This window comes from Salvelinus fontinalis, chromosome 17 (genome assembly GCF_029448725.1).
Source record: "Salvelinus fontinalis isolate EN_2023a chromosome 17, ASM2944872v1, whole genome shotgun sequence".
In the NCBI taxonomy this organism is placed as follows: domain Eukaryota; kingdom Metazoa; phylum Chordata; class Actinopteri; order Salmoniformes; family Salmonidae; genus Salvelinus; species Salvelinus fontinalis.
Genome location: NC_074681.1, coordinates 1,679,365 through 1,749,991, shown reverse-complemented (window position 1 = coordinate 1,749,991; position 70,627 = coordinate 1,679,365). Strand labels below are relative to the sequence as shown.

Sequence of the window (70,627 nt, the reverse complement as noted above, 5' to 3'; positions counted from 1 at the left end):
AGCAATATTAGCAATATTAGCAATATTAGCAATAGTGGTTATCAATGCATCAAGGTGAATATAAAACCACGCTATCTTCAACGTCGGTGTCGTTTTAATAATAGGCATGGCTGTCATAGTTGTATGAATGTATTACAGTGCCTGCTAACTGAAAATGAAACACCAGCAGTCCTAATGCAATTAAATATTGGCTTCACAGTGAAACACCACTATTCGGGCTAATCAAAATCAAATCAAACTTTATTTGTCACATGCGCCGAATACAACATGTGTAGACCTTACCGTGTAAATGCTGACTTACAAGTCCTTAACCAACAGTGCAGTTCAAGAAGAGTTAAGAAAATACAGAAAATATTTAGTTATCACTCTTAAACAGTAAGTAAAATAGCTTTTTTTACTTTTTTTTTGTGTTTGTTTTTTTCTTTTTTTTTCTTCAGCCTCTGTAGAATGCATGAAAGCGTACCAGTTAGGGGGCTCCCGAGTGGCGCAGCGGTCTAAGGCACGGCATCTCAGTGCTAGAGGTGTCACTACAGGCCCTGGTTCGATTCCAGGCTGTATCACAACCAGCCTTGATTGGGAGTCCCATAGAGGGCGGCGCACACAATTGGTCCAGCGTTGTCTGGGTTTGGCCGGGGTAGGCCGTCATTGTAAATAAGAATTTGTTGTTAACTTGCCTAGTTAAATACAAATGAATAGGTCCACAATGAAGTAGCAGCAGACCAAGCAATTTGCGAGAGGAGGACACCACAAAAAATGATTCTGGTGTGTGTCAGCTTAATTCACTAACAGGTACTGATAACATTTATTCTGTTATTTGTGTTAAATATTTCCATTCTGGGATAGTTGTTCACTGAATTACTAGCACTAGTTGCTCACGTTGCTACATTGTCTATAATGTAAACAGACGTAGCTAGTTAGCATAAAATATAGCTTTGTTGACGCTGGTTGATGATGCGGTTTCCTGTTTAGGTTAGAGGTCAATTTGAAGTATGTTTCAAATTTAGCGGATTTTAAGGGCTCTGCGTTGTCCCATGCTAGACAGAATACTCTCTCAGGTGTTCTTGGACGATCACTCTTGAAAGAACAGGAGAACGCAGAACAGAGTTCCAGAGAACCTTCCAGAAGGACAAACATCTCTGCAGCACTCCACCAATCAGGCCTTTGCGGTAGAGTGGCCAGACGGAAGCCACTCCTCAGTAAAATGAACATGAAAGCCCGCTTGGAGTTCGCCAAAAGTTACCTAAAGACTCTCAGACCATGAGAAACAAGATTATCTGGTCTGATGAAACCAAGCTGGAACTCTTTGGTATGAATGCCAAGCGTCACGTCTGGAGGAAACCTGGCACCATCCCTACTGTGAAGCAGGATGGTGGCAGCATCATGCTGTGGGGATGTTTTCAGAGGTAGCAACTGAGACACTAGTCAGAATTGAGGGAAAGATGAATGGAGCAAAGTACAGAGAGATCCTTGATGAAAACCTGCTCCAGAGCACCTAGGACCTCAGACTGGGGTGAAGGTTCACCTTCCAACAGGACAACAACCCTAAGCACACAGCCAAGACAATGCAGGAGTGGCTTCGTGACAAGTCTCTGAATGTCCTTGAGTGGCCCAGCCGGAACCCGGACTTGAACCCGATCGAACATTTCTGGAGAGACCTGAAAATAGCAGTGCAGTGACGCTCCCCATCCAACCTGACAGAGCTTGAGAGGATCTGCAGAGAAGAATGGGAGAAACTCCACAAATACAGGTGTGCCAAACTTGTAGTGTCATACCCAAGAAGATTCGAGGCTGTAATCACTGCCAAAGGTGCTTCAACAAAGTACTGAGTAAAGGGACTGAATACTTATGTAAGTGTGATTTTTCCGTTTTTTTTATATAAATTCGCAAACATGTCTAAAAAACTGCTTTGTCATTATGGGGTATTGAATGTAAATGGAAAACAACGTAATCCATTTTAGAATAAGGCTGTATTGTAACAAAATGTGGAAAAAGTGAACTGGTCTGAATACTTTCCAAATGCACTATATATTATTTATATCTGTGATTGTTTATATGTTTTTAAGGCACTATACAAAAAAATCTCAATAATTGAGGAATATTCTATTACAAATATCTCAAGAACAAATGCAACATTTACAATTTCAATTTAAAGGTTCATGCACTTCAGATTCATTCAAATATGTTTGACTTTGTACTTTTGGACAAACTGCAAGACTGCATTGCAGTAAATAATATGACACAGGTTGTAATATACACAACATAAAGGCAATAAAGACAATTAGAGTTTTTAAAACAGACTGCAATGAAGATTAATTCACAATAAATAATCTGAAAAGAAGATGGGCTATACGGTATGCACAATCATTAAAGATAATAAATAAATAAATCATTAAAGAGGATTGGACAGAAAAACTGTGGCATTCTGTTCATTACATCATGTCTTTAATAAAAGTTGTATGTCAGTGCTTAGGATATAATTTGCATTATAAAGTGCAATATGATGCATTTGATGTGAAATCTGTTAGATACAGTATTTTATTACACATTTATCATAATTCAATGACAACACAAGAAACGGAATAGTTTTCGATCACATTCTAAAAATGCAGTTTGGTTTAAGACACAGTATTATGACAGTATATACTTATGCATCACTAGATCAATGCTTATTTTCAAGCTACTAGTAACCATAACTACGCAAGAAAATTAATTTATATTTAATTAAGGTGTTTTCACATTCATGTTATACATTGTTGGATGCATTTGCAGTTCGTTTTGATTTGGTTGTTTTTTCAGATTATTATGTGCCCAATATAAATTTATGGTAAATTAATGTATTGTATTGTCATTTTGAAGTCACTTTTATTGTAAATAAGAATAGAATATGTTTCTAAACACTTCTACATTCATGTGGACGCTACCATGATTACGGATTATCCTGAATGAATCGTGAATAATGATGAGTGAGAAAGTTACAGCGGATCAAAGATCACACCCCCGAAGACATACTAACCTCCCCTGTTATTGGTAATGGTGACGGGGCGGTATTCATACCGCATCTTGGCGGTATGAACTTTGACCCTCTGTAACTTTCTCACATTTCATTCTCAAATGCATCCAACAAGTTTGTAGAGTCACAAGCATGCTAAGAATATGAGACCAAATACTAAACTTTTAACCACATTGTTTCTAAGAATCTTTAAGGGTGCCAATAATGTGGACCAATACCTTCTTTTACTGAGCAATCGTAGTAGTATAACATAGATTTTTTTGAGCATACGATATATAGCGGTATTTAGGTATTTTAATTATTTATTTTAAACTGTCAATATTGCTCCTCTTTATCAAGGGTGCCAATAAGTTAGGACTTCACTGCATATAGCATTACTCTCAGATCAAGGCATACTACCTAGTGCCTAGCTAGTGCAGGTTACATGTGGTACAAATCACATTGTGGAAGCACCTCTGAGTATGAATTAGGCTGTTTGAGAAGCTTTGCATCATTATTAACAACCTACATACACATTGTTTGAAGTACAATAGACCAACATTGCTACTGTAGTAGTAAAACGTCAGTAGGAGCATGGGTGAAGTAGGCCTGGTGATGCTCGTGTGAATTTCCTTTCTGTTTCGGCTTCAGACCAATGCCTACTTCTGACTTAAAACGTTGTTTGTTGTGTTTAATTATCCTAAAAAGTCATCCATCCAATTGTCAGAAGCAGACGTTGCTGTCACTGTCGTTGTTGCAGTGTTTCCACCGATAGGATCCAGAAATCCATCCATGAACATATCAGGATTGCTTGGTGCAGAAGATGGCTGCATTACAGGCTCTGAAGAGGAGTTATCATCAGTAAATAGACTCTGGTTTTGTGCGGGAGCAACAGGGGTGATGGTGATTTCTGGAGTCTCTAGCCCTAGGAAATCAACAAAGGTGCTAGAGTTGGAATTGGTTTGCCTGGGCTTCTCTGTCGCAGTGTCTCCACTGACTGAATTATTACTCATCCCAAAGATGTCATCAGAAAATGTGTAAGGATCCGCAAAGGGGTCTGTTCCATCTTGGCCGAACGCATTGGAAGCAGGTGATTGAGCAGGGATACTAATACTACACTCTGTGCCGAATATGTCAAAATCAACGTCGTTCGACACGGCCTGGATTGGTGTGGGTATACTCAAATCAAATAGATTTTGGCTCTGCATCTCAGTGTGATCTTGTTCAGTGGTATTGGTTTCACCCTGCCTTGCATGGGCAGGGACTATAAACTCGTCACCAATCCCGAATATATCTTGATTCTCTGTAGATTTCATTTGAGACCCTAATATGCTGAAGGAATCGGCAGCAGGAGCATTGGCAGAGAGAAAATCATGGCTCCGAGATACTGTTGATGATGATGTGTCTCCTGAGCCATTGACGAATATCTCCTCTTGAGGTTTTGGTGGATCAAAAAGATTGGGAGATTCTTGAGAAACTTCTTCACCCAGATTAAAAAGCCCTACTTCGCTGAGATTATTTTCTTCTACCCCGAGCACGCCAAACATTTGATTCATGAGGTAGAGAGATGTGTCTGGGCTTGTCTGAGTGGACAGTGGGACAGCTGGTCTAGAATTTACACCATTTCCAAAAGGGTCGTCGACTGTGTCCCAAAGTGGTCCAGGAACTGGACAGGATACGTCGTCACCACTCTTAGAAGTTAAAGTCTGATCGGTTGAGGCCTCTAATATTTTATCAGCAACTGTATCGTTCACGACAGTGGAACTAGAATTGAGATCTCTGGAGACAGGCATAACAGTGTCGAAAATTGACAGGCTTTCAACTTCACTTCTCTGTGACGTTGGCTCGGGGTCACTGAATGGATTCCTTTCCTCAGCATCCCCCACAGAGCTGATGTATCCAGAGGCAAGCAGATTAGGCTCTACAGGAGGTAGAATGTCACCTGTGAAATCAGGGACAGTCAAAGGAACCATAGACTCAAGTGATGGGAGGGTGTCTGTGGTATTACTTTCAATTAGAACACTGTTAAATGGATTGAGGTCTGCAGAAAGGGAGTTTTCAATGATGTTACTTACGCCCTCTGGTTGTTCCAAAAGGGACGGTTTAGCGAGGTCAACACCTGTTCCCTTTTCTGTATCAAATACCTCATCCTTCATACCTTCAACATGTTTCTCTTCTGTCTGAACATTGACTGTTTCTTTCCTTTCATCTTCTGTGTCTGCCTTGGTCTCTTGGGTTTTCTTCAAGTCCTGTCCTTTATCTTGTGATGATTGGAACAGTTTTCCCAAGATGCTCCTGGGTTTGGCGTCAGGTTTCTTCTTATCCGTAGTTTCAGCCTTGTTGTTTTTTTCATTTCCACCTGACGTGAAAAGTTTGGACAAAGGACTTCTTCGGTTAGACCAGGATCCTCCCTTTTTCATAGGTGTCTTCTCATTCTGTTTGTTAACAACAGAGCTCTTTAAAGAGTTGGATCTCCCTACACCCTTCGACTGGTCAACCGTCGTCTCCTGTTGTTGTACTTCATCACTGCCATCAAGTTGATTTTCATTATTTGTACAATTCTTCTCCTCAAGGTTCGGCTCGCTTTCCCTGACCTTTTGATCCACGGAATCAGATTGTTCTAATTGTTCTGCTCCAATGTCCATCTTCCCTGCAGGTTCTGGGAGATTCACTGTTTTCGCCTCAGGAGTTGAATGATCATTTACTTGGACAACATGTGGATCATCAACAATATCAGAGGTCAGTAAAGGTCCATTTAGACTCTCGTTGTTTGTGTTGACAGCCACTGGTACCTCGAACTGTGTGTTCTCCTGGCTGACACCAATACCTGCATGTTCTGCAACAGATGCTTGAGGACTGTCAACATGTTCACCATTGAGTCCTTCCATTTTCTCATGGGAATTGTATTCATAGGGATCTGTCATTTCTTCATGGGAATTATATTGATATGGATTATAAATCGCCTCACTTTGTACTTCTCTTTCCTCTGCCTCAACTGACAAATTATCTTGCTTCGTTGTGATATTGTTATCTATCTCCTCAACAGAAGCATAACCTGGGTGACCATTTTGATTCTCATTTTCTCTATCTGAATTCAACTCAGAGGCAGATGGACTGTCCTCTTTGTCAAAATCATCATCAAGGCTTGGTGAAAACCGAACAGACTTTTTAGTTTTGCGCGCAGAATCAGTCTTCCCATCAGAAATCAAATTGTATTTATTTACTGCTGATGGCGTTGACTTAACCTGCTCTGTTTTCTGTTTCGTGGTGGTGACCGAGCTTCCTGGCACTGTACGAGATGAAGAGACAACGGTTCTCACTGCCGTCACTGTTTCCTGTTGAAAGAGGGCTCTTTTGGATGAAACACTCCATGGTCTGGCCTTCTCTGTACGAGGTGCCTCAGGTGAGTCAATCACATCTGTTTTTGATATTTCCCTCCTTCCTGAAGCTGTAGCAGTAGGGTGTATCTTGTCCTGTTCTGAAAACACCTCTTTCCTTACTTCAACCTGGTTGCTCTTTGGTGTATTTTTCCCTGCTAGGTTTTCTGATCTATGATTAATCAATGGCCTTTCCTGAGTTGGTGTGTCAGTAACTGGCACGTTTGGTCTCAGAGTGTTAACCTGCTGTGCACGTGGACGACTAACCCCTGTCCATTTCTTCTCTGGTGGCCAACTATGCTTCAGCTTGTTCCTGCTATCAGGACTACTGTTACTAATAGGTTCCCTGACTGACTTTCCCTGACTGACACCTGCAGAGGGCTCTGCTAAACCATCAACAAAATCACCAACTGTCATGTTAGCTTTAGGATCACCAACTGTCATGTTAGCTTTAGGGCCTTTAGACCTTGTAGAGCCATTGGGGATCTTCTTGTCATGCTTGTTATCTGGTTCAGGTTCTTGGGGCTTTGGAAGCCAGCGATCTTTGTGTTGTTTGTGCCCAAACCCCTCATCATAATTTCCCTTCCTTTTAAAAAGCTGGTCGTAGTGGGAAATGCAGTAGAACTCTCCATAAAGAGATGAATAGTTTCGAATGCTGCAATGAAGTCAAAAAACAAACATATATATATAGTCATGTTGTAGGCCTATTAGAAATACATTTATTTTATTTTGTTTTGCTTGATTTAGTTTCTCATCCCTTTTTAAAATGCTTTAGAATGACTTCAATTAGAGATAGATTTTGAGAAATCACACATTAAAGATCATGGGTGGTTGCATATCTCATGTAATGGTCAATTTTATATTTGTTGATTGATTGATTGATTTGCATTGATTGATTTGCATTGGATATACCGGTATCACAGGAAATATCTCACCTGAGCTTCTTTTTACAATGTTTGCAGCAGAAGCAGTTGTTGTGAAGCATCAGTCTATTGGCCACCATTTTCTCCATGGGGTAGACAGGGGACAGGCAGGCAGAGCATATCTCCTTTTCAGGGGACTGAAACTATGACCATAGCAACAATGTGATGATGAGTGTACTGTTATACCATATATTTACACCGATTTTTCACTAAATGCATAGATACTGCATGTGTTCATAATTTGCTGTACTGAAAGTGGACTATGAGCATGTAATCATGAGTTATGTTGTTTTTAATTGACTTTGGCAATGTTGTGATGGTGTTGGCAATCGTTCCCAAAATGGTGCCAAACAATGTTCCATAAAAAAATATCTGGACAGAAGAATGTATGAGAAATATTCACACTTAGAGCAAAAAAAGTTGCTCTGGACATGAGAGCGTCTACTAAATGACTAAAATGTAAATGTCAAATGTAAATATAATTATAGAATACAATATTTATTGATAATTTACACAACAGAAAATATATCAAACATATTGCAATTATTTGATAAAAGGATTAAACATTTGACTATGGTTACAGTTCAAAAAGTCCATGAGACACAATTTAACACCAATACTGTCTATTACAAATCTTTTAATAATTATGATAACATCATCTGCAGCTAAGAAGAAATATTTATATGACATAATTAACTAAATGGATACATGTGGGTTACAATAATACATCAATGAAATTATTTTTGCAAACCATGCTACATTAAATGTGTCATTTCAAAGTTTTCCACGTTTTGATTGACCAAATGTTACAAAAACCGTCCCGCCCTCTTTGGCGTTGGACTGAGCATTTTCTGAAAAGGGATGACCGGACCTTTGCATGATAGGGGATGTCACGACTTCATACCTGGTTGGACTGGTGACTACTCCAAACTTCTCAGAGTGCTTCGTGACAAACGTCGAAGTCTTTGACGAGACAAATGTGTTGCCGAAGCAGTCCATCTCCTCGTATTTCTCACTGACAGTCTTTGTGCCAATGATTCCGGCAGGAACAGTCTCAGGGACAGTTTGCACCTCCAGTATGCTGACCTTTCGTCTTGGACTAGCAGGACTGTAGAAGTGGTTTGGGGAATCAGAGGCAGATCGTTGACCCAGGTCACCATTGGCTCCATGGGAGCTTGGGGAAGGACACCGCTCTGGTTTAGGCTTGAATGATGAGAACTGTGACTGCGGTGACTTTGGCTGTTCTGCAGGCTTCCTGGCAGCAGAGTGAATGGAGATGAATGATGGAGAGGATGGGGAGGTAGACCATTGTTTGATTTGGGGCTTGTCAAGTACCGGAGAGAGTGAGGCTGACTCTGATCTTTTTGACGATCCTGATACACCTTTAGTTTTCCCCTCAGATGCCTCCCTAGCTGGTTCTGTTTTGGCCTTAGTGGCCTTGGTGGATGCGATACTGATTTTTCTTATGTTGTTGGTGGGTTGATGGCTTTGCTCGGTCTGCAAAGATTCGTTAAAGAGTCCTGATAAACCTGCAATATCAGCCTCGGATTTTAAATTGGATACAGAATACAAAGCCTTTCTGATTGCCTCCTCTATGTCCATAAGTTTTGCTAACGTCTGCTCTTTCAAATGCATTATATCTTTGCTTGCCTTTTCTAGGTCTCCGAATACAGTCTCTACTGAAGATCCACTTTCCATATCAGTGCTCACTGACTCTATTTCAACTTTCATTTCCCCTTTTGTGTGACTTTGCGTTGTATGTTTACAAGGCGTGACTATCCAAGCAGGTACATTCTCGAATAAGCTCTTTAATGAACTGACATCCACTTCCCTGGTCTCTCCCTCTATCTCTTGAACTTGAGACAGGATCGTCTTGAGTTCCTCTCGTTTCCTCAGATTCTCGAATATCTCCATCGCTGCCTTCACGTTCCCTCTCATAATGTCATCTTTGTGAACAGACAGCCTCTGACGTCGCTGGTCCTCGGTCTCTTTCTTTTCTTTCTTCTTCCTCAGAACTACTTTGTCCTCAGGTCTCTGGTGATGCTCCTCTTGGCAGCTCGTCACTGTTATGGATGCTCCTCCTGGCAGCTTGTCACTGTCATGTTGGCTCATTGAAAGTCTATCTGTCGTAGTTGGGGAGTAGGGTTCTTGGAGATCTGTATTGCAGCCCTGATTGTGAATATCTGTTCTCCCCTGCTGCACAGTCGAGGGGTTTATCTTCTGTTGCATGTTGGTGGTTTTGGTGACCTGTTTTTCTTGGCTGACCTTTTCCCGAATTACTTTGATCTTATTTGGCAGCACAGGGGCTGTGTCTACAACATTCTTCTCCTTCCCCCTGAAGTTTTGGATTGCGACCTGAAAGTCTGTGTTTATTTCCTGTTGTGCATTACCATCTTCTGTGTAGCTCTGCATGCACATTCGGATCTCTTTCGCTGCATTGATTTTCTGTATTACATTTCTGTCCATCTCATTTTCAGTGCCATTTGACACGGCCAAACGATGATCAACTGCCAATGTTGTTCCAATGTTTTTCTGTTCCATATTTTGCTCAAGCTGAACTGACTTTGTGTACTCGGCTGGGATGTTATTGGTGGCACTGGCCTGAGGTGAGTATTGCTTTGCTTTATTAATACATTTGGGTTGTGAGTCCTTTGTGGTTTGTTGTCTATTTGATGAAGGTTTCTGAGGCAGACGAGGGGGAGATGGGTTCCCTGGTTTCATTTTTGGGGGAATGACTGGGTTTTGCTGGTTACCTTTAATCGGGCTAGGTGTTTTTGGAGGAGGGGCGCTATTCTCTGTTGCGTCGCTGGGTGTTTGTTTTGAGCGTTGTGGTTTTGGTGGTAGAGCCGGCTTCTGGTATTGTGTTTTTTCATTTGCTTTGGGTGGAAGTGGAGGTGGCCTTAGGGCTTCAGTGGAGGGTGTTTTGGGGTTTTCATCAAGATTTGTAAAAGTGACAGTTGCTGAAGTCTGTGCTGCGCTGGCTGGCGGTTCGCCAAGAGTTACTGAAACCGAAGGAGACAATTCAGTGTCAGATGGAGGCATAGATACTACAACACACTGCTTTTTCACAGTCTCTGCATCCCTTTTCTTTCTGCTCCCTGCATAAGCTTTACCTGAGTTCCTGTATAGCATGGCAGCTTTATAGTCTCCTTTGGACACATTTATACTAGACTTTTCAAGATATTGCAGCGCCATCTGCATATTACCTCTTACAATTTCCTGTTTGTCTACTAGCGGTCTCTGCTCTGTTGCAGCACTGTGCAGAGACCTAATAGCAGCTTTTATATCTCCTCTCACCACTTCTGCTTCTGCCTCTTCTGTCCCTGTCCTCTCAATATCATCAAACTCTGAGTTTACATAAGGGTGGGTTTGTGCTTGTATGCTGCTGGAGACTGCTGGCGGTGAATCCGCTGCGCTAACATGTATTACATCTGAACTCCTTGACACGTAGCCCTGTTGGCAAGCCTCAATTGTCTCCTGATCTCTCTCTGCGTCACTGACCTTTCGGAAAGTCGTCGTGATCCGCTGGCTTCTGGAGGTTGACGAAGACGCAGACTGCCTCACTGTCGTGGAGCTCTGTTCTTGAGATGAGATGTTGACATTGTATATTTTTCCTGGCACGATGATGTCACGCTCCACACATAGACTCTGGTTCTTTGCCAGCTCAAGGGACTGCTTCGCTGCCTTCACATCTCCCGATACAATTTCCTCTTTCTGTGTCTGGTTTCCCTCTGATTCCGGCCCCTGTGTTGCTAGATCCATGTCATAGATAGTTCCCGGGGTTATGATATCGCGTTCCAAGTGCATACTCTGTTGCTTTGCTCTTTCTAAAGACTGCAGAGTAGCTTTGATGTCACCGGCCACGATTTCCTCCTTTTCCATAGAGAGAGTCTGTTTTAAAGCAAGTTGCTGCTTAGCTGAGGAGATATCCCCACGGATGATCTCTTCTTTAGAAATGCAGTTTTCAACACTAAGGTCAATGGAACCCTCTGTAGAAAAGACTCTTTTGGCATTCTTCACATCCCCTGGTAAGACGTCTGAAATGGTACGTTCCACTTGATCCTTCTGTTTCTGAAGATTTTTCTTCGCCTCCTTCACATCGCCTTGCACAATCTCAATCTGTTCCTTTGTCATGAGGTCAAGTTCATCCAATTCTGATTGCTGTATTTGAAGACTCTTCAGTTTTTGGAGATCTCCTTTCTCTATGCAACTCCTGTATAAGTCAACATTTCCCTTTTCATTTTCATCTAGTCTACATGAAGCGGTTGTCCTCTGATTGTTAGCAGTAGCTAACAGGTTGCCTATAGTTGACTTCACATCTCCCCTTGTAATGTCTTGACTATCCATTTTAGTTTGACAATGAAGGGAGTAAACAGTCATCTCTACATGTCCTCCCTCAGATTCCTGCATGACGATCCCCTTCTTCAGCAGCTTATCTTGAACAAGCAAGCTTTCGATGAGTTTCTGTACACTTTGATCTTTGTCTTGGTTCGTTGACGCTGGCTGATTGACTGCGACTTCTAATACTGTTGTCTGAACTTTACCCTGTTCTACCTCTTTTAGAAGAGTGATCTGGGGCTTCAGGGTCGATCTGGACAATAACTGTAGCATGATGTTTCTGATGTTCCCTTCAACTATCTCCTCCTTCTGAATCTGTGCTCCCTCAGTTTTAATAAATTGGTATTTAACCATGTTGACGTTTGTGATCTCTTTTGCCTCTATTAAGATTCCACTTGAGTGGATGAATTCAAGCTGATGTAGACGAGACAGCGTGTCAATCACACTTTCAACTGTGACAATTTTGTCTAACGGTGTGGTCTCAAACAGCCAGGTTGTGCTCTTCACATCTGCTTTTGGGATCTCCTCCTCAACGACCTGTGCTGCATTCATATTGGATTCAGTATCCTTGATCTTGTCCAGCGTCTGGGATTCAAACAGCCACGTGCAGCGTTTCACCTCTCCTTTGTTGTTGTCTTCTCTGTGGACCGTCTGGACAGGGCCCTGCTCCTCTGGCTCTCCCTTCAGCCTGTCGATGGGCTGGTTCTCAAAGAGCCAGGTGGACGTCCTGACATCGCCTTGCTGAACATCTGTCACACTAACCATCCTCACATACTTCTTACTGGCTGACTGGTCAGACTCGAAGAGCTGTTTGTTGAGCTTCACATTTCGGTTTCCGAAGTCTTCCACAACCTTGACTGTGGGTTCCTCGTCTTCCTCCTTAGCTGTTAGGGAGTCCAGAGGCTGGGTCTCGAACTTCCACCTGGCTGACTTGACATCACCCTTTTTTACATCTTCCTGGGTGACAGCTCGGATCACGTAGATCTCCTTTTCCGCCTTGATGGCATCGAGGGGCTTCGTCTCGAACATCCACCGAGCTCCTCTCACATCGCCACTCATCACTTCCTCCTTCTGGACTGTGGTAACCTCGTGGAACTGGCCTTCCTTGTCTCTAATGGCGTACAGTGGCTGGGATTCAAATAGCATGGTGCTGGACTTGACATCGACATTGCTCACTGGCTTTTCCACAGATTCCGACCTGTGTTCCAGAAACTGATCTTTATCATGGATCTTGTCCAGAGAGAATGTTTCGAAGATGAACTTCTTGTTATGGACGTCACCACCCTCCATGTCGTTGACACAATGCATGTCTGGGCCATTTTCCTCCTTGTCGTTGATCGTGTTGATGGGACGGTTCTCAAAAAGCCAGGTGCATTTACGCACGGATCCTTTCTGAATGCTTTCGTCTTCATCGCACACTTTTATAGACTCTGAACCTATTTCATCTAAGGACTTGGACTCGAAGATCTCCTTTACCCTAGAGACATCGCCAGACTGGACATGCAACTCGCTGACATATCTAACATCTTGCTCTGTGTCTGTGTCCTTCCTTATCCTATCTAGAGTCTCTGTCTCGAAAAGGTGCTTCACTGTTTTCACACCAACCTCAGCCTTGACACCATCCTGAACGGTACTGCATAATTTAAAACTTTGCTCCTCACTGTCTTTAATGCTATCCAGAGCCTGTGATTCAAAAAGCCAAGTGACAGACTTCACTTTGGTATTCTCAATCTCTTCTTCTTCTTTATCTGGGATCTTTTCTGATTTGTCGTACAAAATGTCCATAGGCTGAGTCTCGAACAGCCACTTGCAGGTCTTGACATCACCTTTCCTAGTCTCCTTCTGTTGCTCTGTTGAATTCTGCTGCTGCTCTGACTGGTTGAACTTGGAATGGATGCCATCAATGGTCTGTGTCTCAAAGAGCCACTTGGCCATCTTGACATCTCCTGACATATCCTCCTGCCTGGTGATTCCTTTGATAACCTCAACATTCTTCTTTCCCTCCTCAAACTGGTCAATGGGCTTGGTCTCAAACATCCACTTGTAATTTTGGACACTTCCTTTGATGGACTCCTCTCTGTTGACAGTTGTGACCTCGTGGAAATTCCCAGAGCAGTCTTTGATCGCATATAATGGTGTTGTCTCGAAGAGCGTTCTGTTTCCTTTCACATCTCCTGCCGTGATGTCGTTTTCTGTATTTCCGTTCAGCACTTCCTCCTGAGATTGGGTGATATTGCAAAGGGGAATTGTTTCGAAGAGATGCTTGTATGATTTAACGTCACCCTTCTCAATCTCATGATCTTTACTTGGGATTTCTGCTCCGACTAAGGTCTCTTTTCTAATGTTGTAGTTCTCGAACATGTGCTTTTTGCCTTTAACTTCTCCTTGTTCATCAGTGGAGAGGATAACTTTCTTCAAATGCCCAACTTCATAGCGTTCCTTCAATGTTTCCATGGGTTGTGTTTCGAAGAGCCAGAGGGAGGATTTGACATCTCCTCCAAGTATCTCCTCCTTCTCCAGAGTTACTTCTGTGGAGTCTCCTTTCAGTGCTGCCAAGGGCTGGGTCTCAAACATCTTTAGTTTGTTCCCAACATCAGCGTCAGGCACAACTTCGACCACTGTCCCCTGAAACCGGTCTTCTATGCCCTCCTCCCGGATGGTGTTGAATGGCTGAGTCTCAAACATCCATCTCTTCCTGTCCACCCCTCCTTTCTGCCCTTCCTCCAGCGATATCCCCCGGATGATCTGCATCCCGGATGTCCCCTTGTTGATGATGTCCAGAGGCTTAGTTTCGAAGAGCCAGCGTGCCGTGCTAATGTTGCTGCTACAGATCTCCTCTCTGCAGATGGACTTAATCTTGTGGATGTTGCCGCTTGCGTCTCTGAGGGCGCAGCAAGGATCGGCCTGGAAGAGTTTCACTGTCTTCCTCACATCTCCTTTCTGCTCCTGGAGCTCTGACTTCAGCTTGAGGAAGCTCTGGTCCTCTACAGAGCTACAACGGCCTAAGGCGTCCAGTGGCTTGGATTCGAAGAGCAGCCGAGCTCCTCTCACGTCTCCAATCTGAATCGGTTCCTTGAGAACAGCCTCGACCAGCTCGCCCTCCTCTGGTTTGAGTTTGTTGAGTGTATCCATGGGCTGAGTCTCAAACAGCCACGTCGATGTGCGGACATCCCCTCGGACTGAACTCTGCCTTTGGACAAACTGTTGGGTTCCGTCCACCATGCAGTGCTCGAACATGGAGGATGTTCCTCTGACATCACCGCCTTGAAGAGTCTCATCTTCCAGAAGCTTCTTGGTCATGTGGGGGTGGTCCCCAATGTTGTCCAGGGTCCAGTTCTCAAAGATCCACCTCATGGACTGGACCTCGCCCTGGTACCCTGCATCCGCTGCAGTCTGGGCACCTCCAGATTGCATCGCCGCAACCAACTCATCATCGACTACATCATTGATGTTTTCCCTCAGGTCTGGGTGAATGTGTTTGAAGAGTCTTTTCAGCTCATTCTTCTGTCGCTGTTGGTAGAATGTCGAGAAGGTTTCCTTTGGTGGCGGCACGGGGATGAAGGCTTGGTTGGGGCCACCTGTTGCTGGGGACTCTTCATAGTTCTGAGGTCTGGGTGGGATAGGGGGAGGTGGAGGCAGAGACAGGTCATCTTCCTCGTGACATGCTTCTGAAACTGTGTTTTTTGGGGCTATCTCGGCCATCTTGGAATGAAAAGAGAAAAGGGTCTTTGTGTTATTGTCAGTATTCAGTCGGTTAGAGAGTAGTATTAGTTAGTGACGAGAAAATGTTAGGTAGCCATGCGTGTAGCAATTGAAGCCATACTTTACCTTTTTCTCCGTGCTTGTTCGATGTCTTTCACAGCAAACCATCTTCACTCAAGCTAAGGTTAGCCAAACTTCACACCAGTTAGCAGAGCAGCGCTAATGCCTATGTCTTAAAGTCACTGAGTAGTGTTTGACGCAAGGTATTTCTGTCCGTTTCTGTTATTGCCTTGTGTTTGCTTTTCATATCGATATTATACATTTACCATGTAGAATAACTGCCATGTTAACATGTGGACAGATGTAAGTATATTAAAGTATTTACCGTATGTATTTGACCGAGTTCGAGTAATAATAATGATTGTTAATGTGACCACCGTCATCACCGTTGTTATGCAAAACCCATTGCCCATCAGCTCTGAGTTGGATGTTTTCTAATATTCATTTCACAGCACTCACACATTGTGTTAGATTAACATATTATACCTTGCTGCTTGTAGTCTTCTTTCCTGAGGAACTGCTGGATTTCTGTTGAATTAAAACAAAGCAATTTAAAATTCAGATAATCATTTCGTTCAAATGCTCGAAAAGTAATGCAACTAATTTTGAATCCTGAGAATGATGGCTATTCCCCGGTCTGCCTGGCATTTGATCCCAGTGTGTGTGTGTGTATAATTTTGTGCATGTATGTGTGTCCGTCCCTATGTCCGTCTTTGTGGTGTGTGTGGAGGAATGGGAGGAATGCCAGGCACTCACTGTGTGTGTGGAGCTTCCCGGGGATTCGGCAGCTGCTACTCTTGACAGGTATAGAGCTGATCTGTCTCTCACTGAGCCGGAGGTCCTCTCTCTGTCTCGACCTTGTCTTGACGGGGTGTCTCTATAACTCAGCTGGAGACGCCTCTTGTCATCTACAACACAGACACATATATAGATTGATTGATTAGGAATTGATTTCATGAAAGCTTCTGATAATGTTGATCAATGTCGTCTGGGTCTCAGCTTGTATCCTAGCCTATACCGTAGCTACAGCTCCAGTAACATACAATAGCTGTTTGTTGTCTATTATAAACTGGGTGGTTCGATCCCTGAATGCTGATTGGCTGACAGCCATGGTATATCAGACAGTATATTCCACGTTGCGTCGTGCTTCAGAACAGCCCTTAGCCATGGTATATTGGCCATATACCACACCACCTCGGGCCTTATTGCTTAAGAATAACTTTCAATTATTAAACAGACACACAATTGTAAAATTAGCACATGATTGAAAGGAATGAAATGTATGGTTGTTTAAAGGTGCAGTGCAGTCAAAAACGTGATTGTCCTGTGTTTTATATATATTTCGACACTTGAGGTTGGAATAATAATGTGAAAATTATTATAATTTCCCTATTAGTGTAAGAGTGGTTTGAAAAGACTGCCTGAAATTTCAGCCTGTTTTGGTAGGATGGAGTTTTAGACCAATAAGAAAGAGAGTTCCAAACCTCTCTGCCAATCACAGCTCGTTTTCATTGTTCCCCTCCCCACTCAGGCCACTCCCAGATAGTCCTAGCAAAATTCTCGCTAGAGAAATGTATCTTTGCTAAGAAGCTATTTTTGTTTCTTTTTTGACCATTTAAAAAATAAATAAAAAATCACAGTAAGGTACTTAATTGTTACCCAGAAAGGATTAGATATTGAGATTAAAAACAAAAGGCTGTATTAGATATTTTAATATTTAATTTAATATAGTAGACACTTTTTGTTGATTTACATACAGTACGGTAACAGTCAGTGTAAAAGTGCAGTGACCCACATAAGGACAGTGATATTTCTGTGCACTGTGGTATGGTATGCACCGCACAGCATTAATAAACTGTGTCTCTGTTGTTGGCTATGCTGAGGTTGGCTGATAATGGAGTCTATATATATATATATATATATATATATATATATATATATATATATATATATATATATATATATATATATATAGCTGGGAGGTGTTGGTATGTGTGGCTATCCTATCTGTTTGCTATTGTTACACTTTAGGAACTATTCCCTCTTAGACATGGGCCTTTATATGCCATGAGGACTGACTCTGCAAAATAATCGACCTTTAGAACAAAAACAAACAACAAATTATGTAACGTGAAATAATGTATTAACTTCATTATCAAGTGTCGTTGCATTATCAGTTGTTACAGATACAAATAAATATTGTTGCTATAATAATGGAAAATATACACTTAGAAAACATGGCTTTATTAATAACATGAAATATGAGTCATTTCTGTTAAATGAATGGGTTAGACTCAAATCAAGTTTATTTTATATAGCCCTTCGTACATCAGCTAATATCTCGAAGTGCTGTACAGAAGTGCCTGGGTCAAGACCTAACCAACACCAGAGAAAGGACCTACACGTTAGCAAAAACTAGAGTTTGATGGATGTTCTGGTCGTTCGGGATGACAAACAACATGTCCTGCCTCACACACAGCTACAACCTGCCACCAGTTGCCTTAGACACTCAACAAACACCATCCCATTGGCTGACCATCACGACTTGGAGGCAGAAACAAACAACAACAAAAAACAACAACTGCTAGCTCAGCTGGAGAAACGGCTGATTTGTTTTAGGCACATTGTTGGTGTTACTCACCTCCACTACAGCCATCCATACCTGACCAAAACACAACAGGTCAGAAGAATGCCTGAATGGAATCCCCTCTGACTGTCGCTGTGTGACTGTGGCACAATACTAGAACGTTAGAATGCTTGCAATTCTATCGCGCCAGCCAAGTTTTCCCCGTTTAAACACAAATGGGGTTAAGTGATGTTTCACAGCTACTAGCCTGCGTCTATGTTGGCAGCGTTGTGTGTCACAAGATGCCCTATTCACTAGAGGTACATATAACATATAGTGAGGCAAACATCTACACTAGCATCTAACACAAAACATCATCCCAATTCGATATAAACATTGAAACAATAGCAGTCCCAACCACTAAACGCCACGAGCCCCAGTGTGTGTAGGCCAGAGCCCATTAGCCTCTGTGTATTTTCACACTGTCCTGTCAGTCCAAACAACAGACGCTAAGCCCCTACAGGCCTGCTTTTAATGGGTCAGCAGTAGCCTGGGCCCTGCTGGATAGACCCGTCATCTGTAACTAATGTCCAGATTCGAACATACCTCTGTCCGTTTTCACGCAGTAAGCTCTTGACGGACAAAAGGACGGGTCAACTAACTGGCGCCACTCACGAGTCGGGACTTAGAGCATCCCCATAGCTGGGTGAGCAGATGGAATGAGACAACATAATGTCATGCGAGTTGTGACTGAGGTCATAACCCCAGCGAAGTGCCTGGGTCAAGCTGAACACTTACTGGGAATACAATAATAATGCTATTGATGTTTATTGATCAGCTATTGATAAAAGTGTTGTTCACTATTGGTTATGTCCTTTGACCCATGCTAATTGATAACTCAAACTTTAAATTGAAACCCTTCCTGGGAATATGGTAACAATTAACGTGCTTTTGATGTTTATTGATCAAGTGTTATTAATAAGTTAAGTTGAAGATGAGAGGAACAGAAACGGTATTTCTGTCGTCACTAGTTACCACAGCCACAAAGTCACCTATTTCTGCAATTTCTCTTCTTAAAATCAGATTTTTAACCTAACCTTAACCACACTTTTAACCTTATGGCTAACCCTAACCTTAAATTGGAGTTTTCATGAATTTTTACGACATAACCGATTTTGATTTTGTGGCTATGGTAACTAGTGACAACCATTAACGTAATCAACGAGTGTTTCCTGATGATTTCTCTTTTGAAAGAGCAGAGCTGACTTTTGCCGCTGTACAGAGGAGGAATCCAACTATGGACAATTCTATGAATCTCAACTGAAGTATTCTTTAACATGTTCGCTAGCTAGCTGTCTGGCTAGCGCACATTTAGCCAAGCCAGCACATCTTTGAGTTATTTCACACAGTCAGATCACTTCCAAGGGGCCTGGCTCTTCCAGTCTAGCTATTCCCTTCTCTGTCTGCACAGGAATGGAGAGAGAAGCTATTAGCAGATCAGAAATGTGGGGATTTTGCCCGACTGACAGGTGTCCAAATAATGTCTAAATACAGTAGGTATTTGTTCCCAACCAGCTCAGCTGCTTTCGATTGTAGCTACAGATTCACAGACAGGTCATAAAACTACTACCGGTTTACAAAATGGTTGTCTAGGAAAATCCCCCCCCCCCCCCCCCGAAAATGCCACCAGACTTTAAAAATGTGCTGATTTTTAAAAATGGAATCGATACCAACTGGGGGGGGGGGGGGGGGGGGATTCAATAAAATACATTGTGATTTTATTACAATTGCTCTTCCTGTGCTGATTCCACATCAACTCTATCACGACGCGTTTAGGTTTCCAGAGAGGAGGTCTGTCAACCATGACCTCTGATCCTCCATTCCTGTCGTATCTAAGGATTAGGGTCTGAGAGACGATAGCCACTCACTTAGGAAATTGCAAATATGACCCATGGGGAAAAACTCTAAGACACTTGGTTCCATGACCTTGGGTGGCTGACTGCATATAGCCTTCTTAATATGACTCCCAAGTGTGTGCGCGCACGCACACACACACACACACACACACACACACACACACACACACACACACACACACACACACACACACACACACACACACACACACACATTAGATATCAGTGTGTGACAAAGACAGGGTGGTCACGGAGCAGGATTTGATCCATCAAAGGTGACTACGACCCATCAGGTAAGATTAAGTTGTCACTTTTTTTCTTTTATTATATTAATATTTGCTATTAAATGAAAGAAATGTAGAATAATTAATTACACTAAACTCTGCAGACTGATCGTTGATGCAGACAACATTAAACGGACAGGCAATGTATGTTAGGTTAAATTATTCATATTTTTGATGACAGATTAGTTATTTCCTTAGCCGAAAATCCTCATAGCCCATATTCCCATATCCACATATCAAAATATTCCCATATTCACATATTCCCATATCCACATATCAAAATATTCCCATATCCACATATCCAAACATTCCCATATCTCCATATCCCCATATCCCCATATCTCCATATCTCCATATCCCCATATCCCCATATCTCCATATCCCCATATCTCCATATCTCCATATCTCCAAATCTCCATATCCCCATATCTCCATATCCCCATATCTCCATATCCCCAAATCCCCATATCTCCATATCCCCAAATCCCAATCCTCATTTTACTCACTGTCATCTTTAATCAAGCTCAAACACCAGCTTTTGTCTTATTGACATGGTACTACAAAGCCTCCTCGTCGACTGGAACAAAAATGTTTTTTAATCTACAGCACCATTCATTTAGAATAAACTTGTTTAATCTAAAATAAACACTTCCGTAACTGAATCCATAATACTTACAGCCAGTGTAGTTGTTATTCTCCTGCTGTGGTTGTCTCTCTGAATACAGATCAAACCGCTGGTTGTCGGCTGATACAGTTCCTGTGATGCCTCTAGGATAGTTTGTGTTTCTCTGTAGTGTTAGTCTTTTTTGACTGTGGCTGTTCCCCTCTCTCTCTCTATCTCTTTCTCTGTGGCTCTCTGTCTGCCTGTCGTGTCACTGTGCCTCTCTTTAGTCTCTAGTCCTGTGGCTCTAGTGACAGCTGATTTTTATCAGGACTGCTGCCCCCGCTGGGAACGTTGGGTCTATTTTGGGAGGGTGGGTGGCGGTGTGTTGGGGCAGTGGGTTTGGACAGTCACTATTATTATTTAGGACTGAGTCAATCCTCTCTGTTAGTCACTGAGAGACTGGACTAGGGCACCCCCTCCTCACACTGTCACCCCTCGTCCTCACCCTTTCTCTCCCCCTCCTCCCATTGCCATAGCTAACCCTCACCCTTCCTCCCATCGCCATAGAGATACCGTCACCTCACCCTTCCTTACCCCCCCCTCCTCTCATTGTCATAAAGATAGTCACCCCCTCCTCACTCCCTCCTCCCATTCTCATAGCTAACACCCCCCCCCCCCAACCCATTCCCAAAGCTACCCCCATAAACAGACACTGCATAAAGAAGGATCTGCAGTCCTAGTGATGCTATCAGGTGCTCAGTGGGCGCTGGGCAAGACAATATAAAAATAAAACAGTCAACTGCTGTGCTGCTACTAGTGCAACTGCTATTTTGGTCAAGTGGCACACTGATAATGTAGACTGAAATATGATTCGCTCTCAGGTGCTGATAATGTAGACTGAAATATGATTCGCTCTCAGGTGCTGATAATGTAGACTGAAATACGATTAACTCTCAGGTGCTGATAATGTAGACTGAAATACGATTAACTCTCAGGTGCTGATAATGTAGACTGAAATCGATTAACTCTCAGGTGCTGATAATGTAGACTGAAATACGATTAACTCTCAGGTGCTGATAATGTAGACTGAAATACGATTAACTCTCAGGGGCTGATAATGTAGACTGAAATACGATTCGCTCTCAGGTGCTGATAATGTAGACTGAAATATGATTAACTCTCAGGGGCTGATAATGTAGACTGAAATACGATTAACTCTCAGGTGCTGATAATGTAGACTGAAATACGATTAACTCTCAGGGGCTGATAATGTAGACTGAAATACGATTAACTCTCAGGTGCTGATAATGTAGACTGAAATACGATTAACTCTCAGGTGCTGATAATGTAGACTGAAATACGATTAACTCTCAGGGGCTGATAATGTAGACTGAAATACGATTCGCTCTCAGGTGCTGATAATGTAGACTGAAATATGATTCGCTCTCAGGTGCTGATAACGTAGACTGAAATACGATTAACTCTCAGGTGCTGATAATGTAGACTGAAATACGATTACCTCTCAGGGTCTGATAATGTAGACTGAAATACAATTAACTCTCAGGTGCTGATAATGTAGACTGAAATACGATTAGCTCTCAGGTGCTGATAATGTAGACTGAAATCGATTAACTCTCAGGGGCTGATAATGTAGACTGAAATACGATTACCTCTCAGGGTCTGATAATGTAGACTGAAATACGATTAACTCTCAGGTGCTGATAATGTAGACTGAAATCGATTAACTCTCAGGGGCTGATAATGTAGACTGAAATACAATTACCTCTCAGGTGCTGATAATGTAGACTGAAATACGATTAACTCTCAGGGGCTGATAATGTAGACTGAAATCGATTAACTCCCAGGGGCTGATAATGTAGACTGAAATATGATTAGCTCTCAGGGGCTGATAATGTAGACTGAAATACGATTAACTCTCAGGTGCTGATAATGTAGACTGAAATACGATTAGCTCTCAGGGGCTGATAATGTAGACTGAAATACGATTAACTCTCAGGTGCTTTATTGCTGTATTTGCTCATAAAAACTAAAAGAGGAGATTACGAAGAGTAGAGAATCTGAGGTGGCATAGGCATGGGTTAAGTCCTGAGATTACAGACTAGTACTAAAACACTTGAAGTAGGCATTCTAGAGTTCAGTCAAAAAGTTACTATATCATTGTGTTTACTTGAAAGCTACCTACACAAATAGCTAGCTAGAACAAAGTGTTAATAAGATTTAAAAAATAATTTAAAAGCTTTAAAAGCTTTATGCTTGAGGAATGGAGATATCTTTATCAGAGATAGTATTGTCTAAGTATTGGTGTCCTAACATGATCCTGACATTTTGTAGGGGTGATGTTATGTTGCCCAAGATCACTTAGGACCCCACATCTACTTAGTTTTCTTTTGTCTCCAGTATAGGGGCTGATTATGGGGGTAGCTATGGGAATGTGATGGGATGGGAGGGGGGGAGTGTTAGTTATGGCAATGGGAGGAGGGGGTGAGGAGGGGTGAGGATGAGGGTTGACAGTGTGAGGAGGGGGTGCCCTAGTCCAGTCTCTCAGTGACTAACAGAGAGGGTTGACTCCTTCCTAGAGTTGAGGATCTCTGAGGATCTTTCTGTCAATCACATTCCTGTCAGATTCTCTGTCACAGGAGTATCCCAGACACGTCACCAGGTCACAGAGTCATAGACGATATCCTGGAAATATGTCACCTCTATGGAGGTTCGTGACCCTACCGGCTGTGACACGGTCATACCAGCAAGCACTGCGACACCCCCTGTTTTGAGCATGTGTGCGGAGCTACATAGTTATGTGTCTACACATCCACATCTTACTCTGCATATAGCTTCGCAGAGCTTCCAGGGCCCAGGCACACCTTGGTTCAAACACTATTTGAAATCTTTTCAAATACCTTATGTGTTCTTGATTGAGTTAGCCTGGGTTAATCAACCAATAGAATAGTCCCAGAACTGCAAACCCAGCCTATCTGGCGCTCCAGGCAGGTTAAAGTAAATCTCTCAAAGTCTTTGAACGATTACGAATAGTGTTTGAACCATGGAGTGGGTCCAGGAACCATGGGGCTGTTGTTTACCTAATGGGGATTCTGTTTTCTGGAGGCATCTGAGGCTGTGACACGTCGGGATTCCAGAGAGATATTTATAACATGGCCACCATGCTGTGGCCCTGGCATTCTGACTCGGTGGCAACTTAAGACTGCTTCACTCACTAGATGACTGGTGTATGAGGGGGTGGGTGTGTGTGTGTGTGTGTGTGTGTGTGTGTGTGTGTGTGTGTGTGTGTGTGTGTGTGTGTGTGTGTGTGTGTGTGTGTGTGTGTGTGTGTGTGTGTGTGTGTGTGTGTGTGTGTGTGTGTGTGTGTGTGTGTGTGTGTGTGTGGTTGTGTGGTTGTGTGTGTGTGTGGTTGTGTGTGTGTGTGTGTGTGGTTGTGTGGTTGTGTGGTTGTGTGTGTGTGTGGTTGTGTGGTTGTGTGGTTGTGTGGTTGTGTGTGTGTGTGGTTGTGTGTGTGTGTGTGGGTCAGTGACTTTGGATGCCCTCCACCCCCTGACCAATGGACATTCTGTCAGTATCATTCACATTCACTCTTTAAGAGACATACAATTATATGTGCAGTAAAACGGGACCTCTGGGTTGTTAACTTACACAAACACCAATATTGACGTCAGTGTTGCATATATAGCGGGAATCATCAGGGAGGTTTGATTCCAAGCTGTTTTTAATAGTCCTTCAGTCACAAGGCACCTAGGAAGTGAACAGTTCCCCCAGGGAAGGAAATGACCTCATTTTGGCGGTGTTCCTCCTCCGTCATACGTAGCCAATTGCATGTCATGCTGACTGTTACAATAACCCCAGTGACTGCAGTAATGTATTAGCGTGTTTACTACTCACCCCTCTGTCATTGCCAGTATATTGCACACTGGCTGTAGTAATGTGTGTGTGTGTCTCACTGATGTACCACCCCCCCCCCACCCCCCCATCCCCGGAGCCCGCAGCCCCCAGAAGGTGAGGGGGCTGACGACCTTCGTGGGCCTCAATCCTCTCAAAAATAGACAGTGTCATAAGCCTTGATTTTATTATTACAGAAACTGAGCTTTAAAAATACAAATCTTTCTCTCAGCCTCATGGCAAAATGTGTAGAATAGCATTAGATTAGGTATTAAAACTAGACATTTTTCTTTTTGCCCCATGGGAAAATATATGTGTGTGTGTGTGTGTGTGTGTGTGTGTGTGTGTGTGTGTGTGTGTGTGTGTGTGTGTGTGTGTGTGTGTGTGTGTGTGTGTGTGTGTGTGTGTGTGTGTGTGTGTGTGTAATTGTAATTTGTAATTTGTAATTTGGTCCTACTACTCACCCGGTGTTGTAATTCTGGAACCCCTGACGGAGGACTCTGGGACACCGCTAATGGTCTTCCTCCTCTCGCTCTGAACAGCATGTTGGGAAAAAAACATTAACATTGAGACTAAGAAAAGGGGGAATTTACTTTATTCAGAGACATTTTTTCAAGAGACAGTAGCTTATGAAATAAATGGTTGAATTTACACAAATCACACACCTGACTGTTGTCCTTCCTCCCATGAGTCCCTTCAGTGGTGTAACCCCTCCTAGCCCCCAGAGGGCGATCTTTCTCCTTCTCACTACACTGAATCCCTGCCACCACCCTGCTTGCTGGAGAGGCTACATTCAGCCTGGGGGAGCTGTAGAAGTCCTCTAGCAGGGTGGCTTTGGACTCGAACAGGGCTCGCAGGGCACTGGTCCCCTCCGGAGCTCGGTCCCGCTGGGGAAGATGGTCCATGGAGCGACTCCGAGACAGCAGGAAAGAACCAGAGTCAGTACCCAGACGGTCCACCTGGTCCCTCCGGCTCGCTAACCTCCTCCAAGGAGAAACGAGGCCTACTGGCGTCTCTTCTCTGGAGGAACTGAATGACAGGGAGGCCTGGGAGAGACGTGGTTAAACCATTGATCAGTAAGTAATCAAATCCAAGAAAAATGTATCTAAAGTTAATTTATTGAAAAGGAAAACTGCGCAACCATCACTCACCATTAAAAACATATTAATTTTATTTAAACAACAATTAAAAGCTTCTTTCTAAAGTTTCTTTGAAAATCTCACATTACAAACCTTTATCTTTTCTTCATTGGTTTCAGAAGTGCTTAGTTCCACACAGCTCTGGTACCTGGGGACAAAGAAACAGGGTTAAATAAAGCAAAAAATATATATTTTTAATGTCATGAGTTTTTCCTACTCAGGTCAAGTGGTCTGGCCTCAAAACACCAACAATATTGAATCCAGGTAACTTGCATGACTCAAGACCATGTTAGCTCACTGAGCTAAAGTTTGGTGTTCAGGGCTCAGGCAAAACATAGTTCACCAAGCCATCTCTGTTCCATCAACCTTGGTTCAAGGTATATGTTATTACATATTCACCTGTGTTACAACATATAATGTTGTATATAGGAATTTATTAGATCTGTCAGTGTGAGTAGGTTGTTGTTCATGCGTAAAACTTTAAACTTACTGTTGTACGAGCTGAGAGACAGACTTCTTGTTATCCCAGAGAGAGGACTTTGATGTTTCCCATGACCTCTCCTGAACCCCAGATCCAGACAGGCTCCTCAGTGATTGGCTCTTCCTCAGAGTGTTCATCGTCTCAATGGCGATACCTTAGGCAACCTCCGCATCTGATTGGACTGGCAGTAAAGTCAGGTGGCATCAAAGACGGAGTTCTTTATTTGAATGTTTTCACTGGCGTAAACACATGAATATGAACATCTGTGAGTTACATTATGACAAAGAAACGCACACGAAAAGTTACTGGCTCCTCCTCGGGCTAAATTACTCAAATTAAAGTGTATTTGAAGAGAGTTTCTTGACCAGAAATATATTAAAGCTGACAGTAGGCACATAGTTCCACTAAAAGTAGAGGGAGAAGGTACTGTTACACGAGGGGGTGTGATTCCACAGCCTGTCACACACTGTCTGTCATATGATCCTGTTAATGTTTAATGGTTCTCAGTGCTTTGACAGAACAGTTACAGGCTACCACCACTGACTACACCTGTTTACTACTGACTACACCTGTTTACTACTGACTACACCTGTTTACCCACTGACTACACCTGTTTACCACTGACTACACCTGTTTACTACTGACTACACCTGTTTACCACTGACTACACCTGTTTACCACTGACTACACCTGTTTACTACTGACTACACCTGTTTACCACTGACTACACCTGTTTACCACTGACGACACCTGTTTACTACTGACTACACCTGTTTACTACTGACTACACCTGTTTACCATTGGGACACCTGTTTACTACTGACTACACCTGTTTACCACTGACCACTGACTATACCTATTTACCACTGACTACACCTGTTTACCACTGACCACTGACTACACCTGTTTACCACTGACTATACCTGTTTACCACTGACTACACCTGTTTACTACTGACTACACCTGTTTACTACTGACTACACCTGTTTACCATTGGGACACCTGTTTACTACTGACTACACCTGTTTACCACTGACTACACCTGTTTACTACTGACTACACCTGTTTACCACTGACCACTGACTATACCTGTTTACTACTGACTACACCTGTTTACCATTGGGACACCTGTTTACTACTGACTACACCTGTTTACCACTGACTACACCTGTTTACTACTGACTACACCTGTTTACTACTGACTACACCTGTTTACCACTGACCACTGACTACACCTGTTTACCACTGACTACACCTGTTTACCACTGACTACACCTGTTTACTACTGACTACACCTGTTTACTACTGACTACACCTGTTTACTACTGACTACACCTGTTTACCACTGACCACTGACTACACCTGTTTACTACTGACTACACCTGTTTACCACTGACCACTGACTACACCTGTTTACCACTGACTACACCTGTTTACTACTGACTACACCTGTTTACTACTGACTACACCTGTTTACCATTGGGACACCTGTTTACTACTGACTACACCTGTTTACCACTGACCACTGACTATACCTGTTTACCACTGACTACACCTGTTTACCACTGACTACACCTGTTTACCACTGACCACTGACTACACCTGTTTACCACTGACTACACCTGTTTACTACTGACTACACCTGTTTACCACTGACTACACCTGTTTACTACTGACTACACCTGTTTACTACTGACTACACCTGTTTACCACTGACCACTGACTATACCTGTTTACTACTGACGACACCTGTTTACCATTGGGACACCTGTTTACTACTGACTACACCTGTTTACCACTGACCACTGACTACACCTGTTTACCACTGACTACACCTGTTTACCACTGACTACACCAGTTTACCACTGACTACACCTGTTTACCACTGACGACACCTGTTTACTACTGACTACACCTGTTTACCATTGGGACACCTGTTTACTACTGACTACACCTGTTTACCACTGACCACTGACTATACCTGTTTACCACTGACTACACCTGTTTACCACTGACTACACCTGTTTACTACTGACTACACCTGTTTACCACTGACCACTGACTACACCTGTTTACCACTGACCACACCTGTTTACCACTGACGACACCTGTTTACTACTGACTACACCTGTTTACTACTGACTACACCTGTATACCACTGACGACACCTGTTTACTACTGACTACACCTGTTTACCACTGACTACACCTGCATACCACTGACTATGTTTACCTAGACGGTTATTATTCGGGAGACTCAAGTATTGTGTTTTTGAGTTGATGCATATAAACATCATATCCCGTTTACAATAAGCCTGAAAAAGCTTCCGTCCCTTTTATAAGAAACCCAGATAAGATGCCTGTGATATGCTGATCTAAAACGGGATACTTTGGCATGTTAACATCTTTATCCTGTTTCCTGTTGTTTTTGCAGTATGAACAGGCTCAGTTTCACACGTCCTGGGTGTTGTGTGATGATGTTTTCATCTGATTGTCAAACAAAATCACTTCAAAAAGTGGCTACCTGCCCATTTCTATCCACCATAATAATCCCATAATAATTTACCCTACTGTAATTCATTTACTACTGGCTACTTTCACCCCTAATTTAGAAAAGTTTCTGCTTATAATTTCTGAAATTTGGTAGAGCACATTATAATTTCTGACATTTGGTAGAGCACATTATAATTTCTGACATTTGGTAGAGCACATTATAATTTCTGACATTTGGTAGGCCATTTGATTATTAACTATAGTTAGATACCTGCAGCTTCTCTTCTGTCATAACTTGTTGCCACAGAAGACTAAATCAAGTAGTACTCACCAGAATGTCTTACATTGATAGACTAAATCAAGTAGTACTCACCAGAATGTCTTACATTGATAGACTAAATCAAGTAGTACTCACCAGAATGTCTTACATTGATAGACTAAATCAAGTAGTACTCACCAGAATGTCTTACATTGATAGACTAAATCAAGTAGTACTCACCAGAATGTCTTACATTGACAGACTAAATAAAGTAGTACTCACCAGAATGTCTTACATTGATAGAATGAATGTATTAGTAATCTACTAGTTAAAACACCGGTAAAGTTGTCTGTTTCGTTTAGGGACCGCGGAGAAAACACAAAACAATGGAGAAAGATTGGTCCTGTGCAAAATGTCCTCAGTTTGACTGGTTTTAAAGAAATGAAAAGCTGAGAAAATAAGGAAAAAAAACGTTTCTGACAAGACTTCAGTTCGTCTCGGTTGCATATTTTACGTGGTTGAAATACTGTCCGCTTGGCATAACAGTGTCAAAGATAACACATTACTCCAACATCCGCATTTCGATTAAGAGATACTGAAAGAAAGAAATCATATTCCTCCACTCATGTTCCCAAGACAAAAGGAACATTTGTTTCATAATGTCACTGCAAGAAATGCAGAATTCTGCAGGAGTTAAATATTATATTACACTAAATGTGAGAGGTTATAGAGCTACAGTCACTGTCCACATTTCAGATACTGTTCCATTTAACCCACATGAACATAAACAAGGAATATTCTGTTTATTCAGGGATACAGTGATAATCGTGAGGGGGATATCAAAGGAGCATGTAAACAGTTTATCCCCAATAAGACCTTAAGTGGGATATGAGCTACTAACTGGAATACTGTACACAGGTAAACGTGACCACTGACTACACCTGTTCACCACTGACTACACCTGTTTACTGCTGACTACACCTGTTTACCACTGACTACACCTGTTTACTACTGACTACACCTGTTTCTCACTGACTACACCTGTTTACCCACTGACTACACCTGTTTACCACTGACTACACCTGTTTACCCACTGACTACACCTGTTTACTGCTGACTACACCTGTTTCCCACTGACTACACCTGTTTACCACTGACCACTGACTACACCTGTTTACTACTGACTACACCTGTTTACCACTGACTACACCTGTTTACCACTGACCACTGACTACACCTGTTTACCACTGGGACACCTGTTTACTACTGACTACACCTGTTTACCACTGACCACTGACTACACCTGTTTACTACTGACTACACCTGTTTACCACTGACTACACCTGTTTACTACTGACCACTGACTACACCTGTTTACTACTGACTACACCTGTTTACTACTGACTACACCTGTTTACCAATGACTACACCTGTTTACCACTGACCACTGACTACACCTGTTTACCACTGGGACACCTGTTTACTACTGACTACACCTGTTTACCACTGACCACTGAATACACCTGTTTACTACTGACTACACCTGTTTACTACTGACTACACCTGTTTACCACTGACTAGACCTGTTTACCACTGACTACACCTGTTTACTACTGACTACACCTGTTTACCACTGACTACACCTGTTTACTACTGACTACACCTGTTTACTACTGACTACACCTGTTTACTACTGACTACACCTGTTTACCAATGACTACACCTGTTTACTACTGACTACACCTGTTACCACTGACTACACCTGTTACCACTGACTACACCTGTTTACTACTGACTACACCTGTTTACTACTGACTACACCTGTTTACCACTGACTACACCTGTTTACTACTGACTACACCTGTTACCACTGACTACACCTGTTACCACTGACTACACCTGTTTACTACTGACTACACCTGTTTACTACTGACTACAACTGTTACCACTGACTACACCTGTTTACTACTGACTACACCTGTTTACCACTGACTACACCTGTTTACTACTGACTACACCTGTTTACCACTGACCACTGACTACACCTGTTTACTACTGACTACACCTGTTTACCACTGACTACACCTGTTTACCACTGACTAGACCTGTTTACTACTGACTACACCTGTTTACTACTGACTACACCTGTTTACTACTGACTACACCTGTTTACTACTGACTACACCTGTTTACCACTGGGACAACTGTTTACCACTGACCAATGACTACACCTGTTTACCACTGACTACACCTGTTTACTACTGACTACACCTGTTTACTACTGACTACACCTGTATACCACTGACTACACCTGCATACTACTGACTACACCTGTTTACCACTGACCACTGACTACACCTGTTTACCACTGACTACACATGTTTACCACTGACTACACCTGTTTACCACTGACTACACCTGTTTACTACTGACTATACCTGTTTACTACTGACTACACCTGTTTACTACTGACTACACCTGTTTACCACTGACCACTAACTACACCAGTTTACCACTGACCACTGACTACACCTGTTTATCACTGACTACACCTGTTTACTATTGACTACACCTGTTTACCACTGACCACTGACTACACCTGTTTACCACTGACCACTGACTACACCTGTTTACCCACTGACTACACCTGTTTACCACTGACTACACCTGTTCCCCACTGACTACACCTGTTCCCCACTGACTACACCTGTTTACCACTGACTACACCTGTTTACCCACTGACTACACCTGTATACCACTGACTACACCTGTTTACTACTGACTACACCTGTGTACTACTGACTACACCTGTATACCACTGACTACACCTGTTTACTACTGACTACACCTGTTTACCACTGACCACTGACTACACCTGTTTACCACTGACCACTGACTGCACCTGTTTACTACTGACTACACCTGTTTACCACTGACCACTGACTACACCTGTTTACTACTGACTACACCTGTTTACCACTGACTACACCTGTATACCACTGGGACAACTGTTTACCACTGACTACACCTGTTTACTACTGACTACACCTGTTTACTACTGACTACACCGGTATACCACTGACTACACCTGTTTACTACTGACTACACCTGTTTACCACTGACCACTGACTACACCTGTTTACCACTGACTACACCTGTTTACCACTGACTACACCTGTTTACTACTGACTACACCTGTTTACCACTGGCCACTAACTACACCAGTTTACCACTGACCACTGACTACACCTGTTTACTACTGACTACACCTGTTTACCACTGACCACTGACCACTGACTACACCTGTTTACCAACTGACTACACCTGTTTACCACTGACTACACCTGTTCCCCACTGACTACACCTGTTCCCCACTGACTACACCTGTTTACCACTGACTACACCTGTTTACCACCTGACTACACCTGTTTACTACTGACTACACCTGTTTACCACTGGGACACCTGTTTACCACTGACTACACCTGTTTACCACTGACTACACCTGTTTACCACTGACTACACCTGTTTACCACTGACTACACCTGTTTACCACTGACTACACCTGTTTACCAATGACTACACCTGTTTACTACTGACTACACCTGTTTACCACTGACTACACCTGTTTACTACTGACTACACCTGTTTACCAATGACTACACCTGTTTACCCACTGACTACACCCGTTTACCACTGACTACACCTGCACTGACTACACCTGTTTACCACTGACTACACCTGTTTACCCACTGACTACACCCGTTTACCACTGACTACACCTGCACTGACTACACCTGTTTACCACTGACTACACCTGTTTACCCACTGACTACACCCGTTTACCACTGACTACACCTGCACTGACTACACCTGTTTACTACTGACTACACCAATTTACCACTGACTATACCTGTTTACCACTGACTACACCTGCACTGACTACACCTGTTTACTACTGACTACACCAATTTACCACTGACTACACCTGTTACCACTGACTACACCTGCACTGACTACACCTGTTTACTACTGACTACACCTGTTTACCACTGACTACACCTGTTTACTACTGACTACACCTGCATACCACTGACTACACCTGTTTACCACTGACTACACCTGTTTGCCTACTGACTACACCTGTTTACAACTGACTACACCAATTTACCACTGACTACACCTGTTACCACTGACTACACCTGCACTGACTACACCTGTTTACTACTGACTACACCAATTTACCACTGACTACACCTCCTACCACTGACTACACCTGCACTGACTACACCTGTTTACTACTGACTACACCTGTTTACTACTGACTACACCTGTTTACCCACTGACTACACCTGTTTACCACTGACTACACCTGTTTACTACTGACTATACCTGTTTACTACTGACTACACCTGTTTACTACTGACTACACCTGTTTACTACTGACTACACCTGTTTACCCACTGACTACACCTGTTTACCATTGGGACACCTGTTTACCCACTGACTACACCTGTTTACTACTGACTACACCTATTTACCACTGGGACACCTGTACACCACATACTAAAGGGTTACACAGGTATACTGTTAATATCCTGGTACATCATCTAAAAGTAGAGGGAGCCAGTACTGTTACACTAGGTGTGTGATTTCACAGTCTGTCATATGATCCTGTTAATGTTTAATGGTCCTCAGTGCTTTGATAGAACAGTCACAGGCTACCACCACTGACTACACCTGTTTACTACTGACTACACCTGTTTACCACTGACTACACCTGTTTACCACTGACTACACCTGTTTACCACTGACTACACCTGTTTACCACTGACTACACCTGTTTACCACTGACTACACCTGTTTACACACTGACTACACCTGTTTACCACTGACTACACCTGTTTCCCACTGACTACACCTGTTTACCACTGACCACTGACTACACCTGTTTACCACTGACTACACCTGTTTACCACTGACTACACCTGTTTACTACTGACTACACCTGTTTACCACTGACTAGACCTGTTTACCACTGACCACTGACTACACCTGTTTACATTTACATTTACATTTAAGTCATTTAGCAGACGCTCTTATCCAGAGCGACTTACAAATTGGTGCATTCACATAATGACATTTACTACTGACTACACCTGTTTACCACTGACTACACCTGTTTACCACTGACTACACCTGTTTACCACTGACTACACCTGTTTACTACTGACTACACCTGTTTACCACTGACCACTGACTACACCTGTTTACCACTGACTACACCTGTTTACTACTGAATACACCTGTTTACCACTGACTACACCGGTTTACTACTGACTACACCTGTTTACCACTGACCACTGACTACACCTGTTTACCACTGACTACACCTGTTTACTACTGACTACACCTGTTTACTACTGACTACACCTGTTTACTACTGACGACACCTGTTTACCACTGACTACACCTGTTTACTACTGACTACACCTGTTTACCACTGACTACACCTGTTTACCACTGACTACACCTGTTAACTACTGACTACACCTGTTTACTACTGACTACACCTGTTTACTACTGACTACACCTGTTTACAACTGACCACTGACTACACCTGTTTACTACTGACTACACCTGTTTACTACTGACTACACCTGTTTACAACTGACCACTGACTACACCTGTTTACTACTGACTACACCTGTTTACAACTGACCACTGACTACACCTGTTTACTACTGACTACACCTGTTTACTACTGACTACACCTGTACACCACTGACTAGACCTGTTTACCACTGACTACACCTGTTTACTACTGACTACACCTGTTTACCACTGACTAGACCTGTTTACCACTGACTACACCTGTTTACTACTGACTACACCTGTTTACCATTGACCACTGACTAAACCTGTTTACCACTGACCACTGACTGCACCTGTTTACTACTGACGACACCTGTTTACCACTGAGTACACCTGTTTACTACTGACTACACCTGTTTACCACTGACCACTGACTACACCTGTTTACTACTGACTACACATGTTTACCACTGACTACATCTGTTTACCACTGACTACACCTGTTTACTACTGACTACACCTGTTTACCACTGACTACACCTGTTTACTACTGACTACACCTGTTTACCACTGACCACTGACTACACCTGTTTACCACTGACTACACCTGTTTACCACTGACTAGACCTGTTTACTACTGAATACACCTGTTTACTACTGACTACACCTGTTTACTACTGACTACACCTGTTTACCACTGACTACACCTGTTTACTACTGACTACACCTGTTTACCACTGACTACACCTGTTTACCACTGACTACACCTGTTTACTACTGACTACACCTGTTTACCACTGACCACAAACTACACCAGTTTACCACTGACCACTGACTACACCTGTTTACCACTGACTACACCTGTTTACTACTGACTACACCTGTTTACCACTGACCACTGACTACACCTGTTTACCCACTGACTACACCTGTTTACCACTGACTACACCTGTTCCCAACTGACTACACCTGTTCCCCACTGACTACACCTGTTTACCAATGACTACACCTGTTTACCCACTGACTACACCTGTTTACTACTGACTACACCTGTTTACTACTGACTACACCTGTTTACTACTGACTACACCTGTATACCACTGACTACACCTGTTTACTACTGACTACACCTGTTTACCACTGACTACACCAGTTTACTACTGACTACACCTGTTTACTACTGACTACACCTGTATACCACTGACTACACCTGTATACTACTGACCACACCTGTTTACCACTGACCACTGACTACACCTGTTTACCACTGACCACTGACTGCACCTGTTTACTACTGACTACACCTGTTTACTACTGACTACACCTGTTTACCACTGACTATACCTGTATACCACTGGGCCAACTGTTTACCACTGACTACACCTGTTTACTACTGACTACACCTGTTTACTACTGACTACACCTGTATACCACTGACTACCCCGTTTTACTACTGACTACACCTGTTTACCACTGACCACTGACTACACCTGTTTACCACTGACTACACCTGTTTACCACTGACTACACCTGTTTACTACTGACTACACCTGTTTACCACTGACCACTAACTACACCAGTTTACCACTGACCACTGACTACACCTGTTTACTACTGACTACACCTGTTTACCACTGACCACTGACTACACCTGTTTACCACTGACCACTGTCTACACCTGTTTACCCACTGACTACACCTGTTTACCACTGACTACACCTGTTCCCCACTGACTACACCTGTTCCCCACTGACTACACCTGTTTACCACTGACTACACCTGTTTACCACCTGACTACACCTGTTTACTACTGACTACACCTGTTTACCACTGGGACACCTGTTTACCACTGACTACACCTGTTTACCACTGACTACACCTGTTTACCACTGACTACACCTGTTTACCACTGACTACACCTGTTTACCAATGACTACACCTGTTTACTACTGACTACACCTGTTTACCACTGACTACACCTGTTTACTACTGACTACACCTATTTACCAATGACTACACCTGTTTACCCACTGACTACACCCGTTTACCACTGACTACACCTGCACTGACTACACCTGTTTACCACTGACTACACCTGTTTACCCACTGACTACACCTGTTTACCACTGACTATACCTGTTTACCACTGACTACACCTGTTTACCACTGACTACACCTGTTTACCACTGACTACACCTGTTTACCACTGACTACACCTGTTTACCCACTGACTACACCTGTTTACCACTGACTACACCTGTTTACCACTGACTACACCTGTTTACCACTGACTACACCTGTTTACCACTGACTACACCTGTTTACCCACTGACTATACCTGTTTACCACTGACCACTGACTACACCTGTTTACCCACTGACTACACCTGTTTACCACTGACTACACCTGTTTACCCACTGACTACACCTGTTTACCACTGACTACACCTGTTTACCACTGACTACACCTGTTTACCCACTGACTATACCTGTTTACCACTGACCACTGACTACACCTGTTTACCCACTGACTACACCTGTTTACCACTGACTACACCTGTTTACCACTGACTACACCTGTTTACTACTGATTACACCTGTTTACCACTGACTATACCTGTTTACCACTGACTATACCTGTTTACCACTGACTACACCTGTTACCACTGACTACACCTGAACTGACTACACCTGTTTACTACTGACTACACCAATTTACCACTGACTACACCTGTTACCACTGACTACACCTGCACTGACTACACCTGTTTACTACTGACTACACATGTTTACCACTGACTACACCTGTTTACTACTGACTACACCTGTATACCACTGACTACACCTGTTTACCACTGACTACACCTGTTTACCTACTGACTACACCTGTTTACAACTGACTACACCAATTTACCACTGACTACACCTGTTACCACTGACTACACCTGCACTGACTACACCTGTTTACTACTGACTACACCAATTTACCACTGACTACACCTGCACTGACTACACCTGTTTACTACTGACTACACCTGTTTACTACTGACTACACCTGTTTACCCACTGACTACACCTGTTTACCACTGACTACACCTGTTAACTACTGACTATACCTGTTTACTACTGACTACACCTGTTTACTACTGACTACACCTGTTTACCTACTGACTACACCTGTTTACTACTGACTACACCTGTTTACCACTGACTACACCTGTTTACCATTGGGACACCTGTTTACCCACTGACTACACCTGTTTACTACTGACTACACCTATTTACCACTGGGACACCTGTACACCACATACTAAAGGGTTACACAGGTATACTGTTAATATCCTGGTACATCATCTAAAAGTAGAGGGAGCCAGTACTGTTACACTAGGTGTGTGATTTCACAGTCTGTCATATGATCCTGTTAATGTTTAATGGTCCTCAGTGCTTTGATAGAACAGTCACAGGCTACCACCACTGACTACACCTGTTTACTACTGACTACACCTGTTTACCACTGACTACACATGTTTACTACTGACTACACCTGTTTACCCACTGACTAGACCTGTTTACCACTGACTACACCTGTTTACCACTAGCTACACCTGTTTACTACTGACTAGACCTGTTTACCACTGACTACACCTGTTTACCACTGACTACACCTGTTTACCACTGACTACACCTGTTTACCACTGACTACACCTGTTTACACACTGACTACACCTGTTTACTGCTGACTACACCTGTTTCCCACTGACTACACCTGTTTACCACTGACCACTGACTACACCTGTTTACTACTGTACACCTGTTTACCACTGACTACACCTGTTTACTACTGACTACACCTGTTTACCACTGACTAGACCTGTTTACCACTGACCACTGACTACACCTGTTTACTACAGACTACACCTGTTTACCACTGACTACACCTGTCTACCACTGACTACACCTGTTTACCACTGACTACACCTGTTTACTAGTGACTACACCTGTTTACCACTGACCACTGACTACACCTGTTTACCACTGACTACACCTGTTTACTACTGACTACACCTGTTTACCACTGACCACTGACTACACCTGTTTATCACTGACTACACCTGTTTACTACTGACTACACCTGTTTACCACTGACCACTGACTACACCTGTTTACCACTGACCACTGACTACACCTGTTTACCCACTGACTACACCTGTTTACCACTGACTACACCTGTTCCCCACTGACTCCACCTGTTTACCACTGACTACACCTGTTTACCACTGACTACACCTGTTTACTACTGACTACACCTGTTTACTACTGACTACACCTGTTTACTACTGACTACACCTGTATACCACTGACTACACCTGTTTACTACTGACTACACCTGTTCCCCACTGACTACACCTGTTTACCACTGACTACACCTGTTTACCACCTGACTACACCTGTTTACTACTGACTACACCTGTTTACCACTGGGACACCTGTTTACCACTGACTACACCTGTTTACCACTGACTACACCTGTTTACCACTGACTACACCTGTTTACCACTGACTACACCTGTTTACCAATGACTACACCTGTTTACTACTGACTACACCTGTTTACCACTGACTACACATGTTTACTACTGACTACACCTATTTACCAATGACAACACCTGTTTACCCACTGACTACACCCGTTTACCACTGACTACATCTGCACTGACTACACCTGTTTACCACTGACTACACCTGTTTACCCACTGACTACACCTGTTTACCACTGACTATACCTGTTTACCACTGATTACACCTGTTTACCACTGACTACACCTATTTACCACTGACTACACCTGTTTACCACTGACTACACCTGTTTACCCACTGACTACACCTGTTTACCACTGACTACACCTGCTTACCACTGACTACACCTGTTTACCACTGACTACACCTGTTTACCACTGACTACACCTGTTTACCCACTGACTATACCTGTTTACCACTGACCACTGACTACACCTGTTTACCCACTGACTACACCTGTTTACCACTGACTACACCTGTTTACCCACTGACTACACCTGTTTACCACTGACTACACCTGTTTACCACTGACTACACCTGTTTACCCACTGACTATACCTGTTTACCACTGACCACTGACTACACCTGTTTACCCACTGACTACACCTGTTTACCACTGACTACACCTGTTTACCACTGACTACACCTGTTTACTACTGACTACACCTGTTTACCACTGACTATACCTGTTTACCACTGACTATACCTGTTTACCACTGACTACACCTGTTACCACTGACTACACCTGCACTGACTACACCTGTTTACTACTGACTACACCAATTTACCACTGACTACACCTGTTACCACTGACTACACCTGCACTGACTACACCTGTTTACTACTGACTACACCTGTTTACCACTGACTACACCTGTTTACTACTGACTACACCTGTATACCACTGACTACACCTGTTTACCACTGACTACACCTGTTTACCTACTGACTACACCTGTTTACAACTGACTACACCAATTTACCACTGACTACACCTGTTACCACTGACTACACCTGCCCTGACTACACCTGTTTACTACTGACTACACCAATTTACCACTGACTACACCTGCACTGACTACACCTGTTTACTACTGACTACACCTGTTTACTACTGACTACACCTGTTTACCCACTGACTACACCTGTTTACCACTGACTACACCTGTTAACTACTGACTATACCTGTTTACTACTGACTACACCTGTTTACTACTGACTACACCTGTTTACCCACTGACTACACCTGTTTACTACTGACTACACCTGTTTACCACTGACTACACCTGTTTACCATTGGGACACCTGTTTACCCACTGACTACACCTGTTTACTACTGACTACACCTATTTACCACTGGGACACCTGTACACCACATACTAAAGGGTTACACAGGTATACTGTTAATATCCTGGTACATCATCTAAAAGTAGAGGGAGCCAGTACTGTTACACTAGGTGTGTGATTTCACAGTCTGTCATATGATCCTGTTAATGTTTAATGGTCCTCAGTGCTTTGATAGAACAGTCACAGGCTACCACCACTGACTACACCTGTTTACTACTGACTACACCTGTTTACCCACTGACTAGACCTGTTTACCACTGACTACACCTGTTTACCACTAGCTACACCTGTTTACTACTGACAAGACCTGTTTACCACTGACTACACCTGTTTACCACTGACTACACCTGTTTACCACTGACTACACCTGTTTACCACTGACTACACCTGTTTACACACTGACTACACCTGTTTACTGCTGACTACACCTGTTTCCCACTGACTACACCTGTTTACCACTGACCACTGACTACACCTGTTTACTACTGTACACCTGTTTACCACTGACTACACCTGTTTACTACTGACTACACCTGTTTACCACTGACTAGACCTGTTTACCACTGACCACTGACTACACCTGTTTACTACTGACTACACCTGTTTACCACTGACTACACCTGTTTACCACTGACTACACCTGTTTACCACTGACTACACCTGTTTACTACTGACTACACCTGTTTACCACTGACCACTGACTACACCTGTTTACCACTGACTACACCTGTTTACTACTGACTACACCTGTTTACCACTGACTACACCTGTTTACTACTGACTACACCTGTTTACCACTGACCACTGACTACACCTGTTTACCACTGACCAATGACTACACCTGTTTACTACTGACTACACCTGTTCACTACTGACTACACCTGTTTACCACTGACTACACCTGTTTACTACTGACTACACCTGTTTACCACTGACTACACCTGTTTACTACTGACTACACCTGTTTACTACTGACTACACCTGTTTACTACTGACTACACCTGTATACCACTGACTACACCTGTTTACTACTGACTACACCTGTTTACAACTGACCACTGACTACACCTGTTTACCACTGACTAGACCTGTTTACCACTGACCACTGACTACACCTGTTTACTACTGACTACACCTGTTTACCACTGACCACTGACTACACCTGTTTACTACTGACTACACCTGTTTACCACTGACTACACCTGTTTACCACTGACTACACCTGTTTACCACTGACTACACCTGTTTACCACTGACCACTGACTACACCTGTTTACCACTGACTACACCTGTTTACCACTGACTACACCTGTTTACCACTGACCACTGACTAGACCTGTTTACCTCTGACCACTGACTACACCTGTTTACCACTGACTACACCTGTTTACCACTGACCACTGACTAGACCTGTTTACCTCTGACCACTGACTACACCTGTTTACTACTGACTACACCTGTTTACCACTGACCACTGACTACACCTGTTTACCACTGACTACACCTGTTTACCACTGACTACACCTGTTTACTACTGACTACACCTGTTTACCACTGACCACTGACTACACCTGTTTACCACTGACCACTGACTACACCTGTTTACCCACTGACTACACCTGTTTACCACTGACTACACCTGTTCCCCACTGACTCCACCTGTTTACCACTGACTACACCTGTTTACCACTGACTACACCTGTTTACTACTGACTACACCTGTTCACCACTGACTACACCTGTTCCCCACTGACTACACCTGTTTACCACTGACTACACCTGTTTACTACTGACTACACCTGTTTACCACTGGGACACCTGTTTACCACTGACTACACCTGTTTACCACTGACTACACCTGTTTACCACTGACTACACCTGTTTACCACTGACTACACCTGTTTACCACTGACTACACCTGTTTACCACTTACTACACCTGCACTGACTACACCTGTTTACTACTGACTACACCTGTTTACCACTGACTACACCTGTTTACTACTGACTACACCTGTATACCACTGACTACACCTGTTTACCACTGACTACACTTGTTTACCTACTGACTACACCTGTTTACAACTGACTACACCAATTTACCACTGACTACACCTGTTACCACTGACTACACCTGCACTGACTACACCTGTTTACTACTGACTACACCTGTTTACTACTGACTACACCTGTTTACCCACTGACTACACCTGTTTACCACTGACTACACCTGTTTACTACTGACTACACCTGTTTACCACTGACTACACCTGTTTAACACTGACTACACCTGTTCACCACTGACTACACCTGTTTAACACTGACTACACCTGTTTACCACTGACTACACCTGTTTACCACTGACTACACCTGTTTACCACTGACTACACCTGTTTACTACTGACTACACCTGTTTACTACTGACTACACCTGTTTACCACTGACTACACCTGTTTACCACTGACTACACCTGTTTACTACTGACTACACCTGTTTACCACTGACTACACCTGTTTACTACTGACTACACCTGTTTACTACTGACTACACCTGTTTACCACTGACTACACCTGTTTACCACTAGCTACACCTGTTTACCACTGACTACACCTGTTTACACTGACTACACCTGTTCACCACTGACTACACCTGTTTAACACTGACTACACCTGTTTACCACTGACTACACCTGTTTACCACTGACTACACCTGTTTAACACTGACTACACCTGTTTACTACTGACTACACCTGTTTACCACTGACTACACCTGTTTACTACTGTCTACACCTGTTTACTACTGACTACACCTGTTTACCACCGGAACACCCGTACACGACATACCTAAAGGGTTACAGGTATACTTTTTATATCCTGGTACATCATCTTCTACGTATCCAATTTGTGAAGTCCTTTGCTATGCAATCCAAAGTTTGCATATTGTATTTAAGAGTTGCCAAATGAAAGTTAGCAAAAGCTAACACATACTCCATCCCTACACTTAGCAAGACTGTCTGTGACTCAATCTGAGTTAGTAAGATCTTACCGAAATCAGACAAACATGAAGGTATCGTTTACATTCCAGTCGCTGAGCAGGCGCTCTTATCCAGAGCGACTTACAGTAGTAGTGAGTGCATACATTTTCATACTGGTCCCTTGTGGGAATCGAACCCAAACCCCAGTGCTCTACCAACTGAGCGACACGGGACCAGCATTAACAATTAACCGTTCGTTATCCAGAGATATATTCATTAATATCCTTACCTGAGTGGGGATGTCTTCTGTGCATTCCCGTCTGTGCTATTCGGTCCAGTGCTGTTTTAGAAGCATCCGTCACTCACAAGACACAGCAATTCCTTTTGACCAAAGTCCCTTGTTTTACACCCTGTGATTCCAGGCTTCCGGAATCCGGGGACAGATACAGCTCCTCAATGGAACTCATAATGAAATCTCTCTGATTACGTCATAATTGGTGCCATAAAACAAAGTGCATAGTCTCGTTTCAATCAGTCCTTGCTAAACCATGCCTTATACTGTGCAGTAAAGAATAAGGCTTTGCAGGTGTAATGGAGGTGGTTCTGTAAAATGTGATCAGTAATCTTGCTTGAGACATGAAGACTTGCGTTTGCTCACTGAGCCTAATGCCTAGATTTTAGCTCAATGGGATAATAGCCTTGTGCCATGCAGGATGCCTGGCTTTAGCTCAAGGGGAAATAGCCTTGTGCCATGCAAGATACCTGAGTTTGAACCCAGTCTACCTCCCCCCTCTCACTCTTGCTCTCTCTCTCTTTCCCCCCTTCCCTCTCTCCCTCCTTCTCTTTACCCCTCCCCTCTCTCTCTCTCCTTCTCTTTCCCCCTCTCCCCCTCCCTCTCCCTCTCTTCCCCCCTTCCCTCTCACTCTCTCTCTCTCTCCCCCTCCCTCTCACTCTTCCCCTCTTCCCCCTCGCTCTTTCTCTCCCTCTCTCCCCCCCTCCCCCCTCTCTCTCTCCCTCCCCTCCTCTCCCCTCTCTCCCCCTCCCTCTTCCCCCTCGCTCTTTCTCTCCCTCTCTCCCCCCTCCCCTCTCCCCTCTCTCTCTCTCTCTCTGCCTCCCCTCCCCTCTCCCCTCTCTCTCTCTTCCCCTCCCTCCCTCTCTCTCTCTGCCTCCCCTCCCCTCTCCCCTCTCTCTCTCTTCCCCTCCCTCCCTCTCTCCCCCACTCCCCTCTCTCTCTCTGCCTACCCTCCCCTCTCCCCTCTCTCTCTCTGCCTACCCTCCCCTCTCCCCTCTCTCTCTCTCCATGTGAACCAGTGCAGCTGGTCTAGCCCCTTCCCTCTCTGATCTAGCCAGCTGGAATGCCTAGCACAGCCTTGATGTTACACTCCCCAAATGTACTACCCCACTACCCCACTACCCACACTACCCCACTACTCAAATGTCCCAAATAGCCCCCTATTCCTTATATAGTGCATTACTTTAGACCATGACCCATATGATTCTGGTCAAAGGTAACGCACCATATAGGAAAAGGGTGCTATTCAAACAGCAACATTTATCTCCCTCTCCACATAGTTTATCATACTGACTTTTTCACCGTAGTGGAAATCGCCTTTATAAACCCTGCTGTCGCTTTAGTAAGTGATTAATATGGCCTGTGTTGTTAGATAGTCATCGTTATCGATGTAATAATGCCGGCCACCCAGGGACAATAAAGAGATCCATTACAGCTGTTACAGTTATTTCTGTTGCTTATTTTAAGGCATGTTGTGTTGTTGCTATGGGAACCAATGTGATAAATGAACCGCAGTTTTTTTTCCCGCTGATCTGTAAATAAGTGTTTGCTCAATTGACAAGATCTATGCAGTCTGGGATCTTAAGACCAAGAAATTCGTTAACATATTGTACGAATTGGAATCGTAACATATATCATACAAATTGCACAATGTTATTTGGATAATTTGGGATTTTTTTGCAGGACGCAACATATCATACAAAATGTATGCCTTAGAACACAATTAGATGATGACGATCCCGATGGGCCCCGACATTATACCTCGGGTTAGGGATGGGTAGATCGGGTTAGGGACGGGTAGATCGGGTTAAGGACGGGTAGATCGGGTTAGGGATGGGTAGATCGGGTTAGGGACGGGTAGATCGGGTTAGGGACGGGTAGATCGGGTTAGGGACGGGTAGATCGGGTTAGGGACGGGTAGATCGGGTTAAGGACGGGTAGATCGGGTTAGGGACGGGTAGATTGGGTTAGGGACGGGTAGATCGGGTTGGGGATGGGTAGATCGGGTTAGGGACGGGTAGATCGGGTAAAGGACGGGTAGATCGGGTTAGGGATGGGTAGATCGGGTTAGGGACGGGTAGATCGGGTTAGGGATGGGTAGATCGGGTTAAGGACGGGTAGATCGGGTTAAGGACGGGTAGATCGGGTTAGAGACGGGTAGATCGGGTTAGGGACGGGTAGATCGGGTTAGGGACGGGTAGATCGGGTTAGGGACGGGTAGATCGGGTTAGGGACGGGTAGATCGGGTTAGGGACGGGTAGATCGGGTTAGGGACGGGTAGATCGGGTTAGGGATGGGTAGATCGGGTTAGGGACAGGTAGATCGGGTTAGGGACGGGTAGATCGGGTTAGGGACGGGTAGATCGGGTTAGGGACGGGTAGATCGGGTTAGGGACGGGTAGATTGGGTTAGGGACGGGTAGATCGGGTTAGGGACGGGTAGATCGGGTTAGGGACGGGTAGATCGGGTTAAGGACGGGTAGATCGGGTTAGGGATGGGTAGATCGGGTTAGGGACGGGTAGATCGGGTTAGGGATGGGTAGATCGGGTTAGGGACGGGTAGATCGGGTTAGGGACGGGTAGATCGGGTTAGGGACGGGTAGATCGGGTTAGGGACGGGTAGATCGGGTTAGGGACGGGTAGATCGGGTTAGGGACGGGTAGATCGGGTTAGGGATGTGTAGATCGGGTTAGGGACGGGTAGATCGGGTTAGGGACGGGTAGATCGGGTTAGGGACGGGTAGATCGGGTTAGGGACGGGTAGATAGTGTTAGGGACGGGTAGATCGGGTTAGGGATGGGTAGATCGGGTTAAGGATGGGTAGATCGGGTTAAGGACGTGTAGATCGGGTTAGGGACGGGTAGATCGGGTTAGGGACGGGTAGATAGTGTTAGGGACGGGTAGATCGGGTTAGGGACGGGTAGATTGGGTTAGGGACGGGTAGATCGGGTTAGGGATGGGTAGATAGTGTTAGGGACGGGTAGATCGGGTTAGGGACGGGTAGATCGGGTTAGGGACGGGTAGGTCGGGTTAGGGATGGGTAGATCGGGTTAGGGACGGGTAGGTCGGGTTAGGGATGGGTAGATCGGGTTAGGGACGGGTAGATCGGGTTAGGGACGGGTAGGTCGGGTTAGGGATGGGTAGATCGGGTTAGGGACGGGTAGATCGGGTAGATCGGGTTAGGGATGGGTAGATCGGGTTAGGGACGGGTAGATCGGGTTAGGGACGGGTAGATCGGGTTAAGGACGGGTAGATCGGGTTAGGGACGGGTAGATCGGGTTAGGGACGGGTAGATCGGGTTAGGGACGGGTAGATCGGGTTAGGGACGGGTAGATCGGGTTAGGGACGGGTAGATAGTGTTAGGGACGGGTAGATCGGGTTAGGGATGGGTAGATCGGGTTACGGATGGGTAGATCGGGTTAAGGACGTGTAGATCGGGTTAGGGACGGGTAGATCGGGTTAGGGACGGGTAGATAGTGTTAGGGACGGGTAGATCGGGTTAGGGACGGGTAGATTGGGTTAGGGACGGGTAGATCGGGTTAGGGATGGGTAGATAGTGTTAGGGACGGGTAGATCGGGTTAGGGACGGGTAGATCGGGTTAGGGACGGGTAGATCGGGTTAGGGACGGGTAGATCGGGTTAGGGACGGGTAGATCGGGTTAGGGACGGGTAGATTGGGTTAGGGACGGGTAGGTCGGGTTAGGGATGGGTAGATCGGGTTAGGGAAGGGTAGATCGGGTAGATCGGGTTAGGGATGGGTAGATCGGGTTAGGGACCGGTAGATCGGGTTAGGGACGGGTAGATCGGGTTAAGGACGGGTAGATCGGGTTAAGGACGGGTAGATCGGGTTAGGGACGGGTAGATCGGGTTAGGGACGGGTAGATCGGGTTAGGGACGGGTAGATCGGGTTAGGGACGGGTAGATCGGGTTAGGGACGGGTAGATCGGGTTAGGGACGGGTAGATCGGGTTAGGGACAGGTAGATCGGGTTAGGGACAGGTAGATCGGGTTAGGGACGGGTAGATCGGGTTAGGGACGGGTAGATCGGGTTAGGGACGGGTAGATCGGGTTAGGGACGGGTAGATCGGATTAGGGACGGGTAGATCGGGTTAGGGACGGGTAGATCGGGTTAGGGATGGGTAGATCGGGTTAGGGACGGGTAGATCGGGTTAAGGACGGGTAGATCGGGTTAGGGATGGGTAGATCGGGTTAGGGACGGGTAGATCGGGTTAGGGATGGGTAGATCGGGTTAAGGATGGGTAGATCGGGTTAAGGACGGGTAGATCGGGTTAGGGATGGGTAGATCGGGTTAGGGACGGGTAGATCGGGTTAGGGACGGGTAGATCGGGTTAGGGACGGGTAGATCGGGTTAGGGACGGGTAGATCGGGTTAGGGACGGGTAGATCGGGTTAGGGATGTGTAGATCGGGTTAGGGACGGGTAGATCGGGTTAGGGAATGTGTAGATCGGGTTAGGGACGGGTAGATCGGGTTAGGGATGGGTAGATCGGGTTAGGGACGGGTAGGGTTATTTTTGTCATCAATAACTGGGGTACTGGCAGGGTATCACTAAACTGATCATTAACATTTTCAAGCAGAGCCATTTTCTCATGCTCTGCTGCGCAGTACGGTCATATCTGACTGACTAAGATCATAACATGGTGTCAGAAGCGCTTCAACCTCGTCAAATATAAGACAGGAGAGATTATTTCACAGAAAATAATAATGTTCCTTGAGTTTAGAGTGACGGAAAGTAGCTAACGGCTCTCTCGTGTCTCGTCATCGAGCAGAGCAGCCCAAGTGGAGCTGTTGCTATGGTTACTCACAGACTCAGAGTCATCATGAGTAGAGTGCATGCAGAGTGAGCTGCCTGCACACAGGGAGCAAGTGACAGACAGGGAGGAGCAGCGAATGGATTTTCTGATTTCGAGATTTGGGCCGGGCCTTAAATTTGGTAGAAGCAATCGGGCCTGAGTAGGGCTAGGTCTTAAAATGCATGCCTGTTCAGGGCTTTACGTAGTACACAAAAAACAGGGACCCGTTTTGGCTCAAAACTACTGGTTGAATTATACAAACGTTCCGGGGGCATCACGTTAAGTCATTTTCTGCAATATCACATCACACATTCAAATGAGAGTCCTCCCAAAACCTGTATTTTATGAGTACTCTCAAAGTACAGTATGTCCTTTCTGAAATGCATTCTCTTACAAACATGTGCCATGGTAATAAAATGGTGTGGGGAAAGACCAGGGTATTTTCCTGTCATTATAGTGACCAAAAGAACATGATATTTGTTTCATTGTAATAGTTACCATGGTACACAAATTAACCATGGCAGTACAATGAAAAAAAAAGACTTTGGGGTTTTGTACTAGCAGCATGTGGTAAAACATGAAAGCATGGTAGCTAGTTGTTTACAATGTATTATGGTGGTCTGTGTCCCACCGTTGTTCAGGTAAAGTGACCAAAAACATAGTCATTTATGGTACTCACATAATTGAACGTTGACTACTCGCTCTGCAATGGCAAAGTGTAGGCCTGGTACCTTCTTAAACCCCTTAAGCTCATAGTGAAACCCCAACACACATGGTTTAGTAGTGCAGTGTACCTTCTTAAACCCCTTAAGCTCATAGTGAAACCACAACACACATGGTTTAGTACCTTCTTAAACCCCTTAAGCTCATAGTGAAACCACAACACACATGGTTTAGTAGTGCAGTGTACCTTCTTAAACCCCTTAAGCTCATAGTGAAACCCCAACACACATGGTTTAGTAGTGCAGTGTACCTTCTTAAACCCCTTAAGCTCATAGTGAAACCACAACACACATGGTTTAGTACCTTCTTAAACCCCTTAAGCTCATAGTGAAACCCCAACACACATGGTTTAGTACCTTCTTAAACCCCTTAAGCTCATAGTGAAACCCCAACACACATGGTTTAGTAGTGCAGTGTACCTTCTTAAACCCCTTAAGCTCATAGTGAAACCACAACACACATGGTTTAATACCTTCTTAAACCCTTAAGCTCATAGTGAAACCCCAACACACATGGTTTAGTAGTGCAGTGTACCTTCTTAAACCCCTTAAACTCATAGTGAAACCCCAACACACATGGTTTAATACCTTCTTAAACCCTTAAGCTCATAGTGAAACCCCAACACACATGGTTTAGTAGTGCAGTGTACCTTCTTAAACCCCTTAAGCTCATAGTGAAACCACAACACACATGGTTTAGTAGTGCAGTGTACCTTCTTAAACCTTGGGAGCTGAAGGGAGTCTGAAACCTTGAATATTTTAAATAGTTAGTTTATCTAGTATGTCTTTCCAGACTACAGTTTTCAGTTGGCTCTCTCTTATTCAACTGACTTGGCTAATCTTCTACAATTCTAGACGGTCAACATGCAAAAATAATTGTTTGTAAAAATGTATTAATTATCATCTTATCTCATAGATACATTTTCATCATGTAATTCTCAGAATATCCCTAAAAACAGCAAGTTTAACAATGTTTCCCTTTGTTTACACTCTGTGTGAACGTTCATTGGTCCTGTCGCCATGACTACGACAGGCTAGTTTGACTGGACTTAACTTTAGCCTACATTAGCTTATGTACCAAAGGACTTTTATAAATTAATTAACCTATCAAAACATAATAAAAAAATAACAACAATTATATCCTTAAGCTCCACTTAACTTGGTGTTTCATATCATATACTTTATAACTCGCCCACTGTGATGATAACGTTTAAAATGTTTAGTTATTCTTGTGCTTCCCTCTTCATTTTTCAGTTGGCTTAGCTCTCTCATTCAACTGACTCACCGACTAGCGCGAGAGCCACTGTAGAGTAAGTGCCCAGAAGACTAGCGCGAGAGCCACTGTAGAGTAAGTGCCCAGAAGACTAGCGCGAGAGCCACTGTAGAGTAAGTGCCCAGAAGACTACCGCGAGAGCCACTGTAGAGTAAGTGCCCAGAAGACTAGCGGGAGAGCCACTGTAGAGTAAGTGCCCAGAAGACTAGCGAGAGCCACTGTAGAGTAAATGCCCAGAAGACTAGCGCGAGAGCCACTGTAGAGTAAGTGCCCAGAAGACTAGCGCGAGAGCCACTGTAGAGTAAGTGCCCAGAAGACTAGCGCGAGAGCCACTGTAGAGTAAGTGCCCAGAAGACTAGCGCGAGAGCCACTGTAGAGTAAGTGCCCAGAAGACTAGTGCGAGAGCCACTGTAGAGTAAGTGCCCAGAAGACTAGCGCGAGAGCCACTGTAGAGTAAGTGCCCAGAAGACTAGCGGGAGAGCCACTGTAGAGTAAGTGCCCAGAAGACTAGCGCGAGAGCCACTGTAGAGTAAGTGCCCAGAAGACTAGCGCGAGAGCCACTGTAGAGTAAGTGCCCAGAAGACTAGCGCGAGAGCCACTGTAGAGTAAGTGCCCAGAAGACTAGCGCGAGAGCCACTGTAGAGTAAGTGCCCAGAAGACTAGCGAGAGCCACTGTAGAGTAAGTGCCCAGAAGACTACCGCGAGAGCCACTGTAGAGTAAGTGCCCAGAAGACTAGCGGGAGAGCCACTGTAGAGTAAGTGCCCAGAAGACTAGCGAGAGCCACTGTAGAGTAAGTGCCCAGAAGACTAGCGCGAGAGCCACTGTAGAGTAAGTGCCCAGAAGACTAGCGCGAGAGCCACTGTAGAGTAAGTGCCCAGAAGACTAGCGCGAGAGCCACTGTAGAGTAAGTGCCCAGAAGACTAGCGCGAGAGCCACTGTAGAGTAAGTGCCCAGAAGACTAGTGCGAGAGCCACTGTAGAGTAAGTGCCCAGAAGACTAGCGCGAGAGCCACTGTAGAGTAAGTGCCCAGAAGACTAGCGGGAGAGCCACTGTAGAGTAAGTGCCCAGAAGACTAGCGCGAGAGCCACTGTAGAGTAAGTGCCCAGAAGACTAGCGCGAGAGCCACTGTAGAGTAAGTGCCCAGAAGACTAGCGCGAGAGCCACTGTAGAGTAAGTGCCCAGAAGACTAGCGCGAGAGCCACTGTAGAGTAAGTGCCCAGAAGACTAGCGCGAGAGCCACTGTAGAGTAAGTGCCCAGAAGACTAGCGGGAGAGCCACTGTAGAGTAAGTGCCCAGAAGACTAGCGCGAGAGCCACTGTAGAGTAAGTGCCCAGAAGACTAGCGCGAGAGCCACTGTAGAGTAAGTGCCCAGAAGACTAGCGCGAGAGCCACTGTAGAGTAAGTGCCCAGAAGACTAGCGCGAGAGCCACTGTAGAGTAAGTGCCCAGAAGACTAGCGGGAGAGCCACTGTAGAGTAAGTGCCCAGAAGACTAGCGCGAGAGCCACTGTAGAGTAAGTGCCCAGAAGACTAGCGGGAGAGCCACTGTAGAGTAAGTGCCCAGAAGACTAGCGCGAGAGCCACTGTAGAGTAAGTACCCAGAAGACTAGCGCGAGAGCCACTGTAGAGTAAGTGCCCAGAAGACTAGCGCGAGAGCCACTGTAGAGTAAGTGCCCAGAAGACTAGCGCGAGAGCCACTGTAGAGTAAGTGCCCAGAAGACTAGCGCGAGAGCCACTGTAGAGTAAGTGCCCAGAAGACTAGCGCGAGAGCCACCGTAGAGTAAGTGCCCAGAAGACTAGCGCGAGAGCCACTGTAGAGTAAGTGCCCAGAAGACTAGCGGGAGAGCCACTGTAGAGTAAGTGCCCAGAAGACTAGCGCGAGAGCCACTGTAGAGTAAGTGCCCAGAAGACTAGCGCGAGAGCCACCGTAGAGTAAGTGCCCAGAAGACTAGCGCGAGAGCCACCGTAGAGTAAGTGCCCAGAAGACTAGCGCGAGAGCCACTGTAGAGTAAGTGCCCAGAAGACTAGCGGGAGAGCCACTGTAGAGTAAGTGCCCAGAAGACTAGCGCGAGAGCCACTGTAGAGTAAGTGCCCAGAAGACTAGCGCGAGAGCCACTGTAGAGTAAGTGCCCAGAAGACTAGCGGGAGAGCCACTGTAGAGTAAGTGCCCAGAAGACTAGCGCGAGAGCCACCGTAGAGTAAGTGCCCAGAAGACTAGCGCGAGAGCCACTGTAGAGTAAGTGCCCAGAAGACTAGCGCGAGAGCCACCGTAGAGTAAGTGCCCAGAAGACTAGCGCGAGAGCCACTGTAGAGTAAGTGCCCAGAAGACTAGCGGGAGAGCCACTGTAGAGTAAGTGCCCAGAAGACTAGCGCGAGAGCCACCGTAGAGTAAGTGCCCAGAAGACTAGCGCGAGAGCCACTGTAGAGTAAGTGCCCAGAAGACTAGCGCGAGAGCCACTGTAGAGTAAGTGCCCAGAAGACTAGCGCGAGAGCCACCGTAGAGTAAGTGCCCAGAAGACTAGCGCGAGAGCCACTGTAGAGTAAGTGCCCAGAAGACTAGCGCGAGAGCCACCGTAGAGTAAGTGCCCAGAAGACTAGCGCGAGAGCCACTGTAGAGTAAGTGCCCAGAAGACTAGCGCGAGAGCCACCGTAGAGTAAGTGCCCAGAAGACTAGCGCGAGAGCCACCGTAGAGTAAGTGCCCAGAAGACTAGCGCGAGAGCCACTGTAGAGTAAGTGCCCAGAAGACTAGCGCGAGAGCCACCGTAGAGTAAGTGCCCAGAAGACTAGCGCGAGAGCCACTGTAGAGTAAGTGCCCAGAAGACTAGCGCGAGAGCCACTGTAGAGTAAGTGCCCAGAAGACTAGCGGGAGAGCCACTGTAGAGTAAGTGCCCAGAAGACTAGCGGGAGAGCCACTGTAGAGTAAGTGCCCAGAAGACTAGCGGGAGAGCCACTGTAGAGTAAGTGCCCAGAAGACTAGCGGGAGAGCCACTGTAGAGTAAGTGCCCAGAAGACTAGCGCGAGAGCCACTGTAGAGTAAGTGCCCAGAAGACTAGCGCGAGAGCCACTGTAGAGTAAGTGCCCAGAAGACTAGCGCGAGAGCCACTGTAGAGTAAGTGCCCAGAAGACTAGCGCGAGAGCCACCGTAGAGTAAGTGCCCAGAAGACTAGCGCGAGAGCCACTGTAGAGTAAGTGCCCAGAAGACTAGCGCGAGAGCCACCGTAGAGTAAGTGCCCAGAAGACTAGCGCGAGAGCCACTGTAGAGTAAGTGCCCAGAAGACTAGCGCGAGAGCCACCGTAGAGTAAGTGCCCAGAAGACTAGCGCGAGAGCCACTGTAGAGTAAGTGCCCAGAAGACTAGCGCGAGAGCCACTGTAGAGTAAGTGCCCAGAAGACTAGCGCGAGCCACCGTAGAGTAAGTGCCCAGAAGACTAGCGGGAGAGCCACTGTAGAGTAAGTGCCCAGAAGACTAGCGGGAGAGCCACTGTAGAGTAAGTGCCCAGAAGACTAGCGGGAGAGCCACCGTAGAGTAAGTGCCCAGAAGACTAGCGGGAGAGCCACCGTAGAGTAAGTGCCCAGAAGACTAGCGGGAGAGCCACCGTAGAGTAAGTGCCCAGAAGACTAGCGGGAGAGCCACCGTAGAGTAAGTGCCCAGAAGACTACCGCGAGAGCCACTGTAGAGTAAGTGCCCAGAAGACTAGCGCGAGAGCCACTGTAGAGTAAGTGCCCAGAAGACTAGCGCGAGAGCCACTGTAGAGTAAGTGCCCAGAAGACTAGCGCGAGAGCCACCGTAGAGTAAGTGCCCAGAAGACTAGCGCGAGAGCCACTGTAGAGTAAGTGCCCAGAAGACTAGCGCGAGAGCCACTGTAGAGTAAGTGCCCAGAAGACTAGCGCGAGAGCCACTGTAGAGTAAGTGCCCAGAAGACTAGCGGGAGAGCCACTGTAGAGTAAGTGCCCAGAAGACTAGCGCGAGAGCCACTGTAGAGTAAGTGCCCAGAAGACTAGCGCGAGAGCCACCGTAGAGTAAGTGCCCAGAAGACTAGCGCGAGAGCCACTGTAGAGTAAGTGCCCAGAAGACTAGCGGGAGAGCCACTGTAGAGTAAGTGCCCAGAAGACTAGCGGGAGAGCCACTGTAGAGTAAGTGCCCAGAAGACTAGCGGGAGAGCCACTGTAGAGTAAGTGCCCAGAAGACTAGCGGGAGAGCCACTGTAGAGTAAGTGCCCAGAAGACTAGCGCGAGAGCCACTGTAGAGTAAGTGCCCAGAAGACTAGCGCGAGAGCCACTGTAGAGTAAGTGCCCAGAAGACTAGCGCGAGAGCCACTGTAGAGTAAGTGCCCAGAAGACTAGCGCGAGAGCCACTGTAGAGTAAGTGCCCAGAAGACTAGCGCGAGAGCCACTGTAGAGTAAGTGCCCAGAAGACTAGCGCGAGAGCCACTGTAGAGTAAGTGCCCAGAAGACTAGCGCGAGAGCCACTGTAGAGTAAGTGCCCAGAAGACTAGCGCGAGAGCCACTGTAGAGTAAGTGCCCAGAAGACTAGCGCGAGAGCCACTGTAGAGTAAGTGCCCAGAAGACTAGCGCGAGAGCCACTGTAGAGTAAGTGCCCAGAAGACTAGCGCGAGAGCCACTGTAGAGTAAGTGCCCAGAAGACTAGCGCGAGAGCCACTGTAGAGTAAGTGCCCAGAAGACTAGCGCGAGAGCCACTGTAGAGTAAGTGCCCAGAAGACTAGCGCGAGAGCCACTGTAGAGTAAGTGCCCAGAAGACTAGCGCGAGAGCCACTGTAGAGTAAGTGCCCAGAAGACTAGCGCGAGAGCCACTGTAGAGTAAGTGCCCAGAAGACTAGCGCGAGAGCCACTGTAGAGTAAGTGCCCAGAAGACTAGCGCGAGAGCCACTGTAGAGTAAGTGCCCAGAAGACTAGCGCGAGAGCCACTGTAGAGTAAGTGCCCAGAAGACTAGCGCGAGAGCCACTGTAGAGTAAGTGCCCAGAAGACTAGCGCGAGAGCCACTGTAGAGTAAGTGCCCAGAAGACTAGCGCGAGAGCCACTGTAGAGTAAGTGCCCAGAAGACTAGCGCGAGAGCCACTGTAGAGTAAGTGCCCAGAAGACTAGCGCGAGAGCCACTGTAGAGTAAGTGCCCAGAAGACTAGCGCGAGAGCCACTGTAGAGTAAGTGCCCAGAAGACTAGCGCGAGAGCCACTGTAGAGTAAGTGCCCAGAAGACTAGCGCGAGAGCCACTGTAGAGTAAGTGCCCAGAAGACTAGCGCGAGAGCCACTGTAGAGTAAGTGCCCAGAAGACTAGCGCGAGAGCCACTGTAGAGTAAGTGCCCAGAAGACTAGCGGGAGAGCCACTGTAGAGTAAGTGCCCAGAAGACTAGCGCGAGAGCCACTGTAGAGTAAGTGCCCAGAAGACTAGCGCGAGAGCCACTGTAGAGTAAGTGCCCAGAAGACTAGCGCGAGAGCCACTGTAGAGTAAGTGCCCAGAAGACTAGCGCGAGAGCCACTGTAGAGTAAGTGCCCAGAAGACTAGCGCGAGAGCCACTGTAGAGTAAGTGCCCAGAAGACTAGCGGGAGAGCCACTGTAGAGTAAGTGCCCAGAAGACTAGCGCGAGAGCCACTGTAGAGTAAGTGCCCAGAAGACTAGCGCGAGAGCCACTGTAGAGTAAGTGCCCAGAAGACTAGCGCGAGAGCCACTGTAGAGTAAGTGCCCAGAAGACTAGCGGGAGAGCCACTGTAGAGTAAGTGCCCAGAAGACTAGCGGGAGAGCCACTGTAGAGTAAGTGCCCAGAAGACTAGCGCGAGAGCCACTGTAGAGTAAGTGCCCAGAAGACTAGCGCGAGAGCCACTGTAGAGTAAGTGCCCAGAAGACTAGCGGGAGAGCCACTGTAGAGTAAGTGCCCAGAAGACTAGCGCGAGAGCCACTGTAGAGTAAGTGCCCAGAAGACTAGCGCGAGAGCCACTGTAGAGTAAGTGCCCAGAAGACTAGCGGGAGAGCCACTGTAGAGTAAGTGCCCAGAAGACTAGCGGGAGAGCCACTGTAGAGTAAGTGCCCAGAAGACTAGCGCGAGAGCCACTGTAGAGTAAGTGCCCAGAAGACTAGCGCGAGAGCCACTGTAGAGTAAGTGCCCAGAAGACTAGCGGGAGAGCCACTGTAGAGTAAGTGCCCAGAAGACTAGCGCGAGAGCCACTGTAGAGTAAGTGCCCAGAAGACTAGCGCGAGAGCCACTGTAGAGTAAGTGCCCAGAAGACTAGCGGGAGAGCCACTGTAGAGTAAGTGCCCAGAAGACTAGCGGGAGAGCCACTGTAGAGTAAGTGCCCAGAAGACTAGCGCGAGAGCCACTGTAGAGTAAGTGCCCAGAAGACTAGCGCGAGAGCCACTGTAGAGTAAGTGCCCAGAAGACTAGCGCGAGAGCCACTGTAGAGTAAGTGCCCAGAAGACTAGCGGGAGAGCCACTGTAGAGTAAGTGCCCAGAAGACTAGCGGGAGAGCCACTGTAGAGTAAGTGCCCAGAAGACTAGCGGGAGAGCCACTGTAGAGTAAGTGCCCAGAAGACTAGCGGGAGAGCCACTGTAGAGTAAGTGCCCAGAAGACTAGCGCGAGAGCCACTGTAGAGTAAGTGCCCAGAAGACTAGCGGGAGAGCCACTGTAGAGTAAGTGCCCAGAAGACTAGCGCGAGAGCCACTGTAGAGTAAGTGCCCAGAAGACTAGCGCGAGAGCCACTGTAGAGTAAGTGCCCAGAAGACTAGCGGGAGAGCCACTGTAGAGTAAGTGCCCAGAAGACTAGCGGGAGAGCCACTGTAGAGTAAGTGCCCAGAAGACTAGCGGGAGAGCCACTGTAGAGTAAGTGCCCAGAAGACTAGCGCGAGAGCCACTGTAGAGTAAGTGCCCAGAAGACTAGCGCGAGAGCCACTGTAGAGTAAGTGCCCAGAAGACTAGCGCGAGAGCCACTGTAGAGTAAGTGCCCAGAAGACTAGCGGGAGAGCCACTGTAGAGTAAGTGCCCAGAAGACTAGCGCGAGAGCCACTGTAGAGTAAGTGCCCAGAAGACTAGCGCGAGAGCCACTGTAGAGTAAGTGCCCAGAAGACTAGCGGGAGAGCCACCGTAGAGTAAGTGCCCAGAAGACTAGCGCGAGAGCCACTGTAGAGTAAGTGCCCAGAAGACTAGCGCGAGAGCCACTGTAGAGTAAGTGCCCAGAAGACTAGCGGGAGAGCCACTGTAGAGTAAGTGCCCAGAAGACTAGCGCGAGAGCCACTGTAGAGTAAGTGCCCAGAAGACTAGCGGGAGAGCCACTGTAGAGTAAGTGCCCAGAAGACTAGCGGGAGAGCCACTGTAGAGTAAGTGCCCAGAAGACTAGCGGGAGAGCCACTGTAGAGTAAGTGCCCAGAAGACTAGCGCGAGAGCCACTGTAGAGTAAGTGCCCAGAAGACTAGCGGGAGAGCCACTGTAGAGTAAGTGCCCAGAAGACTAGCGGGAGAGCCACTGTAGAGTAAGTGCCCAGAAGACTAGCGCGAGAGCCACTGTAGAGTAAGTGCCCAGAAGACTAGCGCGAGAGCCACTGTAGAGTAAGTGCCCAGAAGACTAGCGCGAGAGCCACTGTAGAGTAAGTGCCCAGAAGACTAGCGGGAGAGCCACTGTAGAGTAAGTGCCCAGAAGACTAGCGCGAGAGCCACCGTAGAGTAAGTGCCCAGAAGACTAGCGCGAGAGCCACTGTAGAGTAAGTGCCCAGAAGACTAGCGCGAGAGCCACCGTAGAGTAAGTGCCCAGAAGACTAGCGCGAGAGCCACCGTAGAGTAAGTGCCCAGAAGACTAGCGCGAGAGCCACCGTAGAGTAAGTGCCCAGAAGACTAGCGCGAGAGCCACTGTAGAGTAAGTGCCCAGAAGACTAGCGAGAGAGCCACTGTAGAGTAAGTGCCCAGAAGACTAGCGGGAGAGCCACTGTAGAGTAAGTGCCCAGAAGACTAGCGGGAGAGCCACTGTAGAGTAAGTGCCCAGAAGACTAGCGAGAGCCACTGTAGAGTAAGTGCCCAGAAGACTAGCGAGAGCCACTGTAGAGTAAGTGCCCAGAAGACTAGCGCGAGAGCCACTGTAGAGTAAGTGCCCAGAAGACTAGCGCGAGAGCCACTGTAGAGTAAGTGCCCAGAAGACTAGCGCGAGAGCCACTGTAGAGTAAGTGCCCAGAAGACTAGCGCGAGAGCCACTGTAGAGTAAGTGCCCAGAAGACTAGCGGGAGAGCCACTGTAGAGTAAGTGCCCAGAAGACTAGCGGGAGAGCCACTGTAGAGTAAGTGCCCAGAAGACTAGCGCGAGAGCCACTGTAGAGTAAGTGCCCAGAAGACTAGCGGGAGAGCCACTGTAGAGTAAGTGCCCAGAAGACTAGCGCGAGAGCCACTGTAGAGTAAGTGCCCAGAAGACTAGCGCGAGAGCCACTGTAGAGTAAGTGCCCAGAAGACTAGCGGGAGAGCCACTGTAGAGTAAGTGCCCAGAAGACTAGCGCGAGAGCCACTGTAGAGTAAGTGCCCAGAAGACTAGCGCGAGAGCCACCGTAGAGTAAGTGCCCAGAAGACTAGCGGGAGAGCCACTGTAGAGTAAGTGCCCAGAAGACTAGCGGGAGAGCCACTGTAGAGTAAGTGCCCAGAAGACTAGCGCGAGAGCCACTGTAGAGTAAGTGCCCAGAAGACTAGCGCGAGAGCCACTGTAGAGTAAGTGCCCAGAAGACTAGCGCGAGAGCCACTGTAGAGTAAGTGCCCAGAAGACTAGCGGGAGAGCCACTGTAGAGTAAGTGCCCAGAAGACTAGCGCGAGAGCCACCGTAGAGTAAGTGCCCAGAAGACTAGCGCGAGAGCCACCGTAGAGTAAGTGCCCAGAAGACTAGCGCGAGAGCCACCGTAGAGTAAGTGCCCAGAAGACTAGCGCGAGAGCCACCGTAGAGTAAGTGCCCAGAAGACTAGCGCGAGAGCCACTGTAGAGTAAGTGCCCAGAAGACTAGCGCGAGAGCCACTGTAGAATAAGTGCCCAGAAGACTAGCGCGAGAGCCACCGTAGAGTAAGTGCCCAGAAGACTAGCGGGAGAGCCACTGTAGAGTAAGTGCCCAGAAGACTAGCGGGAGAGCCACTGTAGAGTAAGTGCCCAGAAGACTAGCGGGAGAGCCACTGTAGAGTAAGTGCCCAGAAGACTAGCGCGAGAGCCACTGTAGAGTAAGTGCCCAGAAGACTAGCGCGAGAGCCACTGTAGAGTAAGTGCCCAGAAGACTAGCGGGAGAGCCACTGTAGAGTAAGTGCCCAGAAGACTAGCGCGAGAGCCACTGTAGAGTAAGTGCCCAGAAGACTAGCGGGAGAGCCACTGTAGAGTAAGTGCCCAGAAGACTAGCGCGAGAGCCACTGTAGAGTAAGTGCCCAGAAGACTAGCGGGAGAGCCACTGTAGAGTAAGTGCCCAGAAGACTAGCGGGAGAGCCACTGTAGAGTAAGTGCCCAGAAGACTAGCGCGAGAGCCACTGTAGAGTAAGTGCCCAGAAGACTAGCGGGAGAGCCACCGTAGAGTAAGTGCCCAGAAGACTAGCGCGAGAGCCACTGTAGAGTAAGTGCCCAGAAGACTAGCGCGAGAGCCACTGTAGAGTAAGTGCCCAGAAGACTAGCGGGAGAGCCACCGTAGAGTAAGTGCCCAGAAGAAACCACTAGAGCGACTGGATCCCTCTCTGATCCTTTTTGCTACCGTTTATCATAATTGTGCGTTACCATCTTAGAATGTATAATGCCGGTTAAAACCATTGTATATTTCCGTGATTCAGATTTATACCATGGTATAAATGTTATGTTATTAACTGGGTGGTTCGAGCCCTGAATCCTGATTGGCTGACAGCCAATCATATCAGACCATATACCAAGGGTATGACAAAACATGTATTTTTACTGCTCTAATTACTATGGTAACCAGGTTATAATAGCAGTAAGGCACCTCAGGGGTTTGTGGTATATTGCCAATATACCACGGCTAAGGGCTGTGTCCAGGCACTCTGCGTTGCATCGTGCAGAAGAACAGCCCTTAGCCGTTGTATATTGGCCATGTACCACAAACCCCTGAGGTGCCTTATTGCTATTATAAACTGGTTACCATAGTAATTAGAGCAGTAAAAATACACGTTTTGTCATACCCGTGGTATATGGTCTGTGCCTTATTGGTTAATCATACAATGGTAATATGAAACATTTACAAAATAGCCCCTAAAAAATAGCCCCTAACAGTCTACTCAGCAAACAGGATGTAGTCTATCCCAGTGACATCCATTTACTACCAAAGCCCCATATACTACCCACCACTTATATATATATACCAAAGCCCCATATACTACCCACCACTTATATATATATACCAAAGCCCCATATACTACCCACCACTGCGATCTGTATGCTCTCGTTGGCTGGCCCTCACTACATATCCGTTGCCAAACCCAATGGCTCCAGGTCATCTATAAGTCTTTGCTAGGTGAAGCTCCGCCTTATCTCAGCTCACTGGTCACCGTAGCAACACTCACCCGTAGCAGGCGCTCCAGCAGGTATATTTCACTGGTCATCCCCAAAGCCAACACTTCCTTTGGTCGTCTTTCCTTCCAGTTCTCTGCTGCCAATGACTGGAACAAATTGCAAAAATCTCTGAAGCTGGAGTCTTATATCTCCCTCCCTAACCTTAAGCATCAGCTGTCTGAGCAGCTTACCGATCACTGTACCTGTACACAGCCAGTCTGTAAATAGCACACCCGACTACCTCATCCCCATATTATTACTTGCCCTCTTGCTCTTTTGCACCACAGTATCTCTACTTGCACATTATCATCTGCACATCTATCACTCCAGTATTAATGATAAATTGTAATTATTTTCGCCTCTATGGCCTATTTATTGCCTACCTCCCTACTCTTCTACATTTACACACACTGTACATAGATTTTTCTATTTTTCTTTTCTTTTGTGTTATTGACTGTACGTTTGTTTATGTGTAACTCTGTTTTGTTGTTTTTGTCACACTGCTTTGCTTTATCTTGGCCAGGTCGCAGTTGTAAATGAGAACTTGTTCTCAACTGGCCTACCTGGTTAAATAAAGGTTAAATAAATAAAAAATAAATACAAATATTTAGGTGCCATGGCAGTACCACGGAGGTACCATCATACTTCAAGGCTAAAACCATGGTAAATTTTCATGATTCAGACCACAGTAGTACCATGGTAAATTTTCATGATTCAGACCACAGTAATACCATGGTACATTTTCACGATTCAGACCACAGCAATACCATGGTACATTTTCACGATTCAGACCACAGTAATACCATGGTACATTTTCATGATTCAGACCACAGTAGTACCATGGTACATTTTCATGATTCAGACCACAGTAATACCATGGTACATTTTCATGATTCAGACCACAGTAGTACCATGGTACATTTTCGTAAGGGTTTTCAGTGTGGAGGTTTGTGTGGGAATAAAATGGGACAGGACACTAGTTGAGATGTACTCAGCATTTCAAAGATAGTGGCACATGATTTTCATACAATAAAACAGTGTCAAGGGTGACATTTATATGACAAGGTTTTAATGATTTGCCAAAAGAAATGAGTGTTTTCCACAGACATGAAGAAATTCAAGTAAACTTTAACTGTGTCACTCTTTTTTGTTGTTGATAGCTTAGCCTTAGTTTAAACAGCGTTATATCGCAGCACCGAACTAAAAAATACATAACTTTCTCTTTGGAATAGTTGAGAGAGAGTTCCGTCTGAAACAATTGAGTGCGCCTCTGTTTCATGCAGGGGATAAATTAGGTGCGTTCATTTCGCTTGAACGTTTGCTATTTTTTGCTTAACGGTTTGTACTGAACGATAGATTTCCACCAAAACGTTCTTGAACAGACCTTGAGGTAGGTTTGGTCCCGTTTGGTGGATGTGGTGAGATGTGACTTGAAGCAATGAATGACGTTTTTTAAAGGGCAGTGGCCAAGCTGCTGACAGCGTTTCCCAACCCCTTCCGGTGTTTAAACTGGTCGTTTAGTACAGCACCGTTTCAGTATAATTAGTTGCTTGTTCCAGAACGTAAAACGTTCCAAAGATCCCAGATTGCAAGGACCCAAATACTATATAACCGCACATCTGTTATTAAATTTTTTTGCCAATAACAGTATCCACCAGTAGATGTCAGGAGAGTAACATATTAACCACTAACCTTCTCTTGAACTGTGTCCAGAGAAACATTGTTTGGGCTCTGCACTTGTTTCAGTGGTTTGGTGGTAGACTGGAATGCCTGGTCAATAACAATAATAGCCGTTTCCTCATAAACATGCCAGTTTGAGAACTCGGTATATCAAAGTTCAGCCATGATGTCACATAGGAAGAACATGGTATGAGCATGGATAATAACAAGCACATAATACTAAGCACATAGAGAAATTATTATTATTATAATAATTAAATAATTATATGAGCAAGCATTTGTGCGTGATAATTTTCACTGGTTAAGATGTGTTGTTTACTGTCCCTGCCTTGTCATTTGAAACTCCATAGAGCTCTTTATTTATTTAACTCGGTAAGTCAGTTAAGAACAGATTCTTATTTACAATGACAGTCTTACCAGGGAACAGTGGGTTAACTGCCTTGTTCAGGGGAACAGTGGGGTTAACTGCCTTGTTCAGGGGAACAGTGGGGTTAACTGCCTTGTTCAGGGGAACAGTGGGGTTAACTGCCTTGTTCAGGGGAACAGTGGGGTTAACTGCCTTGTTCAGGGGAACAGTGGGTTAACTGCCTTGTTCAGGGGAACGGTGGGTTAACTGTCTTGTTCAGGGGAACAGTGGGGTTAACTGCCTTGTTCAGGGGAACAGTGGGGTTAACTGCCTAGTTCAGGGGAACAGTGGGTTAACTGCCTTGTTCAGGGGCACAGTGGGTTAACTGCCTTGTTCAGGGGCACAGTGGGTTAACTGTCTTGTTCAGGGGAACAGTGGGGTTAACTGCCTTGTTCAGGGGAACAGTGGGTTAACGGCCTTGTTCAGGGGAACAGTGGGGTTAACTGCCTTGTTCAGGGGAACAGTGGGTTAACTGTCTTGTTCAGGGGAACAGTGGGGTTAACTGCCTTGTTCAGGGGAACAGTGGGTTAACGGCCTTGTTCAGGGGAACAGTGGGGTTAACTGCCTTGTTCAGGGGAACAGTGGGTTAACTGCCTTGTTCAGGGGCACAGTGGGTTAACTGCCTTGTTCAGGGGCACAGTGGGTTAACTGCCTTGTTCAGGGGCACAGTGGGTTAACTGCCTTGTTCAAGGGCAGAACGACAGATTTTTTTTTTTAATCTTGTCTGCTCGAGGGATTCGATTCAGCATCCTTTCAGTTACTGGCCCAACGCTCTAACCACTAGGGTACCTGCCGCCCCTCCACTCTAACCACTAGGGTACCTGCCGCCTCTCCACTCTAACCACTAGGGTACCTGTCGCCCCTCCACTCTAACCACTAGGGTACCTGCCGCCCCTCCACTCTAACCACTAGGGTACCTGCCGCCCCTCCACTCTAACCACTAGGGTACCTGCCGCCCCTCCACTCTAACCACTAGGCTACCTGCCGCCCCTCCACTCTAACCACTAGGGTACCTGCCACCCCTCCACTCTAACCACTAGGGTACCTGCCGCCCCTCCACTCTAACCACTAGGGTACCTGCTGCCCCTCCACTCTAACCACTAGGGTACCTGCCGCCCCTCCACTCTAACCACTAGGGTACCTGCCGCCCGTCTTCAACCTCATCAGATCAAACAAAGCTTCTTGCTAGGCTTAATTTATTCACGTGTAACACTTCCTGTATCCTAAAGTTCCTGGAGGAGATATAAACTAATCCATTGCTGCTATGTCTAGTTCTTCCTTGGTCTCAGCAGTTCAGCATTGTGGGTAATGCAATGCTACACATTGGTAGTGAATGAGGTGAGTTTACCCCTTTACAGATTAATTTATGAATGTAATGTGTAACTCCTGCACTGTAATGTCCCTTGAGAAGACAAACACAGGATACTCTAATGGGTTAGTTCTTCCTTATTCTCTCCAATGCAGCATTGTGGGTAATGCAATGTTATGCATTGGTAGTGGATGAGGTGAAATACAGTGTAAAGGCTATAAAGCCCAATGGAAAAAGTGTTATATATTTCTCCAACCCCGTGTACTGCCATGGGACATGTAGTAGCTGCCTGGTGGGTGACAGGCTACTCTGTTCCAGCAGCTGTGTTGGGAGCTCTCTGTTGCTCGTGTTTTGCCAGCTGCAATGGGAGAGAGGGACGGAGGGCGGGTGGGCTGGAGGGAGGGAAGGAAGGAGGGAGGGAGGGATGGAGGGGGAACTGGGCGCCACACAGCCACAAAGAACAGACAGTACTGGACTGAACTTTCTCTCTCTCTCGTTGTCTGCACAGCCACAGAGTACAGTCAGTGCTGGACTGAACAAGCAGGCTTTCCTCCCTCTCCTCTCCCTCCGCTGCCTGCTGGCTAACTGCTGCCTCTGCAGTACCTCACATGGAGAAACATGTGACGCTGCTGTCTCTAACAGAAAGAACTGACTGTGCTGCAGACAGACAGGGAGACATGCAGGCAGGCAGACAGCAGGATTGCTAATGTGCTATCCTGAATCAATGGAGACATTTTAAAGAAGATATATTTAAAACTACCACACAAACAAACAAACATACACATGTACTCTTTGTCTTTCTTTCTCTCTGCACTTTTTTAATTTCACAAAATGCCTTCCTTTTGGCAACCACATCGAATCAATGCACTTTGGGCCCGATTCAGACTTGAGATAAGTTGACTTAACGTGGACTTAAGTCAAAAATGTGGACTGAAGTCCATGTTATGTCTACTTATCTCAAGTCTGAATCGAGCCCTTAGTAAAGGTTGATGTTAAGTAGAATAGGTCACAGCTGCAACTGTGGCTATGTATCAACAACAATAGGCTCATTGTTCAAAGAAAAAAGTTACTCTTGAATGCAGCAGTCATACCATACTAACCCAACAGTTGGTTGCTGCCCTTTCTTTCATTCTCTAAGATCACTCTTGTAGGACAGAGCAAGGAAGAGAAGACAAGAACAGAGAGGAGAGGAGAGGAGAGGAGAGGAGAGGAGAGGAGAGGAGAGGAGAGGAGAGGAGAGGAGAGGAGAGGAGAGGAGAGGAGAGGAGAGGAGAGGAGAGGAGAGGAGAGGAGAGGAGACAATAGCAGAGGACTGGGAGGGGAGGAGGGGAGGGGAGAGGAAACAGGTGATTGCATAACCTAGTTAAGTCTACAGAGCTGCAGATTGGCTTAATGTTGACTTGACTTCAGTTCCAACCTGCACTGTATTGTGGTGACTATAGGCTAATAGTGGACTAATGTTTGGAATGATAATTCACAGCAATATCAGTTCATCTGTAGTGTCCCCTAATTGGACAATTAGTTTGATATAGACTATAACAAGGATCATCAGCTAGATTCAGCCACGTGGAGATGTGTTCTTGAGCGGATGGTCAGGAGACTGGAAAATAATTGCAAAACATTTGTAGACTGCAAATTGACTGCAAGGCCAAACAGATACAGTAGCGTTCACCTGGATTCACCTGGTCAGTCTATGTAATTAAATGTTTTGTACGCTCAGTGTACATCTCCTTATTATGCGTGGGAATACTTGGGAACAAATTTGCCCTGCAGGCCGCCGGTTGGGGAACTCTGCACTGTACACTACACACTACACACTATACACTACACACTACACACTACACACTCAGTGGCGACCCATCATTCGTTATTATCTACCGTAGCTTTTATTGGGCTGATCATGTCAGCATCATACTTTCAAAATCTTAGCTAGCTAGCTAGACAAGCAGTCATCATCATGAATGAACTCGACCACCTACTGGCAAATCCATTTCAATCCTTGTCAAATGAAGATAAATTCTAAATAAAATGTATCGGTGCTCGTCGGCCATTGGACATAAACATTACACAACAAGTTGGAAATCGCAAATTCAACCATGAGTGGTTTGGAAGGAATCAGGGGCTAATTGCAAGCATTGCAAAGCAATCACTAGCCTGCTATTCAGTGGAGAAGGTGTGTGGTCCAATGCTGGGTTTAAGGGTCTCTTTTCCAAGCTTAAAAGGATAAACATTCACATGCAAACCCGTGGGCCAGACTTGGTGTCCAGGGAAAATACTGTAAGATTGGCCTATGTTCTGAATTATGTCGCTGTACATTTCAAAAGTGCTGAACAAATAGTTATATTGACTACGTCCGTCCTTGCTCGCTCATTAATGTCTTCATCGAAATCACGGATTGCCTCTTATGCGCTCGTCGTCCCCTTATGTCATTGTTTGTACATCTCGTCCGTAGAAACCACATTTGTTTAAGCAAGTCAGCCTAATCAGCTATGTATTTTTTAAACGGCAGTAAATGAGGCTGAATGAACTGTTTCGCTGCCAGACAAGGCTCCGCTGATAGCCAGGTGTAGCGGTGGTAAGGCTTCACTCCATGGTGCTGAAAATAAAGCTCTGCTGTTGAGACAGCTTTATGTAGGCAAAAACAGTTTGTGCTCACCGTTATAGGGCAGTTAATGTATTGTTTAGTGTTGTGTTGCTGACATGAATCAACAACAACAAATGGGATAGTTTTGCCCCACCAACATCTATAATGCTAAAATCACCACTGTATACACTATAGATTATACACTATAATTAAGGCCAGGAGTTTTTCCTCATCACGAAACCTGACCAGGAGAAACTCTTGACCCAGATCTAGTTGGGACCCTAGTAGTCAACACAACTCTGCTCCAGTAAACCAATGATCTCAAGACTCTGATACTGTAGGCGCCATTTGATTTTACCAGTGTGGTGGGCTGTCAATTGAGAAGGGGGTAGCTGCAGCACAATATGGCAACTGGAGTATGGGCGAGTGGGTGTGTCAAGAGGAAAGTAGTGGGCGTGTAGAAAGGAGTGGGTGTGTCAAGAGGAAAGTAGTGGGCGTGTAGAAAGGAGTGGGTGTGTCAAGAGGAAAGTAGTGGGCGTGTAGAAAGGAGTGGGTGTGTCAAGAGGAAAGTAGTGGGCGTGTAGAAAGGAGTGGGTGTGTCAAGAGGAAAGTAGTGGGCGTGTAGAAAGGAGTGGGTGTGTCAAGAGGAAAGTAGTGGGCGTGTAGAAAGGAGTGGGTGTGTCAAAAGGAAAGTAGTCGGCGTGTAGAAACGAGTGGGTGTGTCAAGAGGAAAGTAGTGGGCGTGTAGAAAGGAGTGGGTGTGTCAAGAGGAAAGTAGTGGGCGTGTAGAAAGGAGTGGGTGTGTCAAGAGGAAAGTAGTGGGCGTGTAGAAAGGAGTAGGTGTGTCAAGAGGAAAGTAGTGGGCGTGTAGAAAGGAGTAGGTGTGTCAAGAGGAAAGTAGTGGGCGTGTAGAAAGGAGTAGGTGTGTCAAGAGGAAAGTAGTGGGCGTGTAGAAAGGAGTGGGTGTGTCAAGAGGAAAGTAGTGGGCGTGTAGAAAGGAGTGGGTGTGTCAAGAGGAAAGTAGTGGGCGTGTAGAAAGGAGTGGGTGTGTCAAGAGGAAAGTAGTGGGCGTGTAGAAAGGAGTGGGTGTGTCAAGAGGAAAGTAGTGGGCGTGTAGAAAGGAGTGGGTGTGTCAAAAGGAAAGTAGTGGGCGTGTAGAAAGGAGTGGGTGTGTCAAGAGGAAAGTAGTGGGCGTGTAGAAAGGAGTGGGTGTGTCAAGAGGAAAGTAGTGGGCGTGTAGAAAGGAGTAGGTGTGTCAAGAGGAAAGTAGTGGGCGTGTAGAAAGGAGTGGGTGTGTCAAGAGGAAAGTAGTGGGCGTGTAGAAAGGAGTAGGTGTGTCAAGAGGAAAGTAGTGGGCGTGTAGAAAGGAGTAGGTGTGTCAAGAGGAAAGTAGTGGGCGTGTAGAAAGGAGTAGGTGTGTCAAGAGGAAAGTAGTGGGCGTGTAGAAAGGAGTGGGTGTGTCAAGAGGAAAGTAGTGGGCGTGTAGAAAGGAGTGGGTGTGTCAAGAGGAAAGTAGTGGGCGTGTAGAAAGGAGTGGGTGTGTCAAGAGGAAAGTAGTGGGCGTGTAGAAAGGAGTGGGTGTGTCAAGAGGAAAGTAGTGGGCGTGTAGAAAGGAGTGGGTGTGTGGAATGCGCTCTGTTAGATACTTCCCACGCCGTTGCGGGACAGTAAACAGTGCTTGACAAGTAGGAGCGAAGGACACTATGTCCCAGTGTTGTTGCCATTCATCCCCTACCCATTGAGTAGACTATATACATATCAAGGCCAGATCTAAATAATTAAATGAGTTATTTATTGTTTAGGCTGCTGTCCTGGGAAGGAAAACATTTGACACCTTAGCTCCTACCGTCGACACGACCGTGATACAGCTGCCCAGCACCTCAGGTCGGCAGCATATATACCTCAGGGGTCAGCAGGCACCTCAACATCGGAGCTGGTCGTCGCTTTTATCAACTTGTCGTGCAGCCCAATCGGCATTTGCAAAATGTCTTGAGTGGCAATGAATCTGTCCAATTAGCTGATTCGCCTTCCATACCCTCTCTCCTTTCGACACACCCACCTGCCCATACTTCGGTCGCCATATTGGGCTGCAGCTACCCGTACTTGCATCTATTAGACCGTCTTGGCCTGAGGTAAGAACAGCCCAGACCCCAACGGAGAAGAACCCAGAAATTACTAATCAGTCCTATATTAAGAATAGTATGTGGAGACTACCAGAAAGCAATTGGCAACCAAAAAATAAAACTGTTTGGCTCGAAGCTCTCTTTCAGCCAAATGCTTTTAAACTTCCTGCTACGGTGTTTGAAAGCGTGTATTTATAGTTGATTAATGGAAGACAGTGCTGGCTAGCTGCTCCAGCTGGCTGCAGATATAGTTAAGCTATGATGGCTGACCTATATTTTTTGCTCAACTCTGGACTAGGTAGAGAGAGAGCGAGACACAGAGAGAGAGAGAGAGAGAGAGAGATAGAGAGAGAGACAGAGAGACAGTGAGAGAGACAGAGAGAGACAGATTCATGGTTAGCCCATTCAGACTATCAGACCATAGAAAAAATACAGCATATCTGAAAAGGGCAGAAACAAACCACAAGGGAGAAGAACCCAGTAAATTACACCAATCAGTCCTACAGATCAGCGTTTCCCAAACTCGGTCCTGGGGCCACCCCTCAGGTGCACTTTTGGGGTTTTGCCTAAGCACTACTCAGCTGATTCAAATAACTAACTCCTCATCAAGGTTTGATTATTTGAATCAGCTGTGTGGTGCTAGGGGGAAAAACCAAAGCGTGCACCCAGGGGGTGGCCCCAGTTTGGGAAACGCTGCTATAGATGAACTAAGAATAGTATGGAAAACTACCAAAAAGTAAAGGGCAATCTAAAAATGTAATCCCTCCCAAACACATAAAATTGGAACTCGCTAAAAAAACAACACACAGAGAAGAATAGGCTATCCATAAATAAATCACTTTGAATCACTTTGAATCACTTTGAATCACTTTGAATCACTTTGAATAACTATATAGAAATATAACAATGAATTCAGAACAAAAATAAATATATACAGACGTGGCCAAAAAGTTTTGAGAATGACACAAATATTAATTTCCACAAAGTTTGCTACTTCAGTGTCTTTAAATATTTTTGTCAGATGTTACTATGGAATACTGAAGTATAATTACAAGTATTTCATACGTGTCAAAGCCTTTTATTGACAATTACATGAAGTTGATGCAAAGAGTCAATATTTGCAGTGTTGACCCTTCTTTTTCAAGACCTTTGCAATCCGCCCTGGCACGCTGTCAATTAACTTCTGGGCCACATCCTGACTGATGGCAGCCCATTCTTGCATAATCAATGCTTGGAGTTTGTCAGAATTTGTGGGTTTTTGTTTGTCCACCCGCCTCTTGAGGATAGACCACAAGTTCTCAATGGGATTAAGGTCTGTGGAGTTTCTTGGCCATTGACCCAAAATATCGATGTTTCGTTCCCCGATCCACTTAGTTATCACTTTTGCCTTATG

The 70,627-nt window shown here is 45.6% G+C and overlaps 1 protein-coding gene across 1 annotated transcript; it reads right to left on the bottom strand.

Annotated features, from left to right (window-relative positions):
• Positions 1-10,204: 10,204 nt before the first annotated feature.
• Positions 10,205-44,069, bottom strand: xirp1 (xin actin binding repeat containing 1). Its single transcript, XM_055865846.1, has 9 exons — positions 43,820-44,069; positions 26,298-26,524; positions 25,901-25,955; positions 25,334-25,714; positions 25,133-25,202; positions 16,146-16,297; positions 15,876-15,917; positions 10,791-15,329; positions 10,205-10,291 (listed from the first exon to the last, which is right to left on the bottom strand). Exons 2-9 carry the CDS (start codon positions 26,423-26,425, stop codon positions 10,289-10,291), a joined length of 5,370 nt encoding a protein of 1,789 aa, XP_055721821.1. The 5' UTR covers positions 26,426-26,524; positions 43,820-44,069; the 3' UTR covers positions 10,205-10,288.
• Between the last annotated feature and the right edge of the window lie 26,558 nt (positions 44,070-70,627).

Bases quoted from the DNA above. Each gene is read 5' to 3' on its own strand.
- xirp1 (XM_055865846.1), bottom strand. From the start codon at position 26,425: ATGAACACTCTGAGGAAGAGCCAATCACTGAGGAGCCTGTCTGGATCT. The intron at 25,956-26,297 runs GTAAGTTTAAAG...CTTTGTCCCCAG, and splicing joins GTCTCTCAGCTCGTACAACA to GTACCAGAGCTGTGTGGAAC. The intron at 25,715-25,900 runs GTTTGTAATGTG...CGTCTCTCCCAG, and splicing joins CCAATGAAGAAAAGATAAAG to GCCTCCCTGTCATTCAGTTC.